The sequence below is a fragment of the Giraffa tippelskirchi genome, chromosome 4 (assembly GCF_054371585.1).
Source record: "Giraffa tippelskirchi isolate mGirTip1 chromosome 4, T2T-mGirTip1v1.2.pri, whole genome shotgun sequence".
Taxonomy (NCBI): domain Eukaryota; kingdom Metazoa; phylum Chordata; class Mammalia; order Artiodactyla; family Giraffidae; genus Giraffa; species Giraffa tippelskirchi.
Window position 1 is genome coordinate 195408336 of NC_137278.1, and position 60446 is coordinate 195468781.

At 39.4% G+C, this 60446-nt stretch overlaps 2 protein-coding genes across 6 annotated transcripts; both read left to right on the plus strand.

Moving 5' to 3' along the window:
- The first annotated feature begins 604 nt into the window (after positions 1–604).
- Positions 605–37193, plus strand: NECAP1 (NECAP endocytosis associated 1). 3 transcript variants are annotated; one of them, XM_081587953.1, is made up of 8 exons: positions 605–708; positions 5880–5980; positions 6138–6242; positions 6903–6984; positions 7775–7883; positions 7974–8157; positions 9940–10042; positions 37109–37193. In XM_081587953.1, the coding sequence occupies exons 1-8, from the start codon at positions 614–616 to the stop codon at positions 37140–37142; spliced, it is 813 nt and encodes a 270-aa protein (XP_081444079.1). In that variant the 5' UTR covers positions 605–613; the 3' UTR covers positions 37143–37193. The 3 variants fall into 3 exon arrangements, with proteins under 3 accessions (XP_081444079.1, XP_081444077.1, XP_081444078.1); XM_081587951.1 differs by lacking the exon at positions 37109–37193 and adding an exon at positions 10610–12334; XM_081587952.1 differs by lacking the exon at positions 37109–37193 and adding an exon at positions 10610–12334 and having other exon boundaries at positions 9952–10042.
- CLEC4A (C-type lectin domain family 4 member A) lies at positions 36914–49198 on the plus strand. 3 transcript variants are annotated; one of them, XM_081587954.1, is made up of 6 exons: positions 36914–37241; positions 40456–40569; positions 43140–43241; positions 45955–46106; positions 47232–47356; positions 48618–49198. In XM_081587954.1, the coding sequence occupies exons 1-6, from the start codon at positions 37163–37165 to the stop codon at positions 48757–48759; spliced, it is 714 nt and encodes a 237-aa protein (XP_081444080.1). In that variant the 5' UTR covers positions 36914–37162; the 3' UTR covers positions 48760–49198. The 3 variants fall into 3 exon arrangements, with proteins under 3 accessions (XP_081444080.1, XP_081444081.1, XP_081444082.1); XM_081587955.1 differs by lacking the exon at positions 40456–40569; XM_081587956.1 differs by lacking the exons at positions 40456–40569; positions 43140–43241 and having other exon boundaries at positions 37163–37241.
- Positions 49199–60446: the final 11248 nt, after the last annotated feature.

The following is a 60446-nucleotide window of genomic DNA, read 5'->3' on the forward strand; positions in this document are numbered from 1 at the left end:
TGAAAGTGTGGCAGGCTATTTCAACAGGTGCCATTCTCGAAACTCAGAGATAAAAAGGAGTTATTATAAGGCAATGGATCAGCCCCGGCATTTTTGAAGTTTGGACTTTGGAAGATTAAAATCCACCATGTCTAGGCCTGGGTCATACACTTTCTTTAGGTATCCAATTTGGGATTACAGACCCGCGGATACCTCTTTTCTGCTTGGAAACTACGGTTAAGAAGTGACTCTTGGAAGAAAAAAAACTCGCCAGGCTTCAAGAAGGTAGTCGTTCTCCCAGAGCACTGCTGGTACCTGCCGAGAGCAAGATGGCGCTTTCCCTCCTCGCTTTTTGAGGATGGAGATATCCTTAACGTGAATCACGCACTTGGAGGGCATCCTTGCCATTATCCAAGATGGTGATTCACGCAACCTCACCGTTTCCAGGTTTCAACATGGCTTCCGCAACTCGCGCCAACGGAGGTTAATCTCAGTAAGCCCGCGGAACTCTCGAGGAAGTAGCGTCAGCGGAAGTGCGTAAGCGGAAGTTGTTTTAGAACTCAACTTCCCCGGCTCTACGTCCCGCCCCCCCGGCTGACGCCCCGCCCCCAGCGGCCCATTGAGCAGAGCCAAGATGGCGTCCGAGTTGGAGTACGAGTCTGTACTGTGTGTGAAGCCTGACGTCAGCGTCTACCGGATTCCGCCTCGGGCCTCCAACCGCGGTTACAGGTACTAACTTCGAGTCACTGCGGCACGCGCGCACCCGGTCGGGGTTGACACCTTGTTTCTCAGGTAGCAGGCCGCCCGTCCCTGCCATTGCTGCCTCTGGATTGTTACCTTGCTAGCCTGGCCACCTGGGTTGTTGTCATCCTTTCCCCCTGCTGTTCCCCCCACTCTGGACTGCCGACAGCCTTGTTTCCGCCTTTTAAAAATTACCATCCTGTACCCTTCCACCGCTCTCCCCCCACCCGGGCCCCTCTGGGTTATCATCTGCTCCCCATTATCCTCCTGTCGTGTCTGCGCCTTGACTAGTCACCTTTCCTTCGCTCATCCCTGCGTCCTTCAGGTTGTCATCCTTAATCTTCCCATCCCTCCCTCCCCCCGCAACCCCCATTTCCAATACCTCGTGCGCATTTGTTGGTGATTTGTGTCGTAGGCCCCTCTCTGGATGAGATAATTTGTCTTTTGTGCAGTTCAGTCTTGACACCAAATACCACCATCCACCATATGATTTTTCCCTTCAGCTCTTTTGTCAGTGGGCAAATGATGGCAAGTTTTCCAGTGGTTGTCTAGTCTGTTTCTCTTCAATGTATTTTCTATTTATTGAAGATATTATAGTATAGGTGATACTATAGTATTTTCAAACCTTCCTTCCCTCTTAACTTCTCATATAGCTTTTACTTTCAGAGTTAACACAGCATTTTATCTGGAGGGCTAATTAACCACCTTGTAATCCAATGACTATGAGGGCCTTAGGATGCTGTCCAAAGTTACAGTCATGCAGTCCAAAGACTTAACATGCAACTCACTGGGTTACCTGTTAAAAAATATGAGTATGAGCCGCAATTTAACAGCTGTGTGATTTGAGACAAATCTTTCAGCCTCTCCAAGCCTAAGTTTTCTCATCTGTAAAATAGAAAAAAAAGGGGGGGGGTGATAATAAAACCTTCTCTAGCTATGTACCTTTAGAAGTTTTTGGAGGGTTAAATGAAATCATAATAAATGTGAAAAATAATTAAAAATTAATTTCCTAAAAAGAATTTAGTAAACAGTAAAGCAGTCTATAAATATAATGTTTTGATTTCTCTCTCTGACTCACATCACCAGCATGATTTTCCTCTTGGCACTTGTTACCTTGGCTTAAAAATTACCCTCTCCCTGTGTCTTATGTTGTACTTCTTATCAGAGGTTCATTCATCCTGAATCAGTATCTTTGTGGTTGCTGACCTGTGCACTATACCCTGTGGGTTGTACCTTAAAAGGTAATCCTAATTTCAAGCTTTCAGTCAGACCCCAGCTGACCCCGAATAAGACTCTACATGCTTTTTGATGATAGTCACAGAGATTAATACCTGTGAGTCAGCTGAGACCTCTCCTCCTTTGGCCAGCCTTCCTTGACCTTTCTGTTCTGGCTTAGGTGTGCTCTGCGTGCCTCCATAGTACCTGCTCTTGACTCTATCACTTGCCTTCCTTCTGTGTTCTAATTGGTTGTTTGTTCTTCCAGTTTTCCAGACTAGACCATGAACAACTTGAGGTCTTCTTAAACTTTAGAAGATCTTTTAAACATTTTCTAGGATCTAGCACAGTTTCCTGCACATAGTGGAGACTCTGTAAATGTTGGCTGAAAAGAATTAATAGGTTACACTTAAATTAGCATTGTTTGATCTGTTAAATATGGTAAAATAGCTGATGACCTCTAACTTTAGGTATTAAAACTTCCTAAAAGATATGATACACATTTAAGTGGATTTCAGTTCTTTTTCAGTCCGACTCATTCGGACCCCATGAACTGTAGCCTGCCAGGCTCCTCTGTCTATAGAATTCTCCAGGCAAGAATACTGGAGTGGGTTGCCATTCCCTTCTCCAGTGGATCTTCCTGACCCAGGGATTGAACCCGAGTCTCCTGCATTGCAGGCAGATTCTTTACCGACTGAGCCACCAGGGAAGCCTTTTTCTTTTGCTTCACGCTTTTAAAAACACCTTTTACCCATCTGCATTCTCTATCTTCACTTTTACTTTATCCTTTATTCTTATGTCAGTTAACTGCTCTGAGCCATCAAAGCAATTTCTTAATTTTCCTCTTTTACCCTTTTTCTTGTCATTCTATGTTTTCCATGCTTATTACTAACATTTTATCCTACAAGAGGCTTATTTATATCAACCACTGTTAGTGAAGAGAGCAGAATTAAGTTTGAATTGTGAATCTCATTTATTTTCTGGGTTACCTCTAGCAAGTCACTTAAATCTTTTGAACTTTAGTTTTCTCATCTATAAAGATGGGTATAATATTATTTACTTTGTGAGATTCTTTCAGTTTTCACAAGAATGGGCATAATAACTCCTGGAACAGGTGCTTGATAAATAGTACTTTTCTGTCTTTGTGTCTGTGTAATCTTTTTTGTTGTTTACCAGAACTCATTTTATATTATGAGCATAATTTATTCTCTAGGCTGCCATTAAAGGAAAAACTGGACTTTATAGGAAGTGGGAGAAATGCTTTCTTTGAGATGAGAGGGAATAATTGACTTTGATTCACCTGTATAAACTGTTGATTCACCTGTAAAGCTGTTGCTTCTCAGACTTTCACTGACCAGACTTACAGAAGGAGAATTTAGGTTGATGGGAAACTTATAAATGATTAGAAAATGGTTCTTAACCTGTAAAACCTTTTTTTATTTATCATTACCCTTCTCCTCAACTAATTTAATGTAATGAAAAGAATGCTAGACTTTGAAGTTAAGGATTGTTACTGTGCTATATTGTCCTTTTCTTCATTTAGAGAGAGACAGTAGGTTTTTCAATCTCCAGCCTTCTTAGTGAGCTTCCCTAGTGGCTCAGGATGTGGGTTCGATCCCTGGGTTGGGAAGATCCCCTGGAGAAGGAAATGGCAACCCACTCCAGTATTCTTGCCTGGGAAGTCCTATGGACAGAGGAGCCTGTCAGGCTACAGTCTGTGGGGTCCCAAAAGAGTCACACACGACTGAGTGAATGAACAGCAACAACACAGTAGGCTTTCATGCCTATTCCATATAGCTGCTGTAAGATTTATTGCCAAGGTAGACGAAAATATGTGAAGTCGGTTTTGAAGACCAGTAAAAACCATTAGTACCCCTGGCTAGGTCTGGGGAGTTGGAGAGGAGTTAAGGTTCAGGGCTGAGGGAAACTGCTGGGTGAATATCCATTCACTTACTGAGAATTTGTTAAATATTGGCCACCAGACATACAAATAAACCAAGGAACCTGTCCAAAGAAGCGCATCTGGTAAACTTGTTCCTAGTATTTTCAGTAGCCCATTCACACTATGTCTACCTCATGACAGAAGAGTGGAGTAAATAACGGCTCATTAAAAAATTTAATAGACAAGGACTTCTAGAGTGCGCTCTGAACTGGATCATATTCAGGTACTTGGGGGTCTTTGAGATAGGACATCAAGAGAGAAGGGCATGACAAAGATGTATGTTGTAAAATCCTGTTCAGAATTTGTCCTAATTTAAATTTTCATGTCTTCCTGTCCACCATTTGTTTACCATTTTGTTAAACGTATGTTTACCCAGGTATACTTGATTGTTACCTTCTTAACTGCAGGTGTTAGTCTCTAGGTTCCCAAGGGATGAGTTACTAACTGTCACCTTGCCCTCCCTTTTCCATACTGCTTGCAAAACAGAATCACAAATGCAGTGTTTTGTAAAATTGGTTCATGTTTAAATAATGTCTTAGATTTCATTCAAATTCATCTAGAACACAGATTATAAGTATTCAGTGTTTTGTAATGTTTCCATTTGTATCTCTAATCTACATGTCTTCCTGAAGTTCAGCTTCTTATATTCACATGTATACTCTGTATCTCCTCTTGAAAATCTATTAGACATCTCAGACTTAACAGAGCCAATGCTGAACTACTAATCTTTCTTTCCAGAGATGTTCTACCTGTAGTCTTTCTCATCTCAATTATTGGCAACTCCTCTGTTCAGGCTAAAAACCTTGACGTCCTCCTTGACTTTGTCTTTGGTGCCTCTCTTTCTCTTCTACTTTGCATCCATTCGTTAGAAAATCCTGCTGCCTTTGCTTTAAATATATCCATGGTCTACCCACTTCTGCTCCTTTCTCTTCCTAGTCACCATGGTGACTCCCCCAGATTACTACAGTAGTCTCTTAACTAATCCCCAGCTTCAGCATTCGTATCGCTGCATCTCTGCCCTGTGCAGCAAAGTAATCCTTTTGAAATAAAAGGGAGATCATGTCACATCTCTGCTTTAATGGCTTCTCCTTCACTCAGACTGAAAGCTAGAGTTCTTAGAGTGGCCTGTGAGACCCTACATGATCTGTCCCTCAGTTAGTTCTCCCACCTCATCTCTTTCTGTATTCTAATCACAGCGGCTTCCTTGCTTGAGGGCAATATAGCAGGCTTGCTCCCATCTTAGCATCTTTGCACCAGCTGTTTCCTACACCTGGAATGCTTTTCCTCCAGATATCTGCATGAGTAACTCTCACTTCCTTCATGTTTTACCTTGTTAGTCAGGCTTGCCCTGACCACCCTTTTGAAAGCTGCAACCTATTCATTCTCCCACTACCTTCCTGAGCTCCTTTTTCTGCCCTGGCATTTTCTTTTTACCTTAGCATTTAGCACCTTCTGAGCTATTAATGATTTTACATATTTACTGTTTCTTTTTTATTATCTATCTCCTGTAAGCTTCATGACAGCTTTCAACTTTGTTGCCTCTTGTATCCCAAGTACTTAGAATAGTGCCTGTGACTTAATACACACTCTGTAAATATTGGTTGAATTCAGTGAAAGATAATACATTTAGGGATTTGGGAGTCTTCTGTTACCCAGTATATTTCGTTTAGTAGGCTTTGTTGTTCCCTGATCAGCAGAATACTATTACGTAAATAGTGTCATTGTGATAAATTTTTAAATTGCTTTTTTTTGGTAATTTTACATATTTTTATTGATACTTACTGGACTTCAGTAGTAACATTTCTTCTATTTGCTTTGGACTGTGTGTAACCTGAGGCATCTTTGTAGAGAGAATCATGAGTTAGTCTTTTGATTATTTAATAGGCAGGAAAAGTAAGTAATTCAGGACAGGGAAATAGAAATATGGCAAATGATTGTGTGTAGGTTTTCGGTACATTAAAGATGGACCGGAGGCCTGAGACTTTCCATTTTTCTATCCTAGGGCATCCGACTGGAAATTAGATCAACCTGATTGGACTGGTCGCCTCCGAATCACTTCAAAAGGGAAGGTTGCTTATATCAAACTCGAGGATAAAGTTTCAGGTAATCTACTGGTGACCCTCTACCATATTAAGGATATTGGTTTGGTGTTTTTTTTTATAAATATCTTCAAATTGAGGACTGGAATGGAAATACTTGCTAATTGAATTTTAGACTTTTTGCTTCCTTTGCTTAAAGAAGTCTTTTTCTTACCTGTCAGGGGAACTGTTTGCTCAGGCACCAGTAGAACAATATCCTGGTATTGCCGTGGAGACAGTGACTGATTCCAGCCGCTACTTTGTAATCCGGATCCAGGATGGAACTGGTAAGGGGTTGGGGATTTTGAATGAATTGAGATTCAGAAAATAGTTAATGCACATCGACGGAAGTGTGTGCATTTATCTTACTTCAGTTTACTAAAATTTTGTTTTCTTTGTCCAAAGTTAACTCCAGTTGCTAGAAGGATTAACATGTTATTTGTAATAGTTATAAACACAAGTTCAAGAGGTGATTAAAAGTAGACATAAATAAATCAGAACATATGTCTAACCAAAGAACTGGCAAATACTGCCTGTTCATTGTTGCAGAGTTTTTGGTGGAACTACTTTACATCATTTGTGTTTATGGCAGGCATCTTTTCTCCAGTCAAAAGCTGGCAGACTTTTTTCTAAAGACACAAGATAATAAACATTTCAGGTTGTCTGGGCCACATGGTCTCTCACAGCCACTCAGTTCTGTCACTGTGGTATGAAAGCTGCTGTGGATAATATGTAGGCAAACTGGCATGGCTTTGTTCCAGTGAAATTTTATTTACAAAAACAAGCTCTGGCAGCATTTGGCCCATGAGCTGCATGCAGTTTGCTAATCCTGAGAGAATCTTTCACATTCACAGAGGTTGTCTAGTTATGGTAACTATTATATTTTCATTGGGTAGCATTTGCCCCAAGCATGCTTCCTGTTGGGAGGATTCCTATCTTTTTCACAGGGCGAAGCGCTTTCATTGGCATTGGCTTCTCAGATCGGGGTGATGCCTTTGACTTCAATGTCTCTCTGCAAGATCACTTCAAGTGAGTGAAGCGTGTCCTGAGTTACCAGGTTGAGTGTGTGGGGAATGCTGCCCCTCCATTGAGTGGGTACTGTCTCTTACCTCTTGCTTTCTTTACTTGGTAGACTAGGTCTTGTGACTATGAATCATCCCGTTCACTGTTTTCTTCCATTATCTTTGTATCTCTTCTCTCCTTATAGCTGGAATATGTTTTTAATCCACTATACACTGGTTTGAGAAGATGCTGCTATTTATTCCTCTGGGGAATTTTCCCATAGCTCTTAGGGGGCTGAGGAGGGGGGTAACAGTAACAGCAGGGCTTTCTGTGAGATAGTGGGGAGTTACATGGCAGATTTGTCACTACATGTAACTGACACGTTTTGTGCCTGTTGTGGTATTTCTTCAGCCCATTTGCTTTTGGCTTAGGTGTAGTGAATAGCACCATGCACACTGGTAGAAAAGGGCAAGTTTTTCTGCCTCAGAACTTTCTGAAGTTGTGGAAAGCCACCCAGTCAGTGAGGGGGGCAACCAGCATGCCCCGTCTGGGGTGGCCCTCAATCACGGGGATGGAAATTGGTGGCCAAGTGTCCTCTTGTGGAGGGACACGTTTAATCTGCCATTGTGTATAGTTCCCCAGTGGTATTGAACTCCAGTTGCCCTCTTTCTTGGCTTTTTTTTCCTTTCCTTTCTATGTCTCATGTTCCCTTACTCTGCTTTCTGTAATCATGTTTCAGATAAGTTAGCCTCAGATTGGTGTGTCAAACTCTTCTCTCAGGGAATCCCAGTTAAAATAATGTACCCTTTTATTGAAGGTGGGTAAAACAGGAATCTGAGATTTCCAAAGAATCTCAGGAAATGGATAGTCGTCCCAAGTTGGATCTGGGCTTCAAGGAAGGGCAGACCATCAAGTTGAGTATTGGGGTGAGTATGGTCCCCCCCACCTCTCCTTGTATTTCCATAAGCCTATGACTTCTCTTTCTTTTTCTCACCTTCCGTTTTTTTCTTTTGTAGAACATTACAACCAAGAAAGGAGGTGCTTCTAAGCCCAAGACTGCAGGGACTGGGGGCCTCAGCTTACTCCCACCCCCACCTGGAGGCAAAGTCACAATTCCCCCTCCATCCTCCTCAGTTGCCATCAGCAATCATGTCACTCCACCACCCATACCAAGATCCAATCATGGAGGTAGTGATGCAGGTAAATCTCTCTAGTACTTTTAACTTTGAGAAATCATAGCTTAAGGTTTTATTGGTAATACCTGTTTGCCAAGGAGAGTGTCAGTGGTTTCGCTATTAAAGGCACTTGGCACTGACAAGTTGACTCTGGCGGCCTCCAGCAATGGATTAAAGCTTTTCTAGTGAGCTGAGAGTCATGGTATCTTGTTGATTCTTTGGCTAAAAATGGGTAGATATTGAAAAGACTGTTTCCTTCATTGGACCTTGGTGAAATGCTGGTAGGCCCAAGAGTCGGATGGACGAAGATTTTGGTCATAGCTTTGTTACTTTTTATCTAGATGTGTTTGGTAACATTTAGGTTCTGTGAGTCTTAGTATCCTTACCTGTAAGATGGAGATGTAAAACTTAGCCCAAGACTCTGAGGGTAAAATGATGTGATGGCACCTAGCTCAGTACTTGGCATGTAGTTATCATTCAGTGAATGTTATTTCTCAATCCTTTCCATTTCTTCACAGGGCAGTTGAGAGGAAATTAGACAACATCTGGGTTAATGAGTATATTTTTGTTTTTCCTTACTGTCTAGTGGGAAACAAGAAGAGATATAGTCATTTCCGTTTAAAAGATGAGAAATTAGAATTTGAAAAGGAATTTTCCTGAGATTAGAGAACATAGTGTTAGAATCTGGCAGTTATAACTTATATCATTAATTAGTTAATTATAATTTAATATTATTTGTTTAAAATTATATCATTAATCAATTATAAGTGATTGCTTATAGGAGCAGACTTTCTCTTTCTGGAATTTTTGAGGTAAAAGTGGTTATAGGCTACTTCTTTTGGTAAGTGTTGCCAGAAGGCACTGAGGATAATATCTAAGGTTTATTTATTTTTATTTTTTTAAATTAAACCTTTTGTTATGAAATAATTCTAGTTTCACATGCAACTGTAAAAAATAAGAAATCCCATGTACTCTTGACCCAGTTAACCTCAATGGTAACATTTTGCAGAATTGACAGTGAGACTGTCTACTGATCTTCCTTAGATTTGTTCATGGTTAGGTATTCTCATTTGTGTGTGCAGTTGACCCTTGAACAATGCAGAGCTTTTGTGCGCTGACCACCTCTTGCCCACCCCTGTCCCGTGCAGTAGAAAATCTGTGTATAATTTCACAGTTAGCTCTCAATATCTGTGGTTCCATATTTATAGATTAAATTAACTACAGATCATATAGTACTGTACTGAGTGTTTATTGAAAAAAGTCCATGCGTAAGTGCATCCATGTGGTTCAAACCCACATTGTTTAAGGGTCAGCTCTAGTTCTGTGCAGTTTTATCAGGTGTAGGTTCCTGGATCCACCACCAGGCTCAGGACACCAAACAGTTCCACCAGGACAAGGACCCCTTGTGTCCCCCATTTTTAACCACACCTTCCTCCCTCTTCACCCTCTCCCCTGTTCCTAATCCTTGGCAATCAGTCACTAATCTGTCCTCCATCTCTTAATTTTGTCACTTCAGGAATGTTAATGGAATCATGCAGTGTATAACCTTTGGGATTGACTTTTCTCACTCAGCATGATTCCCTTGAGATTCACCAGGTTGTATTGATACATATCAATAGTCTGTGTATTGCTAAGTAGTAGTCCATCATATGGATGTACCACAGTATGTTTCACCCACAGAAGAACATCTGGGTTGACTGCATTTTTGGCTACTACAAGTAAAGTTGCTGTGAACTTGTGTGTAGGTTTTTGTGTGTTATAAGTTTATGTTTCCCTGTTTCTATTTCTTCTCTTACATTGTACTCAGGTATCCTTTTAGATTTGGATTCTCCTGCTCCTGTCACGACACCAGCACCAGCTCCAGTTTCTGCAAGCAATGACTTGTGGGGAGACTTCAGCACTGCATCTAGGTATCAGTGTAGGGAAACCACCATCCTCTGAACTGGGCTATCAGTGATGTGTGCCAGTCTAATAACATCTCTGATCTGGGGAAGCAGGGCATCTGTAGGTCACACATGGTGTTTGGCAGGAATTCTAGGTAAGGAGTGCAGTGCTGGGATGGTGGGATAAGATCACTGTGGGATGGAGCTTGGGCTTCCCCGGTGGCTCAGTGGTAAAGAATTCGCTTGCAGTGCCGGAGACACAGGAGACGTGCGTTTGATCCCTGGGTTGGGAAGATCTTCTGGAGAAAGGAATGACAACCTACTCCAGTATTCCTGCCTGGAGAATCCCATGGACAGAGGAGCCTGGCAGGCTGCAGTCCATGGGGTCACAAAGGGTTGGACACGACTGAAGCTACTTAGCACGCACACACGCAGGCAGGATGGAACTTGGGTAGCCTGGTGCCGGGCTTGGTGAGCAGAATTGCTCTGAAGTACAGTTTTAGGAATTCTGGGCAGAGATTTCTTGGAAACTTTTAAGAATGGAGTCCCTATCCTAATATGCTTCTGGCTGTCTCTGTTCTCCTCTCTTACCAGCTCTGTTACGAACCAGGCACCACAGCCATCCAACTGGGTCCAGTTCTGAAGAGCATTGGCGGGATGTTCAGGAGAGACATGAAGAATAACAATGACTTTGAGGGCACCAATCTGAGAGGGGGGGCTCGGAGCCACTTCCCTCCCCAGAACCAAAATTCTGGACAATCGTTCTCATAGCTTCTCCATTGCATTCAGGCTGGTGGTGTCACCCCCCGTGCTGTTCCTTGGAGTGCAGCCAAGAAAGTATTTCTCGGCTCCTGTTTGCTGTCAAGGCAGGGAAGCAGTGGGTCTTAATGATGCTTGTGGCTGCCTCTGTAGGGCTCAAAAGGCCAGGGTCTCTGAGGGGGGAATAGTCCCTACCGTCTCTAAAAATTTTCTCCATCTTTAAATTCTTATTTCAGAATCATCTCAAGACCCTGGCGTGCCTCTTTGTGAAGCCCTTTCTAGCAATTTCAGGGGAGACAAAAACCTTGGAACTTCTTTTCCATTAGCCGAAGACTCTAAAAATGGACAGACTGACCTCAGTGTTTACAGATTCAGAATTTTGATAGGGGGTAGGTGTGAGGAAAGACCTGCGTCCTGGGTCTCTGCTGTGTCCCCTCCCCCAGGCTTGTCCTGTTGAGTGAACATCCAGTGTGGGTGCAGCCCCCTTACCCTCTAGCGCGTTTACATGTCCCTTCCTGTGATAAGAGGGTTGTGTTTGTGGCGCTTCCACTCTTGTGTCTGTCGAACAATGCAGCATCTTTGACCAGTGGTTGTCTCTTGGAAGAAGGAGGCTCAAGGGGCAGTGTTTTCCTAGTTATATTCTAGAGAAACAGTCACTTTCTTGCAGCTCCATTTTGCTGCTGTCTCTGAAGCCTGGTGTTACTTTGTAACGGCCCCATTATTTGACCGAAAGTTTAAAGGGTTTGGGGTTTTTAACCTCATTTGTAGAGTAGAGAGGTTGAACGCACTTAACTGTTGATCAGTACCCACATTGCCTTGCTGCCTGGGTATCTGGCCCCTTTTCATAAACACTTACTTTTTGAATCCACCAGCTCTTCAGCAGAAAGCTGCTATATTACATATATTGTCATTGATGAAGGAAGCTGGAGAGCCATGGCTTTAGCTGTGATAGATTTTGCCCGGATGAGGGCTGTAATACTTGTCACCAGGGCTATGTGAGAAGCAAGTAGCTCCCCTGCCACTTTCCCTCTGTCTGCCCACCATTCCTTTTACAATGCTGTGAAGGGGTCTGGCTCTTGGGTGAACGGGCTCCAGCTATCTGATTTGTCAAGGGGCAATTTTGAGAGTGAAATGTGAGGATCTCACCTCTTCCCTTAGTACCTATTTGGATATGTACTGGCTGAAGGGAGTCCTTACGTTTAGTTTTTAAATAGATTCTCTCTCTTAGATTTTCTTCTTGGCTCTTTTTTAACTTTGGGTCCATTTTGTTTTCATTGCTTCTGGTTCCAGGCAGCTCTATTCTTACAGAGCCATGGCAGGACATTTAAAAATTCCAATAGAAAACACTAGAAGGAAAGTCTATAGAATCACTAGTGACTAATAACTACTGGGAACCTATTTTCTCAATCTTCCTGTATGTTGTGTTCTTTGTATTCTCAAGATGATAATATATTATGTATTTGAATTGCTGAAAAATTGAAAATGATGTTTAAGATATATGTATATAAAGCATATGTATGCTGTATTGGTGCAATAATGGTAATTAAAATTACGGAAAAAGGTAGCGTCTCTTTTGTCTTCTCATTTGCTTGCTTCCTTTTCTTTTTAATTTAACTGACCCAATATAGGTGGGCCAATAGGTAATAGAAGGACACTTTATTAACTCTTTTTCAAGAGATGGAGCCTTTAAGAGGTAAAGGCTTGACCTCTGTTCTCATGGCTCTCAACCCACAGAGGCTCGTTGTAGAGACAATTTGTTTTTATTATTTGCTGGTACAGTTTCATTTGCTTCAAGTTAGCTTCGTGATCTAGGCCACATTTCATATTCCAGAACTATGATGGGCAAAAATAAAGGGAATCAATGCTTGAGATAGAACTAAAGTGAGAGTCATAGACTTTGGAAGCCAGGATTTTGGAGTTGTCATTTAGTGATACTCACAGGAGATGAATCAGTGATATTGGTGCTTCTTTTTTCTCTTTTTTTCAATTTAACTCATAATGGGACTTCCCTGGTGGTCCAGTGGTTTAAGACTCCATGCTTTCAATGAAAGGGGTGTAGGTTCTCCAGAGGACCTTCCCAACCCAGGAATGGAACCCAGGTCTCCTGCATTGCAGGCGCATTCTTTACCAGCTGAGCCACAAGGGAAGCCCAAGAATACTGAAGTGGGTAGCATATCCCTTCTCCAGTGGATCTTCCTGACCCAGGAATTGAACCGGGATTCAATTCTCTGCCTTCAATGCAGGAGACGTAATTTCGATCCCTGGGTTGGGAAGATCCCCTGGAGGAGGGAATGGCAATTGACTACAGTATTCTTGCCTGGAGAATTCCTAAGGACAGAGGAGCCTGGCGGGCTACAGTCCATAAGGTCACAAAGAGTTGAACACGACTGAAGTGAGTTAGCATGCACATCATGGATAGGTAAACATTTATCCTGAACTTCAAGGGAGTTTTGGGGTAGAAAATGTGGACAATCCTTTTTCCAGCTCAACCCCCCTCAGACATTGACATCTGCCTTCAGGGTTGTCAGGTGAGCTTTTGTTAGCCCTCACTTCCTCCATTCTGATAACTTATAGTCTGCTTGCCTCTAGCTGCCTCAGCTCCATTCAGCTTCCATGTTGCCACCAGAACACCAGGGCTGAAACCAAACCCTACTCGTGCCCCTTCTTCCCCTACTCATTGATAACCTTTAACAATTGTCCTTCACTTGCAGATGAATGTCCAAAGTACCGCTTCATCCTCAACTCTCAGTTTTCCCTCTCAGTCTACTTCAGCACACTCACTCTTCATAAGCTATCAGCACTGTGGGCATTGCATGCTTACAGTTCCCTCTGCCTAGAATTGCCTCCCTTCTCTACCTGCTTGGTGAAACACCCTTCCTGTCCCAGAAGGATGGCTCAAGTGCTGCTCATGGAATGTTACTTATCCCCTCAGTCTGAAAGATGATCTTCCTTGCAATATGCTACTGGAGATGAGTGGAGAAATAACTCCAGAAAGAATGATGGGATGGAGCCAAAGCAAAAACGATACCCAGCTGTGGATGTGACTGGTGATAGAAGCAAAGTCTGATGCTGTAAAGAGCAATATTGCATAGAAACCTGGAATGTTAGGTCCATGAATCAAGGCAAATTGGAAGTGGTCAAACAGGAGATGGCAAGAGTGAACGTCGATATTCTAGGCATCAGCGAACTAAGATGGACTGGAATGGGTGAATTTAACTCAGATGACCATTATATCTACTACTGTGGGCAAGAATCCCTTAGAAAAAATGCAGTAGCCATCATGGTCAACAAAAGAGTCCGAAAAGCAGTACTTGGATGCAATCTCAAAAACGATAGAATGATCTCTGTTCGTTTCCAAGGCAAACCATTCAATATCGCAGTAATCCAAGTCTATGCCCTGACCAGTAATGCCAAAGAAGCTGAAGTTGAACGGTTCTATGAAGACCTACAAGACCTTCTAGAACTAACACCCAAAAAAGATGTCCTTTTCATTATAGGGGACTGGAATGCAAAAGTAGGAAGTCAAGAAACACCTGGTGTAACAGGCAAATTTGGCCTTGGAGTACAGAATGAAGCCGGGCAAAGGCTAATAGAGTTTTGCCAAGAGAACGCACTGGTCATAGCAAACACCCTCTTCCAACAACACAAGAGAAGACTCTACACGTGGACATCACCAGATGGTCGAAACCGAAATCAGATTGATTATATTCTTTGCAGCCAAAGATGGAGAAGCTCTATACAGTCAGCAAAAACAAGACTGGGAGCAGACTGTGGCTCAGATCATGGACTCTTTATTGCCAAATTCAGACTTAAATTAAAGAAAGTAGGGAAAACCACTAGTCCATTCAGGTATGACCTAGATCAAATCCCTTATGAGTATACAGTAGAAGTGACAGATTTAAGGGACTAGATCTGATAGTTAGAGTGCCTGATGAACTATGGACAGAGGTTTGTGACATTGTACAGGAGACAGGGATCAAGACCATCCCCATGGAAAAGAAATGCAAAAAAGCAAAATGGCTGTCTGAGGAGGCCTTACAGATAGCTGGGAAGAGAAGAGAAGTGAAAAGCAAAGGAGAAAAGGAAAGATATTCCCATCTGAATGCAGAGTTCCAAAGAATAGCAAGGAGCGATAAGAAAGCCTTCCTCAGTGATCAGTGCAAAGAAATAGAGGAAAACAACAGATTGGGAAAGACTAGAGATCTCTTCAAGAAAATTAGAGATACCAAGAGAACATTTCATGCAAAGATAGGCTCGATAAAGGACAGAAATGGTATGGACCTAACAGAAGCAGAAGATATTAAGTGGCAAGAATACACAGAAGAACTGTACAAAAAAGATCTTCACGACCCAGATAATCACAATGGTGTGATCACTCACCTAGAGCCAGACATCCTGGAATGTGAAGTCAAGTGGGCCTTAGAAAGCATTACTACCAACAAAGCTAGTGGAGGTGATGGAATCCCAGTTGAGTTCTTTCAAATCCTAAAAGATGATGCTGTGAAAGTGCTGCACTCGATATGCCAGTAAATTTGGAAAATTCAGCAGTGGCCACAGGACTGGAAAAGGTCAGTTTCATTCCAATCCCAAAGAAAGACAATGCCAAAGAATGCTCAAACTAACACACAATTGCACTCATCTCACATGCTAGTAAAGTAATGCTCAAAATTCTCCAAGCCATTGGAGAATTGCTTCAGCAATACGTGAACCGTGAACTTCCAGATGTTCAAGCTGGTTTTAGAAAAGGCAGAGGAACCAGAGATCAAATTGCCAATATCTGCTGGATCATCAAAAAAGCAAGAGAGTTCCAGAAAAACATCTATTTCTGCTTTATTGACTGTGCCAAAGCCTTTGACTGTGTGGATCACAATAAACTGTGGAAAATTCTGAAAGAGATGGGAATACCAGACCATCTGACCTGTCTTTTGAGAAACCTGTATGCAGGTCAGGAAGCAACAGAACAGGACATGGAACAACAGACTGGTTCCAAATAGGAAAAGGAGTACGTCAAGGCTGTATCTTGTCACCCTGCTTATTTAACTTATATGCAGAGTACATCATGAGAAATGCTGGGCTGGAAGAGACACAAGCTGGAATCAAGATTGCCAGGAGAAATATCAATAACCTCACATATGCTGATGATACCACCCTTATGGCAGAAAGTGAGGAAGAACTAAAGAGCCTCTTGGTGAAAGTGAAAGAGGAGAGTGAAAAAGTTGGCTTAAAGCTCAACATTCAGAAAACTAAAATGGCATCTGGTCCCATCACTTCATGGGAAATAGATGGGGAAACAGTGGAAACAGTGTCAGACTTAATTTTTTTGGGCTCCACAATCACTGCTGATGGTGATTGCAGCCATGAAATTAAAAGACGCTTACTCCTTGGAAGGAAGGTTATGACTAACCTAGATAGCATATTTAAAAGTAGAGACATTACTTTGCCAACAAAAGTCCATCTAGTCAAGGCTATGGTTTTTCCAGTGGTCATGTATGGATGTGAGAGTTGGACAGTGAAGAAAGCTGAGTGTCGCAGAATTGAGACTTTTGAACTGTGGTGTTGGAGAAGACTCTTGAGAGTCCCTTGGACTGCAAGGAGATCCAATCAATCCATCCTAAAGGAGATCAATCCTGGGTGTTCATTGGAAGGACTGATGTTGAAGCTGAAACTCCAATACTTTGGGCACCTCATGCAAAGGGTTGACTCATTGGAAAAGACCGTAATGCTGGGTAGGATTGGGGGCAGGAGGAGAAGGGGACGACAGAGGATGAGATGGTTGGATGGCATCACTGACTTGATGGACATGGGTTTGGGTAGACTCCGGAAGTTGGTAATGGACAGGGAGGCGGTTCATGGGGTCACAAAGAGTCGCACACGACTGAGCGACTGAACTGAACTGAACTGATTGAAATTCTCCTCTTAACTAATTTGTCACTTGTTGGGTATAAGGGTCATGTCTTCATTTTTATCTACTCAGTACTTCACATATGCCTTTCTAGGTAGTAGATACTCATTAAATACTTGTTAATGGTGATTTTAGAGAAGCGTGACTAGGAATCAGTAAGTTGGGCTTTTCCTTTTATGACTCATTCTCACTTTGGCTGTTGCTAGCTACATGCTGTCAAGTGTTCCTTGTATGCTTTGTCATAGTTGGCAGAAAGTCTCATTTGTATGCTCCAGAGTCAGTTAATATTAGGGCCCAAGAAAGTAGTGTTGAAGATGAATTTTCTTTTAGTACATAGACTCCATGGCCTGGGAAAAGGAAATCTGGATATCATGTAGGCCAGGGATGATGAATTTGGTGGCTTACTGTCTCAGTTATCACAACTGGCTAAGATTACATTGCACTTCAGTTATGTTTAGCTTTTTTTCTAGCTTTTAAGAAAAATCATTTCTGTTATTGCTTCTTAACCATACATAAGGAAAATACATATGGTTTGTGACTAGAACTCGTACTTATGAGCTCCCCATCAATCACACATTCTCTTGAGAAAGAAAGGAAATAGAAAGGACTTCTCCGATGATCCAATGGTTAAGAATCTGCCTGCCAGTGCAGGGGTCATGGGTTAAATCCTTGGTATGGGAAACCGCCACATGTCACTGGCCATTAAGCCCACGCACCACAACTACTGAGCCCATGCTCTGCAACGAAGAAGCCACCACAATGAGAAGCCCATTCACCCCAACTAGAGAGTATCCCCTACTCACTGCAACCAGAGAAAGCCCGCATGCAGTAATGAAGACCCAGCGTGGCCAAAATAAGTAAATAAATAGCAGATATATATAAAAAAGAAATAGGAAGAGAATTGCTTTTACTTGCAAGTCCCTTAAGTCTGGTAGAGTTTTCATAGCAACCATGGTTGAAATCATGTGGAGTGGTGCTTATTTCAGAATGAGAATTGTTATTTTCAGTCCCTTTTTGAAAATTATCAAGATATGGGGGTGATACGTTCTTTTTTAAAAAGCTCTAGTATACTAAAGACTACATCTGAGTCAGGATTAAAATAACTGTCCATTGAGACAATGTTCTTCCCTAAGATCAGTGTCATCTCCTCTGTTAAATACAATAGTGCATTAAGACCCATTGTAAATGCTTTTGTTTACTCTTTACATTAAATTAAAAAATTTAAAGTTTTTTTTATTGGAATATAGTTAATTCACCATGTTGTGTTAGTTTCAGGTGTATGACGAAGAGAATAAATTATGCATATGCATATATCTACTCTTAGATTCTTTCCCCATGTAGATCATTACAGAGTATTGAGTCAAGTTCCCTGTGCTCTACAGTAGGTCCTTATTATCTATTTTATATTTAGTAGTGTGTATATGTCAATCCCAATCTCCCAGTTTATCCCTCCCTCCCTACCCCCCATTATCATAAGTTTTGTTTGCTTTTTAATTTTTTTCTTACGTGTGTTCTGCCATGGTGCCTGTTATAGGAAAAAAAGTCATTGAAGCGATTTCTAGAAATGCTTTATCTGGCTGCATAGCAGCATGGGACCACTAGAGGGCGGGGGTCCTCTAGGAACTCTAACAGAACTGTAGGAACTACTGCTCAGATTTCCTGGTAGCTAGAGAGGCACTTAACAGACATAAATGAAGACAATCAAGGGACATTTTAGTTAAAGAGTCTAAACATGAACCCAATACAAAGATTTTTGGGACTATAGACAAACAGCTGTTTGGGTAGGCAGAAAATGAAGAACAGAGTAATATTTTCTTCAAATTTTAATACTTAAATAAATCTTTTTTGTGCTTAGTTCCTCAGTTGTGTCCAACTCTTTGTGATCCCATGGACTGTAGCCCACCAGGCTCCTCTGTCCATGGGCTTCTCCAGGCAAGAATACTGGAGTAGGTTGCCATTCCCTCCTCCAGGGAATATTCCCAACCCAGGGATCAAACCCAGGTCTCCTGCACTGCAGGTGGATTCTTTACCATCCGAGACATCAGGAAAGTCCAAATAAATCTTTGAATGGGGGATATACATATTAATTTTGATGACACCCTCTGCCCCCACCTTCCCCAGACAGAGGAGCCTGGCAGGGGCTACAGTCCTTGGGGTTGCCAAGAGTCGGACACAACTGAGCAGCTAACAGTTTTCTTTTCCCCTTCCTCAGTCCCACCAAAATAGGTGAATAATGGGCAGTAAATAGTACTGGTAAAAAATATGAACTTGGGAGGAGACAGATTGCCTTGGCACAAAATTTTGTCTGCCACTTACTGGCTTTTTGACCTTGGACAAGTTAACTCTTGTTTGCCTCAGTTTTCTCACATGCAAAATGAAGATAATAATTCCTACTTTATACAGTTGTCAGAATTCTGTTCAGTTCAGTTCAGTCGCTCAGTCATGTCTGACTCTTTGTGACCCCATGGACTGCAGCACGCCAGGCTTCCCATCCATTACCAACTCACGGAACTTTCTCAAACTCATGTCCATTAAGTCGGTGATGCCATCCAACCATCTCATCCTCTGTTGTTCCCTTCTCCTCCTGCCTTCAATCTTTCCCAGCATCAGGTTCTCTTCCGATGAGTTGTCTCTTGGCATCAGGTGGCCAAAGTATTGGAGAATCAGCTTCAGCATCAGTCCTTCCAATCCATATTCAGGACTGATTTCCTTTAGGACTGACTGGTTTGATCTCCTTGCAGACCAAGGGACTCTCAAGTGTCTTCTCCAACACCACAGTTCAAAAGAGTAGGTTAAAAACTTAAAGTGCTTAGAACAAGGGCTGGTGTATGGTAAACTCTGTTACTGCTTCTGCTACTGCTACTTGGCTGGCTCTTCTTTTAATTTATTTTTTATTGGAGTAGAGTTGCTTTATACTGTTGTGTCAGTTTCTGCTGCACGGCAAAGTGAATCAGCCATACATATGTCCCTTCTTTTTTTGATTGGCTGGCTATTCTAATCCTGGCTATCAACATGTGCAATAAGATAGTAAGTATAAGGACAAAATGATGAGAATTCCTTTCCTTTAAAAAAATTAATTAAAAATAGAACTACCATACAACCCAGCAATCCCATTGCTGGGCATACACACCAAGGAAACCAGAATTGAAAGAGACACGTGTACCCCAATGTTCATTGTAGCACTGTTTACAATAGCTAGAATGTGGAAGCAACTTAGATGTCCATTTGCAGATGAAAGGATAAGAAAGTTGTGGTACATATGCACAATGGAATATTAGTCAGCCATTAAAAAGAATGCATTTGAGTCAGTTCTAATGAGGTAGATTATTATTATTATTATTTTTTAATTTCTAAGGATGAACCATTTTAGTGGCATTTATTTATTTATTTATTTTTTAAAATAACTTTATTTATTTTTTAAAATAAATTTATTTATTTTTAAAAATAACTTTATTTATTTTTAAAAATAACTTTATTTATTTTAAAAATAAATTTATTTATTTTTAAAAATAAATTTATTTATTTTTTAAAATAACTTTATTTATTTTTTAAAATAAATTTATTTATTTTAGTTGGGGGCTAATTACTTTAAAACATTGTAGTAGTTTTTGCCATACATTGACATGAATCAGCCATGGGTTTACATGTGTTCCCCTGCCTGGACCCCCCTCCCACCTCCCTCCCCTTCCCATCCCTCTGGGTCATCGCATTGCCCCAGCCCTAGCATTTGTCTCATGCATTGAACTTGGAATGGTGTTCTGTTTCACATATGATAATATACATGTTTCAATGCTATTCTCCCAGAACGTCCTACCCTCACCTTCTGTCTCAGAGTCCATAAGACTGTTCTATGCATCTGTGTCTCTTATTCTGTCTAATGAGGTAGATTAAACTGGAGCCTATTATACAGGGTGAAGTAAGTCAGAAAGAAAAACACCAATATAGTATATTAACATGTATATATGGAATTTAGAAAGATGGTAATGATGACCCTGTACGAGAGACAGCAAAAGAGACACAGATGTAAAGAACAGACTTTTGGACTCTGTGGGAGAAGGCAAGGGTAGGGTGATTTGAGAGAATAGCAGTGAAGCATGTATATTACCATATGTGAAACAGATGACCAGTTCAAGTTTGATGCATGAAACAGGGCATTCAAAGCCGGTGCTCTGGGACAACCCAGAGGGATGGGATGGGGAGGGAGGTGGGAGGGGGGTTCGGGATGGGGAACACATGTACAACCATGGCTGATTCATGTCACTGTATGGCAAAAACCACCACAATATTATAAAGTAATTAGCCACCAATTAAAATAAATAAATTAATTAAAAAATTAATTTTCTTGGCATTTAATTGACATTTAATTAACTGTAAATGTTTAGGTGTACAAAATGTTGATTTGATACATTTTTTTGTACTAGCTAGTGTTAGCTAATACTTCTATCATGTCATGTAGTTGTCATTTCTCTTTTTTTTGTGGTGAGAACAATTAAGACCTAATCTGTTAGCAACTGTGAAGTTTATAATATTGTCTATACAGGCTTATCTCCTTTTATCACACTTGCAGATACTATGTTTTTTATGAATTGAAGGTTTATAGCGTCCATACATCGAGGAAGTCTATCAGTGCCATTTTTCAACATCACTGTGATAGTAAGGTGATTTGCTCACTTGGTGTCTCTGTGTCATGTTTTGGTAATTTTCAGTCATTTTTATATGTGTTATGACATCTGTGTGATATTACTACTGTGACTCACTGTAGGCTCAGATGATAGTTAATATTTTTTTAGCAATAAAGTATTCTAAAATTAAGGTGTGTATATTGTTTTTCAAGGTGTTTTTCACTAGACTACAGTATAGTGTAGACATTGGGCTTCCCTGGTGGCTCAGTGGTAAAGAACCTGCCTACCAATGCAGGAAACATAAGAGACACAGTTTAATCTCCAGGTTGGGAAGATCCCTTGGAAGAGGGCATGGCAACCCACTCCAGTATTCTTGCCTGGAGAATTCCATGGACAGAGAAGCCTGGTGGGCTACAATCCAAGGAGTTGCAAAGAGTCAGACATGACTGAAGTGATGTAGCACGCATGTATAGTGTACATATAACTTCTATATATATTGGGAAACCAAAAATTCTTGTAACTTTGTTGCAATATCCATTTATTCTGGTTATCTGGAACTGAAACTGGTTTCTGAAACTGGAACTGATTTCTCCAAGATATGCCTTTAATGATTGTGCTGGGCATTAGATTTCCAGAACTTAATTTAACTACTGATTGAAAGTTTACACCTTTAAACTGCACCTCCTCAGTTCCTCCATCTCCTAGCTTCTGGTAACCACCAGTCTATTTTCTGTTTCTACAAGTTTGGCTTTTTTAGATTCCATGTGTAAGTGGTATCATGAAATACAGTATTAATCTTTCCTGAACTTTTCTCACCTAGTGCAGCAATCTCAAGGTTTATCCATGTTGTTACCAATGGCAGAATTTCCTTCTTTCTCATGGCCAAATAGTATTATTTTGCATATGTATACCACATTTTCCTTATCCATTCACTGCAAATGGACTCTGTGGTTGGTTCCATATCTTGCTATTGTGACTAATGCTGCAATAAACAAGGGAGTGCAAATATCTGTTCAATATCCTGTTTTCATTTCCTTTGAGTATATACCCAGAAGTAGAATTCCTGACTCATATGGTAGTTCTATTTTTAATCTTTTAAGGAACTTCCATACTGTTTTCCATAGTGACTGTACCAGTTTGCATTTCCATGAAGAGTGTGCAAGGGGTTCCCCTTGATCCACAACCTCCCCAACATTTGTTATCTTTTATCTTTTGGATTTTGGCTATTCTAACAGATGTGCAGTGATATCTCCTTGTGGTTTTAATTTGCATTTCCCTGTTGATTAGAGATGTTGAGCATCATTTCATGTGAGTATGTCCTAAACATCACCCTTGCAGTCTGGGCCCCAACCCTAGGCCTCAGAACAGCATGAAATGGAAGTTGTTTCTTTGTGGTCTTGAGTCACACCAAGTTAGTCAGTTGCTTGTGACTCTAAAAAAAAAAAAAAGATCTGTTGGCCATCTGTATGTCTTCTTTAGAAAAATGTCTATTTAGTGCTTCTGCCCATTAAAAAAAATCAAATTGTTTTTAGGTTTTTTTGTGATGTTTTTGTTATTGAGTTGTATGAATTCTTTATGTCTTTTCTATATATACAAAGAGAGAATATATATAGAATATATATTCTGTATACATTTTCTTCTTATCAGATATATGGTTTGCAAATATTTTCTCCTCATCTGTAGGTTGTCTTTTCTTTTGTAGATTGTGTCTTTTGCTGTGCAGAAGCTTTTTAATTTGATGTAGTCCCACTTACTGATTTTTACTTCTGTTGCTTGTGCTTTTGGTGTGATATCTAAAAAACTGTGGTCAAGACCAATGTTAAGAAACTTCCTCCCTGTGGTTTCTTCTAGGAGTTTCATGATATCATATCTTATGTTTAAGTCTTTAATCTATAAAATTAACTTGAAATAAAGTTAATTTTGGGGAGTGGTGTCAGCGGTCCAATTTCATTTTTCTGCACATGATTATCGGTTTTCCTACTAAAGAGTTTTGTTGAAAAGACTGTCCTTTCCCACTTAGTATTCTTGGCTCCTTTGTTAAATATAGGTTGACTGTAAACGCAGAAGTTTATTTCTCCGATCTCTGCTTAGTTCCATTGTTCTATGTATCTCTTTTTATGCCAGTACTATACTCTTTTAATTATGATAGCTTTGTAGTATAATTTGAAATTAGGAAGTGTGATACCTCTGGCTTTCTTTTTTTTCCTCATGGTTGCTTTGGCTATTACTTTTTTGTGGTGTTTTGTGATTTCACACAAACCTTAGGATTCTTTTTTTTCTATTTCTGTGAAGAATGCCATTGGGATTTTGATAGAGGTTGTGCTGAATCTATAATTGGCTTGGGTAGTATGGATATCTTAACAATATTAATTCTTCCAATCCATGAACACAAGATAGCTTTCAATTTTTTTGTGTGTCTTCAGTTTCTTTAATCAAAGTTGTAGTTTTTGGTATGTAGAAATTTCACCCCCTTAGTTGAATTTATTCCTAAGTATTTTATTGTTTTTGGTGTTATTGTGAATGGGATTGCCATTTTTATTTCTTTTTTGGTAGTTTTATTTTTATATGTTTATTTTGTAACCTGCAACTTTACTGAAATGATTTATTAGTTCTAACAGTTTTTTGGCAGAGTTCTTAGGATTTTCTATATATAAGATCATATCATCTGCAGAGAAAATTTTCTTCTTCTTTTCTGATTTGAGTGATCTTTATTTTCTTTTCTTGCCCAATTGCTCTGTTTAGGACTTCTAGTACTCTGTTGAGTAGGAATGGTGAGAGTGGGCCCCCTTGTCTTGTTCGTGATCTTAGAGGAAAAGCTTTCAGCCTTTAATCATTGAGTATGATGTTAGCTGTGGTCCTGTCATATATGACCTTTATCATGTTTAGGTGTGTTCCTTCATACCCAATTTGTTGAGAGTTTTTATCCTGAAAGGATATTGTAATTAGTCAAATGCTTTTCCTGTATCCATTGAGATGATCCTGTGATTTTCACCTTTTATTTGATTAATGCAGTGTGTCACAGATAATAATTTGTATACATTGAACCATCTTTTACCCTAGGGATGAATCACACTTGATCATGGTGTACAGTCCTTTAAATGTGTTATTGAATTTGGCTTGCTAGTATTTTGTTGAGAATTTTCTATCCATATACATCAGTGACACTGGCATTTTCTTGTAGCATCCTCATCTTTGGTATCAAAGTAATGCTGGCCTTGTAAAATGGGTTCTAGAGTGTTGCCTCCTCTTGAATTTTTGGGAAGGATTTGAGAAGGATTGCTGCTAATTTTCTCTAAAATGTTGAGTGGATATTTGGGAAACCATCTGATTTGAGCCTTTTCTTTTGGGTAAGTTTATGATTACTGATTCAGTCTACTTATTTGTTATTGGTCTATTCAGATTTTCTATTACTTCCTGTTTCAGTCATGGTAAGCTACATGTTTCTAGGAATTTTTCTATTTTTCCAGGTTATCCAGTTTGTTGGTGTGCAGTTATTTATAGTAGTCTCTCATAATCCTTTGCATTTCTGTATGATCAGTTGTAATGTCCCACATTTCATTACTGATTTTATTTATTTGACTCTTCCCTTTTTTTTTCTCAGTCTTTCTTTTTTTTTTTTTTTTTATAAATTTATTTATTTTAGTTGGGGGCTAATTACTTTACAATATTGTAATAGTTTTTGCCATACATTGACATGAATCAGCCATGGGTTTACATGTGTTCCCCTTCTTGGACCCCCCACCCACCTCCCTCCCCATCCCATCCTTCTGGATCATCCCATTGCCCCGGCCCTGAGCCCTCGTCACATGCATCGAACATGGAATGGTGTTCTGTTTCACATATGATAATATACATGTTTCAATGCTATTCTCCCAGAACGTCCCACCCTCACCTTCTCCCTCAGAGTCCATAAAATTGTTCCATGCATCTGTGTCTCTTATTCTGTCTCGCATATAGGGTAATCGTTACCATCTTTCAAATTCCATATATATGCATTAGTATACTGTATTGTTGTTTTTCTTTCTAGCTTACTTCACTCTGTATAATGGGCTCCAGTTTCATCCATCTCAGTAGAACTGATTCAAATGTATTTTTTTAATGGCTGAGTAATATTCCATTGTGTATATGTACCACAGCTTCCTTATCCATTCGTCTGCTGATGGACATCTAGGTTGCTTCCATGTCCTGGCTATTGTGAACAGTGCTGCGATGAACATTGGGGTACACGCGTCTCTTTCAATTCTGGTTTCCTCGGTGTATATGCCCAGCAGTGGGATTGCTGGGTCATATGGCAGTTCTATTCCCAGTTTTTTAAGGAATCTCCACACTGTTCTCCATAGTGGCTGTACTAGTTTGCATTCCCACCAACAGTGTAAGAGGGTTCCCTTTTCTCCACACCCTCTCCAGCATTTATTGCTTGTAGACTTTTGGATAGCAGCCATTCTGACTGGTGTGAAATGATACCTCATTGTGGTTTTGATTTGCATTTCTCTAATAATGAGTGATGTTGAGCATCTTTTCATGTGTTTGTTAGCCATCTGTATGTCTTCTTTGGAGAAATGTCTGTTTAGTTCTTTGGCCCATTTTTTGATTGGGTCGTTTATTTTTCGGGAATTCAGCTGCAGAAGTTGCTTGTATATTTTTGAGATTAATTGTTTGTCTGTTGCTTCGTTTGCTATTATTTTCTCCCATCCTGAAGGCTGTCTTTTCACCTTGCTTATAGTTTCCTTCGTTGTGCAAAAGCTTTTAATTTTAATTAGGTCCCATTTGTTTATTTTTGCTTTTATTTCCAATATTCTGGGAGGTGGGTCATGGAGGATCCTGCTGTGATTTATGTCGGAGAGTGTTTTGCCTATGTTTTCCTCTAGGAGTTTTATAGTTGCTGGTCTTACGTTTAGATCTTTAATCCATTTTGAGTTTATTTTTGTGTACGGTGTTAGGAAGTGTTCTAGTTTCATTCTTTTACAAGTGGTTGACCAGTTTTCCCAGCACCACTTGTTAAAGAGATTGTCTTTTCTCCATTGTATATTCTTGCCTCCTTTGTCGAAGATAAGGTGTCCATATGTGCGTGGGTTTATCTCTGGGCTTTCTATTTTGTTCCATTGATCTATATTTCTATCTTTGTGCCAGTACCATACTGTCTTGATGACTGTGGCTTTGTAGTAGAGCCTGAAGTCAGGCAGGTTGATTCCTCCAGTTCCATTCTTCTTCCTCAAGATTGCTTTGGCTATTCGAGGTTTCTTATATTTCCATACAAATTGTGAGATGATTTGTTCTAGTTCTGTGAAAAACACCGTTGGTAGCTTGATAGGGATTGCATTGAATCTATAGATTGCTTTGGGTAGTATACTCATTTTCACTATATTAATTCTTCCAATCCATGAACACGGTATATTTCTCCATCTGTTTGTGTCCTCTTTGATTTCTTTCATCAGTGTTTTATAGTTTTCTATATATAAGTCTTTTGTTTCTTTAGGTAGATATATTCCTAAGTATTTTATTCTTTTTGATGCAATGGTGAATGGTATTGTTTCCTTAATTTCTCTTTCTGTTTTCTCAATATTGGAGTATAGGAATGCAAGGGATTTCTGTGTGTTAATTTTATATCCTGCAACTTTACTATATTCATTGATCAACTCTAGTAATTTTCTAGTAGAGTCTTTAGGGTTTTCTATGTAGAGGATCATGTCATCTGCAAACAGTGAGAGTTTTACTTCTTCTTTTCCTATCTGTATTCCTTTTATTTCTTTTTCAGCTCTGATTGCTGTGGCCAAAACTTCCAAAACTATGTTGAATAGTAGTGGTGAAAGTGGGCATCCTTGCCTTGTTCCTGACTTTAGGGGAAATGCTTTCAATTTTTCACCATTGAGGATAATGTTTGCTGTGGGTTTGTCATATATAGCTTTTATTATGTTGAGATATGTTCCTTCTATTCCTGCTTTCTGGAGGGTTTTAATCATAAATGGATGCTGAATTTTGTCAAAGGCTTTTTCTGAATCTATTGAGATAACCATATGGTTTTTTTCTTTCAATTTGTTAATGTGGTGTATTACATTGATTGATTTGCGGATGTTAAAAAAACCTTGCATTCCTGGGATAAAGCCCACTTGGTCATGATGTATGATCTTTTTAATATGATGTTGGATTCTGTTTGCTAGAATTTTATTAAGGATTTTTGCATCTATGTTCATCAGTGATATTGGCCTGTAGTTTTCCTTTTTTGTGACATCTTTGTCTGGTTTTGGAATTAGGGTGATGGTGGCCTCATAGAATGAGTTTGGAAGTTTACCATCTTCTGCAATTTTCTGGAAGAGTTTGAGTAGGATAGGTGTTAGCTCTTCTCTAAATTTTTGGTAGAATTCCGCTGTGAAGCCGTCTGGTCCTGGGCTTTTGTTTGCTGGAAGATTTCTGATTACAGTTTCGATTTCCGTGCTTATGATGGGTCTGTTAAGATCTTCTATTTCTTCATGGTTCAGTTTTGGAAAGTTATACTTTTCTAAGAATTTGTCCATTTCTTCCAAGTTGTCCATTTTATTGGCATATAGCTGTTGGTAGTAGTCTCTTATGATCCTTTGTATTTCTGTGGAGTCTGTTGTGATCTCTCCATTTTCATTTCTAATTTTGTTGATCTGATTCTTCTCCCTTTGTTTCTTGATGAGTCTGGCTAATGGCTTATCAATTTTGTTTATCTTCTCGAAAAACCAGCTTTTAGTTTTGTTGATTTTTGCTATGGTCTCTTTTGTTTCTTTTGCATTTATTTCTGCCCTAATTTTTAAGATTTCTTTCCTTCTACTGACCCTGGGGTTTTTCATTTCTTCCTTCTCTAGTTGCTTTAGGTGTAGAGTTAGTTGATTTATTTGATTTTTTTCTTGTTTCTTGAGGTACGCCTGTATTGCTATGAACCTTCCCCTTAGTATTGCTTTTACAGTGTCCCATAGGTTTTGGGTTGTTGTGTTTTCATTTTCATTCGTTTCTATGCATAATTTTATTTCTTTTTTGATTTCTTCTGTGATTTGTTGGTTATTCAGAAGCGTGTTGTTTAGCCTCCATATGTTGGAACTTTTAATAGTTTTTTTCCTGTAATTGAGGTCTAATCTTACTGCATTGTGGTCAGAGAAGATGGCTGGGATGATTTCAATTTTTTTGAATTTACCAAGGCTAGATTTATGGCCCAGGATGTGATCTATCCTGGAGAAAGTTCCATGTGCACTTGAGAAAAAGGTAAAATTGATTGTTTTGGGGTGGAAACTCCTGTAAATATCAATTAAATCTAATTTGTCTATTGTATCATTTAAAGTTTGTGTTTCCTTGTTAATTTTCTGTTTAGTTGATCTATCCATATGTGTGAGTGGAGTATTAAAGTCTCCCACTATTATTGTGTTATTGTTAATTTCCCCTTTCATACTTGTTAGTATTTGCCTTATATATTGTGGTGCTCCTATGTTGGGTGCATATATATTTATGATTGTTACGTCTTCTTCTTGAATTGATCCTTTGATCTTTATGTAGTGTCCTTCTTTGTCCCTTTTCACATCCTTTATTTTAAAGTCTATTTTATCTGAAATGAGTATTGCGACTCCTGCTTTCTTTTGGTCTCCGTTTGCATGGAATATGTTTTTCCATCCTTTCACTTTCAGCCTGTGTGTGTCTCTAGTTTTGAGGTGGGTCTCTTGTAGACAGCATATATAGGGGTCTTGTTTTTGTATCCATTCAGCAACCCTTTGTCTTTTGGTTGGGGCATTCAACCCATTTACATTTAAGGTAATTATTGATAAGTATGATCCCGTTGCCATTTACTTTGTTGTTTTGAGTTCGTGTTGAAACATCCTTTCTGTGTTTCCTGTTTAGAGAAGATCCTTTAGCATTTGCTGGAGAGCTGGTTTGGTGGTGCTGAATTCCCTCAGCTCTTGCTTGTCTGTAAAGCTTTTGAATTCTCCTTCATATCTAAATGAGATCCTTGCTGGGTACAGTAATCTGGGTTGTAGATTATTCTCTTTCATTACTTTAAGTATGTCCTGCCATTCCCTTCTAGCCTGAAGGGTTTCTATTGAAAGATCAGCTGTTATCCTTATGGGGATCCCCTTGTGTGTTATTTGTTGTTTTTCCCTTGCTGCTTTTAATATTTGTTCTTTGTGTTTGATCTTTGTTAATTTGATTAATATGTGTCTTGGGGTGTTTCGCCTTGGGTTTATCCTGTTTGGAACTCTCTGGGTTTCTTGGACTTCTGTGACTATTTCTTTCCTCAATTTAGGGAAATTCTCAACTATTATCTCCTCGAGTATTTTTTCATGGCCTTTCCTTTTATCTTCTTCTTCTGGGACTCCTATGATTCGAATGTTGGGGCGTTTCATATTGTCCCAGAGGTCCCGGAGGTTTTCCTCATTTCTTTTGATTCTTTTTTCTTTTTTCCTCTCTGCTTCGTTTATTTCCATCATTCTATCTTCTACCTCACCTATCCTATCTTCTGCCTCCGTTATTCTACTGTTGGTTCCCTCCAGAGTGTCTTTTATCTCCTTTATTTCATTATTCATTCTATATTGATTCCTTTTTATTTCTTCTAAGTCCTTGATAAACATTTCTTGCATCTTCTCAATCTTTGTCTCCAGGCTATTTATCTGTAACTCCATTTTGCTTTCAAGATTTTGGATCATTTTTATTATCCTTATTCTAAATTCTTTTTCAGATAGATTCCCTATCTCCTCCTCTTTTGTTTGGCTTTGTGGGCATTTCTCATTTTCCTTTACTTGTTGAGTATTTCTCTGCCTTTTCATCTTGTTTAGATTGCTGTGTTAGGCGTGGCCCTTCTGTATTCTGGTAGTATGAAGTTCCTCTTTGTTGTGGAGGTTCCTCACTGTGGGTGGGGTTGGACAGGTGGCTTGTCAAGGCTTCCTGGTTGGGGGAGCTTGTGTCCGTGTTCTGGTGGGTGGAGCTGGATTTCTGCTCTCTAGAGTGCAATGGAGTGACCAGTATTAATTTTTGAGATGTCTATGGATTTGGTGTGCCTCTGGGCAGCCTGTATATTGATGCTCAGGTCTATGTTCCTGCGTTGCTGGAGAATTTGCGTGGTATGTCTTGCTCTGGAACTTATTGTCTCTTGGGTGGAGCTTGGTTTCAGTGAATTTATGGAGGCTATTGGATGGTCTCTTATTAATTAATGTTTCCCCTGGCTTTCAGTCTTATTCTTGCAGTAGCCTCAAGACTTCTCCTTCCATACAGCCTCAATAATAAACCTTTTAGGTTAATGGTGAAAAGATTCTCCACAGTGAGGGATACCCAGAAAGGTTCACTGAGTTACATGGAGAGTTGAGGTGGGGGGGGTGGGTTGAGGTGACCAGGAGGGGAAGAGGGGAATTCAAATGTGGAGAGAGCAATCTAGCCAGTAAGCACTTCCCTCTGTGCTTTCCACAGTTTGGAACCCTCAGAGTGATTCACAGAGATACATAGAGAGGGGGGAGGAAGGTAACAGAGGTGAGCATGAGTAGAAAGGGAGGAATTAAGAGGGGAGAGAGAGATCTGGGCAGTATCCTGTTCCTGAAGTGTTCTCCGGTACCCAGAACACCCTCAGAGATTCACAGAATTGGGTTGAGAAGAGAAGGAGGAGGGTGGGAGATAGAGGTTCCCTGAGGGAGAAGAAAGAGCATCAATAGGGGGAGAGAGTGATCAGGCCAGTGATCACACTCCTGAGTAAAAATGGGTCCTAAAGATTGGGTTCTTAAATGTACAAAGTTGATATCAAATATGTAAAACAAAGATTAAAAATCTAGAGTAGAGGTTAGACTCTTATAAAACTTACAATCTAAAAAAAAAAAAAAAGAAAAGAAAAGAAAAAAAGGAAACAGTGTAAAAAGAAAAAAAAACAGTAAAACAGTAAAAAAAGAAACAGTAAAAAAATGTAGAACAGGAAAAAAACATTAAAAAAAGAAAACACAAAAGGTATAAGATATATGTATGTAGTTTGCTTCAAAAATAGGGTTTTTTTTTTTTGCAAGTTAATAGTGGGTTATGAAAATGAAAGTTAAAGGTGTAATAGAGGACTTGAAGAAAAAGGAAAGAAGAGAAAAAAAAATTTTTTTTTTAATTAAAAAAAAAAAAATAGTAAAAAATATATATATCCCGGACTTTCTCTGGAGCTGTTGTGAGCAGTGTGGGATCTGCTCAGTTTTAGATAGATCCTTATTCCTGCTTATACTTTTCAAGATCTATAGGTCCTTTTCAATGCAGTCAGTATTAACTACAGGGATCTTAATCTGTTGGCCTGTCCCTTCCAAAGCGCTTCCCTCTGTTTATTTGGCTTCTGTTTGGAGATCTCTTCAGTATCTAATTTCCGCCCTGCAACAAAGCGGTGGAGGTGATCTCTTTAGGTTCGCTTGTTCAATCGTGCTGTGGGGAGGAAGGAACACTGCAAATCTGGCGTGTGTGTGGTGAGCTCGCAGTGTCTCGGCCGCACTGGGTTCGCCCCCGCTCACGGCGTGTGTGCTTTCCCCGTCTACCCTGCTCAGGCTTCAGGTTACTCGGCCGGGGAGCGGGCCCTGAGCTGCGTGCACTTCCCAGGTCTAAGCCGCTCAGGTTCAGGCTCCCGGTTACTCCACAAAGGCGCAGACTCGGTTTCGCCCGCGGCTTGTGCCGTTCCCGGTCGGAGCTGCTCAGGCGGCCAGGAGTTTGGCGAGGGCGCTCTCCCCTGTTGGGGCGGTGCGGCTTATCACCTCCCTGGTCCCCGCCTCGGTTTACGGGCGCGCCCGGCTCCGGTGTGCTTTGTGTCGGTTCTGGGGAGCTGGTCTCTGGCTGCGACCCTCCCGGCGGCTGTCGATCCTCCGGGATCTCAGGCAGTCTTTGCTTAGTAACTGGGAGCCTGTTTGCTGTTTGGTAGGGGGGCCCTCTCTGGAGCCGAGTTTGCCCCTTTCCGGCTCTGGCGGGCCCCGCCTGCCCGTTGTGTCCGGCGGGGGATGGGGCGGTCCGCAGCCGGCTAGCTCTCCTCTGGTATCGCTCAGTCCTTTGTTCTGTGAGCGGGCCGGCAGTGCCTTAGAGTTGGGCTTTTCGCGGGATAGTTCTCTCTCTCTCGCTGTCCCACAGTTTAGGTTACTATCTCACGTTAGCTCCCTCAGATTGCCCTCGGGGCACTCGGGCCCGGTTCTTACCCTAGGCAATGCCGCCCGCTCCTCTCCGTTCAGCCCCCACTTGCTGGTGGCGGATGATGCGAGCGTCTGGGGTTCTTTGCTGGGAGTTGCTTTAGGCACGTAATCTGTGGATTTTATTTATTTTTTCCTCCCAGTTACGTTGCCCTCCGAGATAAAAAATCCTCCCCCACACCCGCCGGTGAGAGGGTTTCCTGGTGCTTGGAAATTCCTCCTCTTTTACGACTCCCTCCCCGGGACGGGTCTCCGTCCCTAACTCTTTTGTCTCTCTTTTTATCTTTTATAATTTCTCCTACCTCTTTTGAAGATAATGCGCAGTTTTTGTGGAAGCCTGACGTCCTCAGCCAGCCTTCAGAAGTAGTTTTGTGAAGTTTTCTCTCAGTCTTTCTAAAGGTTTGTCAGTTTTGTTTATTTTTTTGAAACACCAGCTCTTAGTTTTGTTGATCTTTTCTATGGTTTCTCTTTTTCACTCTGACTTTAGATATTTCATTCATTCTACTAACTTTGGGCTTAATTTGTTTTTCTTTTTCCAGTTCCTTGAGATATAAAGTGAGGTTGTTTATTTGAGATATTTCTTTTTCCTTAATGTAGGCTTTTATCTATCACAATAAACTTCCATTTTAGAACTGCTTTTGCAGCCTTGCATAGATTTTGGCATGTTATATTCCATTTTTTTTTTTGTTTCAAGATATTTTTAAAATTTCCTCTTGATTTTCTTGAGCTATTGGTTGTTCAGGATTGTGTTGTTTAATTTCCATATATTTGTAAACTTTCTAGCTTTCCTTCTGCTATTAATTTCTAGTTTCACACTACTGTGGTTGGAGAAAATACTTGGTACAAATTTAGTGTTCTTAAGTTTGCTAAGACTGTGTTTTGATCTAATATTTGGCCTATTCTGAAGAATATTCTGTGCTTGAGAAGAACATGCATTCTGCTTTTTTTGGAAGGAATGTTCTGTTGATGTCTGTTTTAGGTCCACTTGGTCTAAAGTATAGTTGAAGTCCAACATATCCTTGTTGATTTTCATCTGGATAATCAATCCATTGTTGAAAGTAAGGTATTGAAGTGTCCTACTGTTATTTATTGTCTATTTCTCCCTTCTGATCTGTCAGTATTTGCTTAATATATTTAGGTGCTCTGATGTTGAATGCATATATATTTATGATTGTTATCTTTTTCATCATTATATAATGACCTTCTTTTTTTATCACTACCGTATTTGGCTTAACATCTTATTTTGCTGACATAAATATAGTTACTCCTACTTTCTTTTGGTTTCCACTTGTATAAAGTATCTTTTTCCATCTCTTCACTCTTAACCTAGGTGTTTTCTTGAAGCTGAGCTGAGTTTCTCGTAGAATATATATAGTTGAGTCTTGCTTTTTTTTCAGCCACTCTGTCTTTTCATTGGAGAATTCAATCCATTTACATTTAAGGTAATTATTGATACATAAGGACTTACTATGTCATCTTTCTAACTGTTTTTTGTGTTTTGTCATTCCCTTGTTCCTTTCTTGCTGTCTTCCTTTGTGAATTGATGGTTTTCTGTAGTGGTATATTTTGATTCCCTCTCTTAATCTTTTGTGACTCTACTGTAGGTTTATGCTTCGGGATTTTTACCCTGAAGCTTCCATAAAACATCATATCTTTCTTTTTCCTTCCTTCCTTCCTTCTATCATGGTACTGTGGGCTGATAACAATTTAACTTTGATTGGATGCAAAAATTTTGGCCTTTTATTCCCCATTTTGTATTCTTTCATGTCACTATTTACCTCTTTTTTGTGTGTACTGGGCTGGGGTCAGTTAGTTGCAGACACACATGTAGTGATGGGGACAGTGAACCTTGTGGTCTGAGACCACAAGGGCAGCTGGTGAACTGCCCCTGAATCCACAAACCGGTTTAGATGGTTAAGGTCCAGTAGGATTTATTAGGTCTGGAGGTTATTTGCTGGAAAAATTTATAAAAATTAGCTCTTTTTCTTCCCTTACTGTTTTTTTGTACCCCCTTTCCTTTCTTTACTAAACAATTCAGTCCTAAATGAAGCATTAGGTGGGTAGAGCAAGGTGGGTGTTTGTTGAATGGTGGGGTGGGGGAGGAGCAAGTGGTCTGGCGTAGGCAGTCAGAGCTCACGCAGGGTAAGCAGGATGACTGTGCAGGGGGCTGGCTTGGCAGTGGTGTTGGAGCCCAAGGTGAGTGAAGAGACCATCTCTGTAGGGGTGGGAAAGAGTTCTGACATCAGAGCCTGTGCAGGCTGTGGTCTGGCGCAGGCAGTCAGAGCTCACACAGGGTGAGCAGGATGACTGTGCAGGGGGCTGGCTTGGCAGTGGTTTTGGAGCCCAAGATGAGTGAACAGACCATCTCTGTAGGGGTGGGAAAGAGTTCTGACATCAGAGCCTGTGCAGGCTGAGGAGCGTGTCCACACGTGGCTGTGGCCTGGTATGGGGTGTCATAAGCAGCCTGGTCTGTGTACCAATGCCTGAGAGGTGAACAGGGCATCTGTATGGCAGAGTGGGGGTTGGTGCATGGGGCTCCTGCAGTCACCAGGGCATCCTTGCAGGGAGGTGTCTGAGCCCAAGCAGAGGGAGGAAGGCATCCATGCAGGTGTGGGTTTCAGAGGCTCTCCACACGGTGGGGGAGCACAGCGTGGAGACTCAGAGCCTAGGCAGGGTGAGGAGGGCTTTCACACAGGAGGGTGACCTTGGACAGGGTGTCAGAGCCTGAGTAGGGTGAGGGCGGATTCCACGTGGGGGTCAGGGCACTAGCTTCAGGAATCAGAGTCCAGGCAGAGTAAGGAGGGCTTTGCTGTGGAAGGCAGCAGACCTTGGCAGGGTGAGGAGAAATGGCTGTGGGGATTGGCTGCCTCAGTGCAGGACTCCCGTGCAGAACGGAGGTGGCATCAACAGCGGTAGGGCCTGGATGGAAAAAGGAGCCCAATGGGGGAGAGAAGGGTATCTTAGTTAAGGAGGGAGGGGCAGCCACGGTAGAAAATGGGTTAAATTCAGAAAATTAATGCTTTTGAACTGTGGTGTTGGAGAAAACTCTGGAGACTCCCTTGGATGGCAAGGAGGTCAAACAAGTCAATCCTAATAGAAATCAACCCTGAATATTCATTGGAAAGACTGATGCTGAAGCTGAAGCTCCAATACTTTGGCCACCTCATACATAGAGCTGACTCATTGGAGAAGACCCTGATGCTGGGAAAAGATTGAAGGCAGGAGGAGAAGGAGGTGACAGAAAATGAGATAGTTGGATGGCATCACTGAGTTAATGGACATGAATTTGAGCAAACTCCAGGAGATGGTGAAGGACAGGGAAGCCTGGCATGTTGCAGTCCATGGGATCACAAAGAGTTGGACACGGCTTAGTGACTGAACAACAACACTGATCAAATAAGTAAGTAAGGAGAATGGAAGCAGTTTTCTTACTGTCACAGAGGGAGTTAGAGACGCAGAAAGAAAAAAAGATAGAAAGAACTCTTTGTGTAGGATTGGGATTAGAGACATTAGTGTGAACTCATGGTTTTCAATATATTTAGACACAGAAATATATACAGAGGTAAATGCTTGTGTGTCGTGTGTGTGTGTGTGTGTGTGTGTGTGTGTGTGTGTGTGTGTGTATGTTATGCAGGGGAGAGAGGATTTAGGTGGGGAGACTAAAAGAAGGTGAATCAGTGGAATTCCCTGGCAGTCCAGTGGTTAGGAGTCTGTACTTCACTGTTGGGCCCTGGTGGGGGAACTAAGATCCTGTAAGCTGGGTGGTTCACCAAAAACTGGAAAAAGAAAAAAAAGAGGAGACTCATTTGGGGAGAGCTGAATCTTGGGTGTGAGCTGGGAGCATGTCTGCAAAAAGATTCTACATGAAGGATTTAATTTTGGGGGTGCTTTCCTCGGCTTATATATAGTGCTTAGTTCCTCCTCTAAACTGTGACTCCATTAAATTATCCTAATTTGTTAAAGGCTCGTGTATACCCATAAGCTTTTGTTGTGGTGTCCTGGGAATGAAAGGGAGAAGGACACCCTTCTCCTCTAACATCCAGTAGAGAGCTGCTCTCAGGAGCTGCTGAGGGCACTTGGGCAGAAGGAAGGCGGAGGCATGATGGACTTAGTCAAGAACAGGGAAGAGCAGAGAACACAGGAGAGAAACTGCTGAAGGCACATAATCTAAACTTTGACTTCCCACTTCATTAGAGGACTCTGACTCTTAGAAGTGGGGAGTCTGGCAATTAAGTTGTTTTGTCAGTTGGAAGGTAGTCCCCAAAGTTGCCTGAGCAACCCCAGAAGATGAGGAGAATGCAAACATGAATGAGTATATACTCAGGTTGGTGGGTCTACAAATGATTATGTTTGCAGGTAGATGCTCACAAACGCTTTAATTTCGTCCTTCTGGTAAGTTCACTGTTCTCAGGGAGAATGTCTCTGCTTTGTTCCCCTTTTCCTTTCCTTCCTATTTCTCTCTCTTACCCTTTGACTTCCTACTTCTATTGCTATTTGCCGGCGTAATGTTTAAAGACATGGTTAACATTGCGCCTGTCTTGGGGTTTGGGCCCCTGATGTTTTCAGTTTTTGTGAGATTCCTCTCAAGGTTTTTGTTTGCTTGTTTGTCTAGGGTCTCTGTTCTCGGCTAGTTGTGTGATAGGATGTATGAGAAGTTACCACCGTGCTTGCATTTCATTTTCAGCAGTTTTAAGGAAGAGACGGACAGAATTCTTTGACAGGAACAGAAGATCTCAGCATGACTTCAGAGATCACTTATGCTGAAGTGAAGTTTAATGAACCCAAGTCCTCAGGCACCAAATCAGAGCCTCCTGCAGGTAAGACTCACTTTCCAGTGGTCAGAGTGAACGATGGGATAAAGGGTGAAGAGAGAATACTATAAATAAAGCCTAGGGAATGTTGGTTGCTGGTTCTCTGGCCATGGTTGGGAAACACATGTTTCTCAGATCGAGTTGCCTGAAGATAAGCATTAAGGGGTGGTACAGGTGTGCCATGACAAAACTGAGGTGTGAGAAATCCACTATGGTCCTGAGTTAAGGAGAGTGCTAATGAAGCTGAGAAGTTCTTGTGTGCTTTCTGAGGTGAACTAAGACTGCAGTGTAGAGAGTGGGTTCAGGTCTTGAATCCATCAGTCCAGATGCAGTGGCTAATGATGAATTGGTGGGTTTTGTTTCTTGATCGATCAGTCACGGGAGAAAAGTTTGAGTGCAGAGTGTTTGAGTGTACTGGTTAGTATCAGACTAACATGGAACAAAAGATCATTGCAGATGAAAGCCTAGAAAGTCTTATACAGAAAGTCTCTTATGTTTTGAGGGTGGTTGCTCTGCAATCAGAAAATCCATTGCACACTGTATCTGAGATGCATTAGATGAGGTTTGGAAGTAAATAAAAGGTAATTTGGGTAGCATGTATGATATCTCAGATACAGAACAAAAGAGGAAAAAAACCACGGAGACTATGAGAAGCTGTGAGAGGGAAGTTATGATTGCTTATGTTTTCCAAAATTCTTCTGTGGAAACATGGAAAATGCTCAGGAAACTGTTTTTTTTCCCCCTTAGAAAATTTATAGGGACTTCCCTGGTGGTCCAGTGGTTAAGACTCTGCATTCCCAATGCACAAGTTCAATCCCTGGTCAGGGAATTAAGATCCTGCATGCCACCAGGCACAGCCAAAATAGATAAATAAATGATAACCTTTAAAAAATAAATAAAAATTAAAAAAATTTATATAACTTTGTTATTATATGCTGCAAAGTTCATTATAGAAAAAAATTAAAAACCAGAGGTGCCCACAAATTTATTTTTTAAAATTTTTATTAGTTTTGTTGTTTTACAGTGTTCTGTTTCTGCTGTACAGCAAAGTGAATCAGTTACACATGTACATATATCCACTCTTTTAGATTATTTTCCCATATAGGTCATTACAGAGTATTGAGTAGAGTTCCCTGTGCTGCACAATATGTTCTCATTAGTTACCTATTTTATACATAGCAGAGTGTATATGTCAATTCCAGTCTCTGAATTCATCCCACCTCCCTTTTTCCCTGCCTTGGTGTCTGTACATTTGTTCTCTACATCAGTGTCTCTATTTCTGCTTTGCAAATAGGTTCATCTGTACCATTTTTCTAGATTTCACATATATGCACTAATATACGATACTCGTTTTTCTCTTTCTGACTTATTTCACTCTGTTTGACAGTCTCTAGGTCCACACACAAATTTAAATTACTGTATTTATTCTTATTATCTAGAGATAACTATAATTTACATTTTGTGTACACCCTTCCAAATATAAATATACATTAATGTGCGTATGTGGTTTTCTAAAAATGAAATCATAGTATACATTATTGCAGGTTTTATCCCCACTTGGCAATATATTATAACTTTGAGAAAATAATTCTTTTTTCAATTGAGAGATGACTGACACAATTATATTAGTTTCAGATGTATAAGCACAATGGTTTGATTTTTATGTATATTGCAAAATAATCACCACAATGTCTAATTAACATCTGTCACCATACATAGTTTCACAGTTTTTTTTTCTGGTGATGAAGGCTTTTAAGATGTAAGCTTAGCAACCTTCAAATATGCAGTATTTTATATATGTATATTATAACCTATAGTATTATTAATTATGGTCATTATATTGTACCTTATATCCCAGGACTTATTTATTTTGTAACTGGAAGTTTGTACCTCTTCACCCCCTTCACCCATTTTGCTCACCTCATCACCCCTCACCTCTGGAAACCACCATTCTGTTCTCTGTATTTATGAGTGATTATTATCTTTTAAAGATTACACAGATAAGTGAGATCATATGGTATATGTCTTTCTCTTTCTTACTTATTTCACTTAGCATAATGCCCTCAAGGTCCATCCTGAAGGCAAGATTTCCTTATTTTTTATAGGTGAATAATACCCATTCCATACAGTTGTCACATTTTCTTTATCCATTCACCCATCAATGGACACTTGATAAAATAATTCTCAACCATGAAATGGTGACTAAAAATGTCTGATTTTTTAACACAGCATTGTAATTCAACTATACTTCCATAAAAAATAAAGTTAAAAAGCAGTCTGACTGAGTAATATTCCATTGTGTATATGTTCCACAACTTCTTCATCCATTTGTCTGTCGATGGATATCTGAGTTGCTTCCATGTCCTAGCTATTGTAAATAGTGCTGTGATGAACAATGGGGTGTTTATATGGCAGAAGCCAACACAGTATTGTAAAGCAATCATTCTCCAATTAAAAATAAATTAATAAATTTAATAAAACAGTCTGATTTTATTTTAAGGATGTGATGAGGGACAATTATAAAGAGTTATCTGCTATGGCATTATGTAAAGTAGTTAAAGTTAGAAATAATTTGAAAGATTATTTAAATATATAATGAAATACTATGCAACCACAATACAGTGGGTTAAAGAAGAAAATATGGTGATATAGTATACAAGAAAATAGTAGGTCAAACCCAATATGTATGGTATGTCAGTCATGAGGCAAAATGTGCATGCATGTATATACATTTAAAAAATTGCTGGAAGAATGTATACCAAAATATTAACAGTTATCCCCAATGGGTTTCCCTGGTGGCTCAGACAGTAAAGAATCTGTCTGCAATGCAGGAGACCCAGGTTTCACCCCGGGTCAGGAAGATCCCTTGGAGAAGGGAATGGCTACCCACTCCAGTATTCTTGCCTGGAGAATTCCATGGACAGAGAAGCCTGGCGGGATACAGCCCATGGGGTTGCAAAGAGTTGGACACAATTGAGCGACTAACACTTTCACTTTCATCCTCAATAGTAGGAATTTGTGCTTTTATGTATTTTCTAGCATTTCTACAATGAACATTACTATTTCCTTTATAACTTCATATTTGAAATAATGTCATGTAATAGTAATAGTGTATCATACAAGAAAAGAGAGAGGAGGAAGAGAAAGAGCAAGAGGAAGTCAAGGTCAGAATTTATTATTCATGATAATAATAATTTGATTAATTTGATTCCTTCTTCAGCTCCCAAAGAGACCAACCTTCACCAAAGTGGCCATAGTTTTTCCAAGCTACTTCTTACCTCATTGCTGATACTTCTGCTACTATTGGCAATCTCATTTTTGATCGCTTTTATCTGTAAGTATCCAGATGGATCTATAAGAAATGTTTGCCTGACATGAAGAGATGGCATCAAATAAACCGATAAACTATGAGTTTATTCAGAAATCTGGGAAAGAAGTCTTCTCTGGGGGAAGACATAGATAGTGGGAATTCATTGTGAGCTTTGTTCTTTATTTGCATTTAGTCACTCTTCTATAGAAATAATGGCATTCACTCTTTTTAGAGAAATTGAAAGAAGAGTATATGTGTGTACATGTTTCTGTTTTGTAGAATGAAATCTATAGGGCACCATTTCTACACTAGACAGTTGTTTAAGTGAGACCAAATCTGTATCTTCTTAGTAGTGTTTATAAGGCTATGCCTGTTGATGGCATAGACACATATTTTGGGACGAGCATATGGACAAGAAGGAAACAGGAAGAAATCCCCCAGGAAAAAATTCTACTGAATTTTCATCTTAATTATTTTTGTCTTTCTCAAGACTGCATGAGCTCTTAAAATCCATTTGACAAATAAGTAGATTTCTGCCTATCAAGAATTCATCAAGTTTTTAAAAATCATAAAACTAGTATAAGTTTGGGTAGATACTTAATTCATTTATTTGGTCATTCAATAAGCAACAGTGGCCATCTAGTCTATGTCAGGCACTGTGCCAGATAGAGACAGCAGAGTTGTAGCCCTTGGTTTTGAGAAGTTTGGAGGATGATGGCAACTGGTTGAATAAACCAGTGTTTATAACAACGTCTGGTAAATGTTCTGTGAGTAAGAAGCACAGGAAGCCGAGATAGGCTTCCTGGAGGAGGTGACATCTATACCTGTGTGGACCAAGAATGACAGATGTGAGAGGGCTTGAAAAAATTTGGAAAAACGTGTTACATGACTGTGACATATGGTCCTAAGTGAACTATGAGGTTGCAGATGGGAGAAACAAGCAGGGTTTGGATCATGAAGAGTGTCCTGTACAATTCTAAAGAGTGTGGATTTCCCCCTGCCCCCCTGCAGATTACTTTATCAATTATCTTCGGTTGTTTAATAAACCAGTCTAAAACTTAGTGGATTAAAACAGCAACTGTTTTTAGCTCATGATTCTGTGGTTCGTCAATTTGAACTGGGCTCAGCTAAGACATTTCATTGGTCCTGGCTAAAGTCATTCATGCATACATAGTCAAGTACCAGCTGCAGGTAACCCAGTTTCTGAGGAAGAGGATGTAAGCTGGAATGATGTGGACAAATTGGTTCCACTTCTTTATAATTCATCAGGAGAGCTTGAGCTTGTTCATATGGCAACATGTAGGCTGGCAGAGTGAGAGCAGCTGTGAGCAAAGCCTCTTGAAGCCTTAGCTTGAAACAATCCTAAAGGAAATCAACTCTGAATATTCACTGGAAGGGCTCATGCTGAAGCTGAAGCTCCAATACTTTGGCCATGATGTGAAGAACCGACTCATTGGAAAAGACTCTGATGCTGGGAAAGATTGAAGGCAAAAGGAGAAGACGGCAGAGGATGAGATGGTTAGATAGCATCACTGACTCAATGGACATGAATTTGAGCAAACTCCAGGAGATAGTGAAGGACAGGGGAGCCTGGCGTGCTGCAGTCCATGGGGTCACAAAGGGTCAGACATGACTTAGCAACTAAACAACAACAACAGACAGAGTTGCTTCTGTACATTTTGTTGGCTGAAGGAAGTCTTAGAGTCAGTCCAGTTTCAAGTGGTGAATAAATAGACCCCACTTGTTGATTGGAAAAACTAAGAAGTTATATTGCAAAGGGGTGTGGGTACAGGGAGAGTTGAAAATTGTGGCCATTTTTGCAATGTGTCACAGTCATGGAGAACCATTACAGAATTTTAAGCAAGGAAGTGATATAACTAAATTTGATTTATAGGAATACGCTTTTGGTGGAGATGTGTAAAATGGATATATGAGGAGAGAACTGAAAGCAAAGAGAATAATTGGAAAGACAGTTCATTGTCCAATTGAGAAATAGTGAGAATCTGATTTAAGGTAGTGAAGAAGGAGAAGGGGAATACCTTTGAATGATAATGAGGAGGTAGAATCAAGGAGGTGGGGACTTGATGAATATTTAGACCTGTGTGTTGGCCTGCTGAGGAATAAGAACCAGTTGGGAAGTTACTCTATATTTAAAATGGATAACCAACAAGGACAGTACTGTAGAGGACAGGGAACTCTGCTCAATATTCTGTAATAACCTAAATGAGAAAAGAATTTGAAAAAAGAATAGATATGTGTCTGTATAACTGAGTCACTTTGCTGTACATCTAAAACTAATATAACATTGTTAATCAACTCTACACCAATATAAAATAAAAATCTAAAAAAAAATTACGTTTTATCTAGACATCTGTTTTATCTGACATTAATATAGCCACTCTAGCCTTCTTTACTTTCATTCTGTGTTTAAGTTTGAAGTTAATTTCTAATAAGCATAGAATTGAGCACATATTTGAGTCTTGTTTCTCTATTCAGACAACTTCTTTCTTTTAATTAAAATGTTTATACTATTAGAAAAAAGAGTGAAGCTATAATGCTACCAAGAAAACGAATGACCTTATTATCTTTTTCAGTTTTTTTTCAAAAATGTTCTTATGTTCATAAAGAAGAAAAGGCTACAAGAGAACTCACTCATACAGAATTGGAATGTGTGAAAGAAAATTCGACCCCAGAAGGTAAAAATTAATGTGCCTATGATTCAGTTATTGACAATACTGTGTCCTAGGTCAATATTTCCAATAAGTGAATTATACTAAGAAGTTGAGTCTTATGATCATTTTAAGTATACAAATATTTAGGGCCTAAAATTTTTATAATATACATATCTTTAATTCATTTGTACAAGGAAATAGTCTTAATTATGAAAAAGATTACATTGCTTTTCAGTTTCTTCAGTCTTTGCTTCTTTCTGAACTTTCTGTGCATACTTGCTCTTTTACTCACATACCAGTTAAAACTTATTTGGTCAAGGGAGATTTAATTCATATATGTTTTAAGAAATCATATTGTATGTACATAAAACATTTTGGGGAGAATACATAAAATACTCTGCTTTAAAATTTTCCTTTTTTTTTTTTTTACCCCAAACATGAACTCTGTTAGCAGTTCTATGGTTTTGTTTCACTTTTTAATGGTCCGTTGTTAGATACATACAGTTTAAGGATCGTTATGGTTTCTTGGGGGGTTTCCCTGGTAGCTCAGTGGTACAGAATTTGCCTGCCAATACAAGAGATTTGGGTTTGACCCCTGGTTCAGGAAGATCCCCTGGAGAAGGAAATGGCAACCCACTCCAGTATTCTCGCCTGGAGAACCCCATGGATGGAGGAGCCTGGCGTGCTACAGTCCATGCTGCTGCAAAGAGCCACAACTTAGTGACTGAACAACAACAGCAGCAGCAATAACATGGCTTTTTGGAGACCTGAACAAGAAAAAATTCCCGTTATCATTATTCTGTGTCCATCTTAACTCTGAAATCTTTCCTTGCTCTGAAGTCTGCTGATATATATATACTCCTGCTTTGTATGGTCTAGTGTTAGTATGGTACACTTTTATCTATTTTTTTAAAGATGAAAAACTAGTATGTTTTATGGCCTTTTTTTTTTTCATTTGAGATATCTTTCCATTTATCAAATTATTTCTAATTGAAAAACTGGTTCTGCCTGATGATGGGGAGGGGATGGATCTGGCTGCTCTCCTGATAGAACCCAGAGATACAGCCCATCTCAAGTTTGTGTTCATAACAAGCTCCTGGCAGATGCCACTGCTCTCTGGAAATTATGAATGACAGCAACAAATCATGATAGCGTGTGTCTCACCAACAGAAATCACAGTCATTTACAGAGTATGTTGCAGTTGCAGGCATCTTGAAATATTTTTTTCCTTTTTAAACTAATTTTTATTGCATTATAGTTGCTTTAAAGTGTTGTGTTAGCTTCTACTGCTTAGCAAAATGAATCAGCCATACATACATAAATACTCCACCCTCTTGGGTTTCTCTCTTGCCTGGAAAATCCCATGGACGGAGGAGCCTGGTAGGCTACAGTCCATGGGGTCGCTAAGAGTCGGACACGACTGAGCGACTTCATTTTCACTTTTCCCTTTCATGCACTGGAGAAGGAAATGGCAATCCACTCCAGTATTCTTGCCTGGAGAATCCCAGGGACAGCGGAGCCTGATGGGCTGCCGTCTATGGGGTCGCACAGAGTCGGACACGACTGAAGCGACTTAGCAGCAGCAGCAGCAGCTTGGGTTTCTCTCTCATTTACAACACCAGAGTGCATTAAGTAGAGTTCTCTGTGCTGTAGAGTAGGTTCTTATTAGTTATCTATTTTATACATGGTATCAATAGTGTCGGGGCTTCCCTGGTGGCTCAGTGGTAAAGAATCCGCCTGCCAGTGCAGGAGACTGTACAACAGCAGTTCAATCAATGACAACAACAATCTTGTGGAACTTCAGGATGTAAAACTCAAGGAAGTGTTGGTGCTTCTACATTGCCTGGGTCACCCTGGACTTTTGATCTCTTAGAGTTGTCCACACTGTGCTTCCAGCAATTTCACAATTACAGTTCTGGTTTCTCTACCCTGGGACTGGCTCTCAAAGAGGTTTCTGCTCCAGTATATTGTGATTCTCCGTATTTGCCTTTGTGTCTCTCCAGATCTGGGGGCGATGGTTTGCTCTATGTCTGAAGAGTTGCTGGTTTTCAGTTTGTTCAGCTTTTCACTTGTTAGAATTACTTGCTCAGTTGAGTAATTTCTATTATTCTATCTTTTAATTCATTGATTTCTCTGTCTTTATTCTGCTGTTGAGCCCATCCACTGTGCTTTTAATTTGGTTATTATGTTTTCCAACTATTCCACTTGATTTTCTTTTATATCTTTAATTTGTTTGCTGAATTATCAATTTCTTTGCTGAGGCTTCCTATTTTTTCGCATGGTTCAAACATTTGTACTTACTTGTTGAAGCATCTTTTTCCATGGCTTTTTAAAAATCTTTGCCAGATAACTTCAGTATTTCTCTTATCTTGGTATTGGTGCATATATATATATATATACACATATATATATATGTATTTTTTTAAGCTAATTTTTGAGAACTTTGTGGTTCTTGGTATGATAAGTAATTTTCCATTGAAACCTGGGTATTTCTGTATTATGTTCTGAGGATTTTCTTTGAACTTCTGTTTTAGCTGATTTTTCCTGATACCACTCAGGCAAAGGAAAGGGGGTCCTACCTTGTCACTGTCTGATGTAGGCAGACTTGACCTCCTTGACACCTGACAAGAGTCCTATTTTTCATGTAGTCTCCTCTGATCCTTAATTTTTTATAATTTATACACTTTAAAAATTACTTTTCTTATATTGCACTGATATGGCCTTCTTCTCAATACAGGGAAAGACTGGAGCTGCTGCCCAAAGAGATGGGAGACATTTAGTTCTAACTGCTACTTTATTTCTAATGGATTTAAGACTTGGAATGATAGTGAGAAGGAATGCTTGAGAATGAATGCTCACCTGCTGGTGATCAACACCAAAGCTGAGCAGGTATTACTACTTTCTAATTGATAATGGAGTCAAGAGTGTTGCCTGGTTTTTAAACAGCTCCCTTAGTTAAGAAGGAGATTTTTATTGTCTTAGAATATTGGTGCTGTGGCAGAAGGCTTAAGAAAATAAATAGAAAAGGTTACCTAAGATTTTACATTCCATGCCTTTTTTCTTCTTCTATAAAACTAACCTCTGCCCCAAATAAATTGTGACATTGAAAATATACTACATAGGAGTTAAGTGGAAAGCTGAAAATATTTCAGCCTGAAATATGATTTCATTTATTTCAAATAATAAATATTATTTATTATCATTGTTGAAATATAAAACACATAAATGTCTTAAAAATTATTAACTATATAACAGGGAAGGGGAATTAAGTCCAACTGGGAAATGAAGTTCAATCATGAAGAGTCACAATCAATGATCAGAAATGATCGCTAACAATCTGACGTTGTTAAAAGGAAAATTGTTTAATTTGCAAAATTTTTCTCATGTACAACTTTGAAGAATACCCTTTCTTAGGGAAGAAACGAAGGGAAGTGAGTCTGAGATGAGAATTCATTATGATCGTGAATAGAAATTGCCTCTGTATGTATAGAACATGGCTATGTTCTGAATGTTTGTGCCCTGTTGCCCCAATCCACATGTTGAAATTCTAACCTCCAAAGATGATTGTATTAAGAAGTATGGGTTTGGGGAGCTGCATAGGTCATGAAGGTGAAGCCTCTGTGGATGGGATTAATGTTTTTAATAAGGAGATTCAACAGAGCAACTTCTCCTCCTACATGCGTGAATGCACACAATGAGAAAACACCATCTAGGAACCACCATCTTACCACGCGGTACCCTGACCTGGGATTTCTAGCCTTCAGAACTGTGAGAAACAAATTTCTGTCACTTATAAGCAATCTAGCCTGAACAGACTAAGACTAACCTCAGGCTCACAAGTGGTATCTCTGATTCTATTCTGCTCTGCCAGAAAAAACCCAAGGCTCCTCTGCAGGGCCCCCATATGGTTCATTCTGAATTTTCTGTTTTTCTTCTCTTCTCTGTAAAGCCATATGGAACTCAATCCAACCTGACTGTTCTAAAGGCTATAACTCCTTCCTTTTATTCCTTTAGGATTTCATCACCCAGAAACTGAGAATTCAGTTTGCTTATTATGTGGGCCTGTCAGACAGGACACTGGCAATGGGAGAAAGACACTGGGAATGGGTTGATCAGACACCATACAATGAAAGTGCCATGTGAGTACAGAATGAAATAAAGAAACCCGGGTTCTCTATTCTACATGGATCTTAGGGTGTTCCATTGATCAGCTATTATAATAAAATAGCTCATGCTGTAAACTTGAAACTAACACAACATTGTAAATCAACTATAGTTCAATAAAAGAAAATACTCACATTCTTTTAATTCTTGAGCACTAGGTTAAATAATTTTCCTTATTATCTCAATCATCAAATAATGCTATGAGGCATACATTATTATTATTCTCACTATAGAGATGAAGAAACTGAGTTTAAAGAGTTTAGATAATTCAGTGGTTATCCAGCAGTGGTTACAATGGTCCTCAAATTCAGGTCTGTGTGACACCAAAACTTGTGCTTTCAACCGCTGTGATTTTTACCTTTAAATATAACAGAAATGTATGTCAATTAAGATTGTGACCAATTATCAAGAATTTAATATCTCTCATACAGAAAATAAGTTAATTCTGATAGTCTTATATTTATGTAGTTACTTCCCTGGTGGCTCAGATGGTAAAGCGTCTGCCTACGATGTGGGAGACCCAGGTTCAATCCCTGGGTCAGGAAGATCTCCTGGAGAAGGAAATGGCAACCCACTCCAGTATTCTTGCTGGAAAATCCCATGGACAGAGAAGCCTGGTAGGCTACAGTCCATGGGGTCGCAAGAGTCGGACACGACTGAGTGACTTCACCTTCACCTTTGAAACTCTTTAGTATTTTAGTACATTTTAGTACCTTATCACCTTTGATCCTCATATCACTGTGTGAAACACAGAGATATCAATCTAGTCCCTATGAATCTGTGAAATTAAATTCCTTGTCCAAGGTAACAGGGATAATAGCAGATTCAGAGATTTTAGCTAGCTCGTCAGACTCCAAAAGCAGTGCATAAAAAAATGAAACACACTACATTGATACCTGAGACCAGTATGAAGTCTTTTACATCTTTTAAGAGAGTCTGTGGACTAACAATTTCCTGGGAACAGGACGTAAGATAGACAAACAGAAGGCAGCCTTTGGAATGTCTGCTGGGAGGGTGCTTAAAGCAATAAGAGGACACAGTGCTGGGTGATGTAAGAACAATTTTCAAGGGAAATATCAGAGATACAGAGGAGGAAAAACTCCATGAGAAGTGGTAAAGAATGATTTGGGCATATCTGACTTTGACTTCCATGCCTAGCCATCTCCCTTACTGTCTCTTTTCAAAGCACTGTTTAAAGAAACGTTCTCATCCTTTTTCCCCCTTTCTGACGCTCAGATTCTGGCATCAAGGTGAACCCAACAATCCTAATGAGCGTTGTGTTATGCTAAATGCTCTTTCAAGAAGATGGGGCTGGAATGATAGTCCTTGTAATGAGATTCACAAGTTTATTTGCAAGATGATGAAGATCTACTTATAAAATGGAACACTCTCCATGACCATGAGGTTGAATCAGTATCCTACATCATAGAGATAGCTAATATGTTCTTGTTATTCATATGTCTTGTTTAAGGATCTTAATAGAATTTTCCAGAAGGTTGTGCACACATTCATTCATTTATTCATTCACGAAATTTCAGGGAAGCAAAATTTGCCACTCCCAAATGTCTTTTTGGCCTGTGCATTATTTCAAGCTGAAAATATTAGTCAGTGCTAGAACTTTACTTTCCATCTTTTTATAAATGTCATTCATAGCCTACTTTTCTTTCATCTTCCTTTGAGCATCAGCAATTATTTGTGTGTTATAGATTTTATGTAAGATTTGTGTCTAAAGAGTGAGATTAAAATGAAGAAGTATCCAGCTGTGTACCAATTAACAGAATTGTGAAAATAATAAAACAGCTGTTTTAAACCACTAAGTTTTGGGGTGGCTTATTCTTCAGCAATATGTAACTTAAACACTTTCAAAACAGTTTTGAGCTAAGATTTGCAAAATAATGTAACATATCATGTCACACTGTTTTCTTTAAAAATAATAGTAATAATTGAAAAATGAGAGTAGATTAATTTTACCATTAGTGAATAAAATGCAAAATTAAAATGTTTATTTTTTATATCATTTAAATTCTTATTCTTATATAGTAGGCATATTGTATGATATCATAGATATGTAATTCTTATATAAATAAGTGTTCAATATGAAGTGTTTATATCCTAAATTTGTTAAGGATGTGTAATAAAAATTGTTCTGAGATCACTATTCTAGAAAATTAATCTTAAAATTCTTTTTAAAGGAAGTTATTTATTTATCTTTGGCTGCACTGAGTCTTTGTTGCTGCACATGGACTTTCTCTAGTTGAGACCAGCAGAGGCTACTCTGTGTTGTGGTGCACAGGCTTCTCACTGTGGTGGTTTTTCTTGTTGCAAAGCATGAGATGTAGGGTGCTCGGGCTTCAGTAGTTGCAGCATGTGGGCTCAGAAGTTGTGGCATGTGGGATTATTTGCCCTGTGGCATGTGGGATCTTCCCAGACCAGGGATCAAACCTGTGTCCCTGCATTGGCAGGTGGATTCTTATCCACTGCACCACCAGGGAAGTCCTTAAAATTCTTGATTAAAATTTAAGTAAATAGTCTCTGAGGTTAAAAACGATACGTTACACCACATTAACAAATTGAAAGATAAAAACAATATGATTATCTCAATAGATGCAGGGAAAGCCTTTGACAAAATTCAACATCCATTTATGATAAAAACTCTCCAGAAAGCAGGCATAGAAGGAACATACCTCAACATAATAAAAGCTATATATGACAAACCCACAGCAAACATTATCCTCAATGGTGAAAAATTGAAAGCATTTCCCCTAAAGTCAGGAACAAGGCAAGGATGCCCACTTTCACCACTACTATTCAACACAGTTTTGGAAGTTTTGGCCACAGCAATCAGAGCGGAAAAAGAAATAAAAAGAATACAGATAGGAAAAGAAGAAGTAAAACTCTCACTGTTTGCAGATGACATGATCCTCTACATAGAAAACCCTAAAGATTCTACCAGAAAATTACTAGAGCTAATCAATGAATATAGTAAAGTTGCAGGATATAAAAGAAACACACAGAAATCACTTGCATGCCTATACTCCAATAATGAGAAAACAGAAAGAGAAATTAAGGAAACAATACCATACACCATTGCAACAAAAAGAATAAAATACATAGGAATATATCTACCTAAAGAAACAAAAGACTTATATATAGAAAACTATAAAACACTGATGAAAGAAATCAAAGAGGACACAAACAGATGGAGAAATATGCCGTGTTCATGGATTGGAAGAATTAATATAGTGAAAATGAGTATACTACCCAAAGCAATCTATAGATTCAATGCAATCCCTATCAAGCTACCAACGGTGTTTTTCACAGAACTAGAACAAATCATCTCACAATTTGTATGGAAATATAAGAAACCTCGAATAGCCAAAGCAATCTTGAGGAAGAAGAATGGAACTGGAGGAATCAACCTGCCTGACTTCAGGCTCTACTACAAAGCCACAGTCATCAAGACAGTATGGTACTGCACAAAGATAGAAATATAGATCAATGGAACAAAATAGAAAGCCCAGAGATAAACCCACGCACATATGGACACCTTATCTTCGACAAAGGAGGCAAGAATATACAATGGAGAAAAGACAATCTCTTTAACAAGTGGTGCTGGGAAACCTGGTCAACCACTTGTAAAAGAATGAAACTAGAACACTTCCTAACACCATACACAAAAATAAACTCAAAATGGATTAAAGATCTAAACGTAAGACCAGCAACTATAAAACTCCTAGAGGAAAACATAGGCAAAACACTCTCCTACATAAATCACAGCAGGATCCTCCATGACCCACCTCCCAGAATATTGGAAATAAAAGCAAAAATAAACAAATGGGACCTAATTAAAATTAAAAGCTTTTGCACAACGAAGGAAACTATAAGCAAGGTGAAAAGACAGCCTTCAGGATGGGAGAAAATAATAGCAAACGAAGCAACAGACAAACAATTAATCTCAAAAATATACAAGCAACTTCTGCAGCTGAATTCCCGAAAAATAAACGACCCAATCAAAAAATGGGCCAAAGAACTAAACAGACATTTCTCCAAAGAAGACATACAGATGGCTAACAAACACATGAAAAGATGCTCAACATCACTCATTATTAGAGAAATGCAAATCAAAACCACAATGAGGTATCATTTCACACCAGTCAGAATGGCTGCTATCCAAAAGTCTACAAGCAATAAATGCTGGAGAGGGTGTGGAGAAAAGGGAACCCTCTTACACTGTTGGTGGGAATGCAAACTAGTACAGCCACTATGGAGAACAGTGTGGAGATTCCTTAAAAAACTGGGAATAGAACTGCCATATGACCCAGCAATCCCACTGCTGGGCATATACACCGAGGAAACCAGAATTGAAAGAGACGCGTGTACCCCAATGTTCATCGCAGCACTGTTCACAATAGCCAGGACATGGAAGCAACCTAGATGTCCATCAGCAGACGAATGGATAAGGAAGCTGTGGTACATATACACAATGGAATATTACTCAGCCATTAAAAAAAATACATTTGAATCGGTTCTACTGAGATGGATGAAACTGGAGCCCATTACACAGAGTGAAGTAAGCCAGAAAGAAAAACAACAATACAGTATACTAATGCATATATATGGAATTTGAAAGATGGTAACGATAACCCTATATGCGAGACAGAATAAGAGACACAGATGCATAGAACAATTTTATGGACTCTGAGGGAAAAGGTGAGGGTGGGACGTTCTGGGAGAATAGCATTGAAACATGTATATTATCATATGTGAAACAGAACACCATTCCATGTTCGATGCATGAGACAAGGGCTCAGGGCCGGGGCAATGGGATGACCCAGAGGGATGGGATGGGGAGGGAGGTGGGTGGGGGGTCCAGGAAGGGGAACACATGTAAACCCATGGCTGATTCATGTTAATGTATGGCAAAAACTATTACAATATTGTAAAGTAATTAGCCCCCAACTAAAATAAATAAATTTATATATAAAAAAGAAACAAAAGACCTATATATAGAAAACTATAAAACACTGATGAAAGAAATCAAAGATGACACAAATAGATGGAGAAATATACCATGTTCATGGATTGGAAGAATCAATATAGTGAAAATGACTATACTATCCAAAGCAATCTATAGATTCGATGCAATCCCTATCAAGCTACCAACGATATTTTTCAGAGAACTAGAACAAATAATTTCACAATTTGTATGGAAATACAAAAAACCTCAAATAGCCAGAGCAATCTTGAGGAAGAAGAATGGAACTGGAGGAATCAACCTGCCTGACTTCAGACTATGTTACAAAGCTACAGTCATTAAGACAGTATGGTACTGGCACAAAGATAGAAATATAGATCAATGGAACAAAATAGAAAGCCCAGAGATAAATCTATGCACCTATGGACACCTTATCTTTGACAAAGAGGGCAAGAATATACAATGGAGAAAAGAGAATCTCTTTAACAAGTGGTACTGGGAAAACTGGTCAACCACTTGTAAAACGATGAAACTAGAACACTTTCTAACACTGTACACAAAAATAAACTCAAAATGGATTAAAGATCTAAATGTAAGACCAGAAACTACGAAACTCCTAGAGGAAAACATAAGCAAAACACCCTCTGACATAAATCATAGCAGGATCCTCTATGATCCACCTCCCAGAGTAATGGAAATAAAAGCAAAAATAGACAAATGGGACCTAATTAAACTTAAAAGCTTTTGCACAATGAAGGAAACTATAAGCAAGGTAAAAAGACAGCCTTCCGAATGGGAGAAAATAACAGCAAACGAAGCAATGACATAGAATTAGTCTCAAAAATATACAAGCAGCTCCTGCAGCTCAATTCCAGAAAAATAAATGACCCAATCAAAAAGTGGGCCAAAGAACTAAACAGACACTTCTCCAAAGAAAACATACAGATGGCTAACAAACACATGAAAAGATGCTCAACATCACTCATTATCAGAGAAATGCGAATAAAACCACAATGAGGTACCATCTCATGCCAGTCAGAATGGCTGCTATCCAAAAGTCTACAAACAACAAATGCTGGAGAGGGTGTGGAGAAAAGAGAACCCTTTTACATTGTTGGTGGGAATGCAAACTAGTACAGCCACTATGGAGAACAGTGTGGAGATGCCTGAAAAAACTGGAAATAGAACTGCCATATGACTCAGGAATCCCACTGCTGGGCATACACACCAGGGAAACCAGAAATGAAAGGGACACGTGTACCCCAATGTTCATTGTAGGACAGTTTACGATATCCAGGACATGGAAGCAACCAAGATGTCCATCGGCAAATGAATGGAAGAAAGCTGTGGTACTAATACACAATGGAATATTACTCAGCTATTAAAAAGAATACATTTGAATCAGTTCTAATGAGGTGGATGAAATTGGAGCTTATTATACAGAGTGAAGTAAGTCAGAAAGAAAAACACCAATACAGTATACTAACACATATATATGGAATTTAGAAATATGGTAATGATAACCCTATATGTGAGACAGCAAAAGAGACACAGATGTAAAGAATAGTCTTTTGGACTCTGTGGGAGAAGGTGAGGGTGGGATGATTTGAGAGAATAACATTGAAACATGTATATTACCATATGTGAAACAGATCGTCAGTCCAGGTTTGATGCATAAGACAGGGTGCTCATGGCTGGTGCACTGGGATGACCCTGAGGGATGGGGTTGGGAGGGAGGTGAGAGGAGGGTTCAGGATGGGGAACAGATGTACATCCATGGCTGATTCATGTGAATGTATTGCAAAAACCACTACAATATTGTAAAGTAATTAGCTTCCATGAACCGTGAACTTCCAGATGTTCAAGCTGGTTTTAGAAAAGGCAGAGGAACCAGAGATCAAATTGCCAATATCCGCTGATCATCGAAAAAGCAAGAGAGTTCCAGAAAAACGTCTATTTCTGCTTTATTGACTATGCCAAAGCCTTTGACTGTGTGGATCACAATAAACTGTGGAAACTTCTGAAAAAGATGGGAATACCAGACCATCTGACCTGTCTCTTGAGAAACCTGTATGCAGGTCAGGAAGCAACAGTTAGAACAGGACATGGAACAACAGACTGGTTCCAAATAGGAAAAGGAGTACGTCAAGGCTGTATATTGTCACCTTGCTTATTTAACTTCTATGCAGAGTACATCATGAGAAACGCTGGGCTGGAAGAAACACAAGCTGGAATCAAGATTGCCAGGAGAAATATCAATAACCTCAGATATGTGGATGACACCACCCTTATGGCAGAGAGTGAAGAAGAACTAAAGAGCCTCTTGATGAAGGTGAAAGAGGAGAGTGAAAAAGTTGGCTTAAAGCTCAACGTTCAGAAAACTAAAATCATGGCATCTGGTCCCATCACTTCATGGGAAATACATGGGAAACAGTGGAAACAGTGTCAGACTTTATTTTTGGGGGCTCCAAAATCACTGCTGATGGTGATTGCAGCCATGAAATTAAAAGACGCTTACTCCTTGGAAGGAAGGTTATGGCCAACCTAGATAGCATATTTAAAAGCAGAGACATTACTTTGCCAACAAAAGTACGTCTAGTCAAGGCTATGGTTTTTCCAGTGGTCATGTATGGATGTGAGAGTTGGACGGTGAAGAAAGCTGAGAGCCGAAGAATTGATGCTTTTGAACTGTGGTGTTGGAGAAGACTCTTGAGAGTTCCTTGGACTGCAAGGAGATCCAATCAATCCATCCTAAAAGAGATCAATCCTGGGTGTTCATTGGAAGGTCTGATGTTGAAGCTGAAACTCCAATACTTTGGGCATCTCATGCGAAGGGTTGACTCATTGGAAAAGACCCTAATGCTGGGTAGGATTGGGGGCGGGAGGAGAAGGGGACGACAGAGGATGAGATGGTTGGATGGCATCACCGACTCGATGGACATGGGTTTGGGTAGACTCCGGGAGTTGGTGATGGACAGAGAGGCCTGGCGTGCTGCAATTCATGGGGTCGCAAAGAGTCGGACACGACTGAGTGACTGAACTGAACCGAACTGAATTAGCTTCCAATAAAAATTAATTAATTAATTAAAAAGAAAGATCGGTTAGAAATGAACTTGTTTATGAAAGAGAAATAAAGTCACAGATGTAGAAAACAAAAGTATGAACATTTAGAGGGAAAAGGAGGGTGGGATGAATTGGGAGATTGAGATTGACATATGCATACTACTAAGTATAAAATAGATAATAAGGACCTAGTGTATAATACAAGGAACTCTACTCAATACCCTGTAATGACTTATATGGGAAAATAATCTAAAAAAGAGTGAATACATGTATATGTATAACTGATTCACTTTGCTGTATACCAGAAGTTAACACAATGTTCTAAATCAGCTACTCCAATAAAAACTAATTTAAAAAAGAGATATACTACATCCAGAACTATTTGAACACTGCGTTTATGTGTTGGTTTATCTGGCAGATATATTTAAGTCTGTAAGTGAAATATATCTTAGAATTTTAGTCTCTACATCCATCTTTCATGCTTTAAAAACAACACATAAACAAAAAAAGTCTACCAACACTTTAAACTTTTTTGTCACTTAGTAAATGGAAGAGGATACAGAAACTCTGGAATGTCCAGTACTGGGAAAAATACTTTTGTCCTTTGGAATTAAAATGATCAGTCTGGATGTATTCTCTGAAGGTGGAAATCTGCTGACACCTGATGAAACTTTATGGTCTGTCAAGTGTTAATTTTGCTTAGATGATCTTAATACTGCAACATCAATTAATCGATCTGTCTTTACCAATATAGAAATCACCAATATTTATATATATAGTTAAAAGCTAACATTTTCAGAGTACAGTAGAATAATTTTGACAAATGCGTGCAAACCTGTAGCCACCATGTCAATCAATATAAAGAACCTTTCCATCATTGTGGAATATTTCCTTGTGCTTCTACGCCAGAAAAACAGTGATCTGATTTCTATCAACGGTGGATCAGATGGTAAAGAATTTGTCTGTGATGTGAGAGATCCAGGCTCCTCTGTCCATGGAATTCTCCAGGCAAGAATACTGGAGTGGGTAGCCATTCCCTTCTCCAGGGCATCTTCCTGACTCAGGAATTGAACCTGGGTCTCCGGCATCAGAGACATGAGGTCACAAAGAGTCAGACACGATTGAGTGACTAACACTTTCATTTTCACACATATTTGTTTTGCCAGCTCTAAAATTTCATAAAGGAGAAATAATAAAGTATGCTATTTTTTTCTACCTCCCTTTGCTCAATGTTTGTGATATTCATCCATGTTTTGTATTTTTTCAGTTCTACATTCAATTTTACTGTTGAGTCTTATTCCATTGTAGATAATATATCATAATGTTATCCTTTCATTTTTTAGTGACAATTGAGTCCTTTCTAGGTTTTAGATATAATGAATAAAGCTGCTATAAACATTCATTTATATGACTTTTTGTGGTCATGTGTTTTTATTTCTCTTGGATATGTAACTAGGAAGGTAATGTATTAACCATTAAAGAATCATAAAGAGTAGTTGCAATGCCCTAAAAATCCCCTGTGCCCCGCCTATTCATTCCTTTTCCACTTTTGCATGACCCTTGGCCACCACTGACCTTTTTATGTTTCTATAATTTTGCCTTATTCAGATTGTCATATAGTTGGAATCATACGTTATGTAGCATTTTAGACTGGCTTATTTCACTTAGAATATGTATTTAAGATTCTTTCACATCTTTTTGTGGCTTGATAGCTCCTTTCTTTTTATTATGGAAAATTTTCATCAAATGGCTGTACCACAGTTTATCTCAGTTCAGTTCAGTTCAGTCGCTTAGTCGTGTCTGACTCTTTGTGACCCCCTGGACAGTAGCATGCCAAGCTTCCCTGTTCATCACCAACTCCTGAAGCTTACTCAGACTCATGTCCATTGAGTCAGTGATGCCATCCAACTATCTCATTCTCTGCCATCTCCTTCTCCTCCTGTCTTCAATCTTTCTCACATCAGGGTCTTTTCAACTGAGTCAGTTCCTTGCATCAGATGGCCAAAGTATTGGAGTTTCAGCTTCAACATCAGTCCTTCCAATGAATATTCAGGACTGATTTCCTTTAGGATGGACTGGTTGGATCTCCTTGCAGTCCAAGGGACTCTCAAGAGTCTTCTCCAACACCACAGTTCAAAACCATCAGTTGTTTACCGCTCAGCTTTCTTTATAGTCCAACTCTCACATCCATCATGACTACTGGAAAAACCATAGCTTTGACTAGATGGCCCTTTGTTGGCAAAGTAACGTCGCTGCTTTTTCATATACTGTCTAAGTTGGTCATAACTTTTCTTCCAAGGAGCAAGTGTCTTTTAATTTCATGGCTGCAGTCACCATCTTCAGTAGTTTTGGAGCCCCCCCAAAATAATGTGTGTCACTATGTCCATTGTTTCCCCATCTATGAAGTAATGGGCCTGGATGCCATGATCTTACTGTTTTGAATGTCGAGTTTTAAGCCAGCTTTTTCACTCTCCTCTTTCACTTTCATCAAGAGGCTCTTTAGTTCCTTTTCGCTTTCTGCCATAGGGTGGTGTCACCTGCGTATCTGAGGTTACTGATATTTCTCCCGACAATCTTGATTCCAGCTTGTGCTTCATCCAGCCCAGCATTTCGCATGATGTACTCTGCATATAAGTTAAATAAGCAGGGTGACAATATACAGTCTTGACGTACTCCTTTCCCAATTTGGAACCATGTCTGTTGTTCCATGTCCACTTCTAACTGTTGCTTCTTCACCTGCATACATATTTCTCAGGTGCACATTTCTCAGGTCTGGTATTCTCATCTCTTGAAGAATTTTCCACAGTTTGTTGTGATCCACACAGTCAAAGGCTTTGGCATAGTCAATAAAGCAGAAGTAGGTGTTTTTCTGGACCGCTGTTGCTTTTTTGATGATCCAACGGATGTTTGGATCCAACAGTTTATCTACTTATCTATCAAAGGGCATCTTGGTTGTTTCCAGTTTTTGACAACTGTGAATAAAGCTGCTGTAAACATCCACACAGACTTGGATTTGATCCCTGGGTTGGAAATATCCTCCGGAGAAGAAAATGGCAACCCACTCCAGTATTCTTGCCTGGGAAATTTCATGGACAGAGGAACCTGGCGGGCTACAGTCCATGGGATCCCAAAAGAGTCAGATATGACTCAGGAACTAAAAAAGAGTAACGAAACATTCACATGCAGATTTTTGTGTGAACATGCTTTCAGCAAATTTAGATAAATACCTCAGAGCACAGTTGCTGGATTTTGTATTAAGATTATGCCTAGCTTTGTAAGAAACTGCCAAACTATCTTCCAAAGAGACTATCTCATTTTGCAGACAGTAAAGAATCTGCCTGCATTGCAGGCAGATCAATCCAGGTTCGATCCCTGGGTCAGGAAGATCCCCTGTAGAAGGGAATGGCAACCTGCTCCAATATTCTTGCCTGGAGAATTTCATGGACAGAGGAGCCTGGTGGGCTATAGTCCATGGGGTCTCAAAAGAGTCAGACGTGACTTAGTGACAAAACAACAACAACAAAAATGCAATTTGCAAGTTGCGTTCAGACCACTGTTATATCAATGAATAGACATGATCACCCTCCTGAAATACATGCAGGGGAGTGTTAAAATGCACATCTAACAAAGATGTTTATAAGAATACTAATTGTAAGCTGCTTTGAGAACAGTGTTATAACAATGAATAGAAGTGATCCACATTCTGTAACACATGTAGTTATGTGGGCTTTTTCCGTAATATTCCTTAGTCATTCTTTTAACGTCTGTGTGGGTCATTCGTGATAACTCCTTTTATAACTTCTTTTTCACTTCTAATTTTGGTAATTTTTGTCTTCTCTCGTTCTTTTCTTCATTAACTTGGCTAGGGGATTATCAATTTTGTTGATTTTTTAAATAATTTTGTTGTTATTTTTAAAGAACAAACTTTTGATTTCCTTGTCTTTATTGTTTTGCTGTTTTCAATTTCATTGATGTCTACTCGCACTTTTATTATTTATTTTTTTTTTACTTACTTTGGATTTAGTTTTCTCTGTTTTTATAGTTGTCTAAGGTGGAAGCTTAAGTTACTGATTTTAGGTCTTTCATCTTTTCTGATATAGGGCTTCAATTGTATAAAATTTTCCTCTAAGCATTTCCTTTGCTGTAGCCCATAACTGCTGATACATTTCATTTCATTTAATTAAAATTTAAAAAATTGGGAGGAATTCCCTGGTGATTCAGTGGTTAGGACTCGGCTCTTTCACTGCTGTAGGTCTGGTTTGATCCCTGGTGGGGGAATTAAAACCCTGCAAACCTGTGGCATGGCTAAAAAAAAAAATTCTTCTCTGACTCTTGTGTCTTTTAGAGGTGTGTTGTTTAATCTCCAAGTATTTTGGGATTTTCCAGCTGTTCTTCTATTACTGACTTTTAGTTTAATACCACCATGGGCTGAGAGCAGACATTGTATAATTCCTATTATTTTAAATTTGTTAAGGTGTATTTTATCGACCAGAATGTGGCCTATCTTGGTACTATTCTATGTGAGTTGGGGGCAAATGTGTATTTTGTCATTTTGGATAAAATAGTCTATGAATGTCAATCAGATCCAAAGTTGATTGACAGTGCATCTTTTAAAATTATAGTTTTTATTTTTGCTGGATATATACCCTGGAGTGGAATTACTGGATCATATGGTTCTACTCTTAGTTTTTTAGAGAATCTCCATACTGTTTTCCATAGTGGCTATACCAATTTACATTTCCACCAACCATGTATGGAGTTCCCTTTTCTCCATGTTTGAGGATAATATTCTTTTTCTGGACCATGAAGTGACTTCATCCTTGGGTTTATATTTCTTCATCTCTGAGCGGAACTGGAAACAGATGGTGATGTTCTATAGTCACTTCTTCTCCTGTTATGGCTTGTTGCATCCCAAACCAACTGGGAGGGAGACTTTTGTGGGTTTTTAATCCTAGTCTCAATGTCTATTTTCATTATTATTGATAACTATCCTATTACTTAAAAAGTCATGCCGAGTTGGGACTTCT

What these genes read in the sequence shown, in the direction of transcription:
- NECAP1 (XM_081587951.1), top strand. Translation starts at nt 614, where the DNA reads ATGGCGTCCGAGTTGGAGTACGAGTCTGTACTGTGTGTGAAGCCTGAC. An exon ending in GCCTCCAACCGCGGTTACAG is followed by an intron (nt 709 to 5,879) that starts GTACTAACTTCG and finishes TTTCTATCCTAG; the next exon opens with GGCATCCGACTGGAAATTAG. An exon ending in CCATCAAGTTGAGTATTGGG is followed by an intron (nt 7,884 to 7,973) that starts GTGAGTATGGTC and finishes TTTCTTTTGTAG; the next exon opens with AACATTACAACCAAGAAAGG.
- CLEC4A (XM_081587954.1), top strand. Translation starts at nt 37,163, where the DNA reads ATGACTTCAGAGATCACTTATGCTGAAGTGAAGTTTAATGAACCCAAG. An exon ending in CAAATCAGAGCCTCCTGCAG is followed by an intron (nt 37,242 to 40,455) that starts GTAAGACTCACT and finishes TTCCTTCTTCAG; the next exon opens with CTCCCAAAGAGACCAACCTT. An exon ending in TCAACACCAAAGCTGAGCAG is followed by an intron (nt 46,107 to 47,231) that starts GTATTACTACTT and finishes TTATTCCTTTAG; the next exon opens with GATTTCATCACCCAGAAACT.